This window comes from Gasterosteus aculeatus, chromosome 12 (genome assembly GCF_964276395.1).
Source record: "Gasterosteus aculeatus chromosome 12, fGasAcu3.hap1.1, whole genome shotgun sequence".
In the NCBI taxonomy this organism is placed as follows: domain Eukaryota; kingdom Metazoa; phylum Chordata; class Actinopteri; order Perciformes; family Gasterosteidae; genus Gasterosteus; species Gasterosteus aculeatus.
Window position 1 is genome coordinate 17,457,809 of NC_135700.1, and position 72,089 is coordinate 17,529,897.

Consider the following 72,089-nt stretch of genomic DNA (forward strand, 5'->3'; position numbering starts at 1 on the left):
AACTTACTTGGAACATTATTTTAAAGGCTCTGATTCGGTGACCTCCATCCGCTTTGTTGTCGTCCCAATGAGCTTTGCTCAGGCATCAGTATCTGCAAATGATGAACGGAAGAACTGAACAAAGGTCTGTGAGAGCGCAGCAGGAATTTACCACTTCTCTTCCTAAGGTTCATCATTGTGGCTGACCTGGTCTGAGAGAGGTGGGTTTGAGGTATCGACCTGGAATGCTTTTGAGAATATTATGCTTATTTCTGGATTCAGAACATACATACTTGTGAGGATGATAAGAAAGCATGAATATAGAACAGTATCAGTAAAGAACCTGGATCAAAAATATACACGCATCGTTTTGGTGGTTTGTTTTAGCTTACTGCATATAAACTATCTTCCTTACAATTCAATTGTCATCCAAATAAATGACGTCACAGCAGACGGTTTTCCCTTAACAGCTGATAGAAACCTGCTCTGGCATCACTCATTTGATTTGGGCCACAAGTAAAACATTTTCTCTTTAGATTGATGAGTTGAGCGGCACAGCGGGAGTTTGCTGCCATTGTTGAGCTGGCTTTTAAATTGATAAAGTCTGAATTCTATTAAATTCAAATTATCCAAACCGTACTCATTTATTCCCGAAATATTTTGCAATTAATCTGTGGCCGAGGTTTGCTAAAACACATTCAATACGGTCCGTATTTGCAGCAAAACAAACATGTTAATCCTGTCGGGAAGGTAAGTACGTACATGGTAAGGCTAAAAAAATAATTCTCTTTGAGGTACCGACCATGCATTTTGTTAAGAAAATCAAGAACGAAGAAGAATTTTTACAAAAGACACAATTACGTTGGTGAGAAACATTTCTCTCATGCATGTCGCGAGGGACCATTTACATTTTTCTTGCTGATATGATTGAGTTGAGCTGGTGAGATTTTGACACTTGACCGGAGTAGAAAGATGGGCAGCATGCTGCTGAGTTTATCAATCCCCTTTTCACTGCTGGATGACATGAAAGCCACCTGAGAGAAGATGAGGCATCGTGAAGAACACAGCTGGACTCAATGGGCTCTGCTTGATTCCATCACTCCAACTGTGGCAAATTTGCAGTCACACAGATGTACAACATCATTTCACTCTCATCCAGAGATAGCTTCATCCTTTGTGAAATGAGTTAAAGTAAAGTATATTCCTTCTTCCTCCTTCTGCTGTAATTTGAACACTTCTGCCTCCTGCTTTACTGAGCGTTGCGCTGCTGTCACACCAAGAAGTGACATTTGTTCACGCACAATAGTCGAGGCTGCAAGCTTGGCTTGCCGTTCCATGAAAGTCATTTCTGCGTCATTCCTGCTGGGGCGACAAGGCATTTGAAGTCCATTTTTTTAGTGTTGCTTTCTTGTGTGTGTGTTTATTACATCAATAGATCTTGTAAGATGTAAGATGTGTAGCAGTGGCGCAGGGAGGTGGCACAAGTGTCCTATCGCAGAGGCTGCTACTTTTCCTGCCCTTAGTATGCGCCGTGTGACATCCAACGCACTTAGTTTCAGGAGCTTTGTATGAAGGACATTGAGTGTTGGGGTTTTCTGTGGGGATTTAACAGCAAAACCACAGATTGGGGAAGAAGCTGCAATACATTAAAGCAACAGAAAATGCCTTTGATATAAACAGAAGAAGGTACGAATGCAAGTAGAAAAGGCTGTAGAATCAAAGCTAAGAAATGATTACACAAGATGCGAGTTACATAAAACTAATAAAACCACACTGGGAACCGTCCTGAAAAGAAATGAGGTAGTGTTGTTGATAAGGAGTCGGGATGTACCAGGTCCCCGTTTACACGGCCAAAAACAATACTGAGGCAGTCAATTATGGAAAGCGATCAACTTTAAGTTGAACGGTTTGGGGTCAAGGTAAAACAAATTGAACCATATTTAAATGTGTTTTTTTTATCAAAAGTTATGCAGAAATGTGTCGTATATGATTTCTTGCACTGTAGCAAGAGCATAGTTGAAAAATTACCTCATACAACTGGAATCAAGTTGTGCATGAATCAAATTGAAAACATGGCTAGCTGTTCACATTGGCAAATGATCATACAGGTCTAAATGACAACTAATGGCACAGTGTCACATTAGTACAACCCTAACTAGGAGGTGGTCTACCTATGCGTTTTCTCCCACCAACATAATCAGACCAGTACCAACATAAACACGTAAATACTTTGATTGCAAAGTAAGATATACACCATTGAACCAGTTTTTTCTTACTTTTCAATAAGGGACCCTCGCAAGGAAAAACAATCACAACACTTGGATATACTTAATTTTCCAGAAGAATACCAAATCTGTATACATTTCCTTTTACATTTGAAGTGTTTTTTCCTTCAGTTGAAACAGGTGTTTTGTACTTGCACTGAATATCCATAGAAATATCCATAGGTTATGAATGCACCCCCTCAATACAGTCTGGGAATGTGTAAATGTGTGTTTCCGCGTTGTGTCACTAGAGCTTTCTGAGTGTGTGCGTGTGTGTGTGTGTCTGTTAGCGGGAGGACCCTGAGACAGCAGGAGGCTGCTACGAGATACAGGTGTTCTGCACTGCAGAGTGTGCAGGTTTTCTTTAAGGCTTATTATCAGTGCCCCGTTAAAAGTCGCATCCGCACGGCAAAGCCGGAGGGAGATCTATGGAGCGCGCGTTTCAGATTCCTCCATGATGGCAACTCGTCTCCCTCACCTCAGCGAACATTCCCGAGCTCCGTCGTGGAATGAATCCACGTGCGACCCAGTGGGAAAAGCCTCCTTTAACCCACTTCCATCTGCTCGGTTAAGTTAAATCTTTCTTTTCTTTCCCAAAGGCAGGATGAAAAACCCAGAGGAATATATGGTTGCATTGCTAGAGAATGCATTACCATACACAGTATTCTACATCTAAAAATATACGGTCCATGTGTGGTTTGTATACCAACCCTATGAAACAATGAATTCAAGGACTGTATAAAAACTTTCCAAGAGAAAGGAATCCAATAATGAGGTGCATAATAAAATAATCCCTAGGGATTCTACCTGGGTAAGAAGAAGAAATCAGTCGGATACCTGTGTGTGTGTGTGTGTGTGTGTGTGTGTGTGTGTGTATGTGTGTGTAGGGGCGGCTGCTACGGGCACAGGTAGCTGTGTGCTGCTGAGGTAGAGTGGACCAGGCCAGAGCTGACGAACGGGGCGGAGGACATCCTACCAGAGACGGCCTTCCCTGGTGCCAAAGGGCAGCGCCCGGACTCCCCGTTCTCCAAGTGCTCCGACTTCAGTACAGGGCGCACGCTTTTTGGGGAGTGGAAGCCATTGGTTAGCCCCGTGTCCCTGTGCGGTTCTTTATCCGCGCTCAGCTGGTCTGCCGTGCCTCGCAGCTCCCGGTTGTGATCGGCCCCGTGCTTCATCGAGGGAGGACTCGCGGGGCCTTGGGCCGGCGTTAGTTTTTCAAAAACGTCCTCGTGGCCTGGCGGGTTTGGCTGACTCACGGGGGAATGTCCGTCCTCTGATAATGAGGGTCCCCTGGTGGTGTTAGAATCCTCCCGTTCGCTGCCCTCCTCTTCCTCCTCTTTCTCTTTTTCTGGGTCTGCCAGCCCCGAGTGAACGATGACTTCTGCCTCCACCTGGTTGCTGCACACGGACGTACAAAGATGATCTTCCAAGTCCTGCAACAAAAAAACGACACGTTTTACCTCAGGTTGTTCTATTAGTTGATCCACCCAGATTGTGGATCTGTGGATCTGTGGATCAGATGTTTTTGGAGACGCGTACGACGGAATTTTACAAAAATATCAGCAATAATCAGAACTGACTGTTTGCTAAAACCCTAAAAGTCATAGCTGATTAACCAACTGGCCTGTTTGGTTTGTCACACATGTCCAAAGGTGAGTGATGTGTGTTTTTCTCTTTTCAAGAACAAAGTGCAAAAGTGTTAAAAAGGATTAAGCTGTGTTTTTATCTACTCTGTCCTACTAAATAACTCGGTGTCAGTGTAGTAAGTGTTACTGCCCGCACTAAGGAGCATGTCTCAAGCAGAGGTTACATTAGTGTGTGAGGTTAGATGTGATGATGACAAAGGACCCCGTCACAATCCATTGTGTTGCTGTTTCCAAAGGGAAAGACCAGCAGTTCAATCTGTCGCTGTATTCAATTTGGGGTTATCATGGGATATTATAGCATTGTTAACTAAGATAGCATTTTATTTGCTAACTTCCCCCCCTGGGACATGCATCCTAAGCCTCCTCCTTCATATATGAAGCCATCAAGTGCATATCTAGGAACCATAAAAAACAGACCTATTACTTTAATCAAAGAGCTGTTTATTTAGAGAACACAATTTAGGTGGTAAATCTGCCCTGGTGACTCTCATTGTTAGAGAGAAGATATGGAAGCTTAACAGCCATGGCAACAGTAAATACGGGGTTTGTTTAGCAAACAGTCAATTAGAAAATTACATTTGATTTGTGATGTTGTAAAATTGCTTGTGAAAGACAGGTTATTAACCAAAACAGATTTTTCATAGAATTTAGTTCGTTCGTTTACCGTGCAATTATCAATAATTTGCATGTTGAGAGCTCCATTAATGAGTGTTGGAGAGTCTTCTGTCATGGTGTCTCTGTATCTAGTGATTCTGTTGGCCCAGTTATGACTCACAGAACCATTCCAAGCAGCCTGTAAGACAGTGCACGTACCAAATTACAACTATTATCCCTCCATCAACACGTGCAAAAAAACAACAACAGGATATCCAAGGCCCAGCAGGAGAAGTGCTCCCCCTTCCCCCCCACCCTCTCCCCCTTTGGAGGTTTTTGACCTTGGGATCAGGTGCTTGGGCATCTTCCCCTTTACCCGGATTAGCACTTGCCATCAGGCTCTGCTCCTCGGGGGCCTCTTCTGGCAGCGGGCCAGACTCTGGGATGCCCCGGGGCATCAGCGTCTCCAGCTCGTGGCCGTCGCTGCACTCTGGCACGTTGGAGGAAGCGGTGCAGCCTCCTCGTCTGTACTGGGGGGTCGCAGCTGTGGAGTCCAGGCCCCTAGACGCCTCCCTATTTGGACACGTAATGAGGGGTAGTGGTCTAAACGTTAACACACACTACCTTGATTTGGCTTTTAGTTAGTAAGAACGCATCTGTAAGTAGGCGGAAGGTTACACAGAATACAATGTGTGTAGAGACATGAGTAAACCCACCTCGGTTTGCCGTTACGAAAGCTGAAACACATGCAGAGGAGGATGCATATCAGTCCCAGGCATACACCAACTATGATGCCTGTCACCGCGTGGATGTCCAGCTCTGTTCAGATACCATGCACAGGGATAAAAGCACTATTAGAATCCATGTAAACAATCATCAGTTCACACATGGAAATATATGATCATACAGTATGTGATCGGTTTCCAGTGGCTACGTGATATACCTCCACCTTAAAAAGAACTAAGACAAAATGCATTTGTACCTTGAATCGCCATTAGACTGAGGCTTGATGTTTTTGAGACTACATATCGAGACCTTCATCTAAGACAAAGTTGCAATGATGAAGAGACACGAGGCGACATTCAGCGGGGGACAGCAGACCTTCATTGATATTCATTTATGCTAGGTGTCTTTGGCAGTCTGGACATATAAGAGAGGAAACAGATGGCTGGAGATCTCAACCACCCACTCCCATTCCCACTGGCAACACTGTTACAGCCCATGTGAACAAAATAAACCTGCTACTCCCTCTAACTGAGTATATGGGTAGAACCAAAACAGATTTTCAATGCTCATAAGTTATATATCTACAAGTTGGTGGACAGCATGTTCACAACAATATTCCACAGAAATGGATTAAATAGTCGAATGGTCGAAGGAGTGCTGTTTTGTTGATGAACTGTTTGTAACCACAGGGAGTTTGACTGGCTCGCCGTGGATAATAGTTGACAGAATAGTATTTATGTTTGAATAAAAAGAAGTATCTACATTATCTAATATTTCAAAGTAAAAGGTGAAATGCTGCCTGGTGGAATTAAAATGTGTACAATGAGATTGAGTGCTTAAACCAAGTGACATGAAAGTAGTACTTTTCACAGCAATTCTCCCAGCACAAAGAGGGGTAATTCAAAGGTCTCCCTTGGGGGTGGTTGATGAGTCCGCCACTTTGATACCCACAGTTCTCCTCACAATGGCGTACATATAATAGCGTCCTGCCGAGCTACACTTTCTCTGCTGGCAGTGACGAATTACCCACTTTACATTAATAGAAAAGTGGTGTGCATGGGTTTGGTGTGAAAATATGTGCTTGTGTGTCAGTGTGTGTGGATACGGGGTGAGACTTGCGTCTATTTATGGAAGCGAAAGTGGTGATATTTTGAACCTCAGAATACTTGAAGAGGACAATCTGTAAACTACCACCTTCACTTTAGATTAAACATGCACTAACGTTTTGAACAGAAAAGGCCCGCCCCCTCTTGAAATACCACCACGTGCATCTATAGTCCCTGTAATGTCCACTCTGCATACCGCAATTACCATAATTCTGAAGTGGGGTGTAAACATCCTTTACAGGTGAAAAGGGCCCTGGCCCCACCTCAGTTGACGCTCCCAGCTTAAAAAAGTAATGAGTGCCGCTGGACAAACCCTGGACTTCCACACTGGTGATGCTCCCTGAGACAGACAGACAGAAACCACAGTTTCAATCACAGTTTTATCGAGTATTTAACAGGATTGTAAAAAATAAACGGCACAGAATTCGTGTCCGACGCCCACCGTCCTGAGAGAGGTTTTCCCACATGTGCTCCGGGTGGCTGAGGTTGCTGCTGAACAGGATCTTGTAGCTGGTGATGATGCCGTTAGGCTCCAGCGGGGGGCGCCAGCTCGCCATCACAGAAGAGGAGTCCAGGGCGCTCAGCTGCAGCTCCTCGGGAGGCGTGGACGGCCCTGGAGGAGACAGGACCACGAGGTCAGTAATTAGGGCCCAGAAAATGAGGGCCTCACAGCTGCATAATGTTTATCGTCTCGGCGGGGGGATTTGACACGTTGTGTGACAACCATCTGCGTGCTCGTGTCCTCGCCACCTGGGAACAAGAGAGCAGGGACGAGAGGGGCAGCGCGAGAATGTGCTGGGGCTCAGGTGACGATGCATGGCAGCGGAGAGCGGTGGTGGTGATGTCATTGAAAGCAGCCCACTATACGCTCGCCACCCATCCTTGGCTTTCAGGCTGAGCTACTGGCCAATATAAGAACCGGCTGTTTGTGTAAATAGGAACAAGTTACAACTCTTGAGGTTTCACAAACACAAGGAGAGCTACACTACTCTGGGCATGGCGTAGTTCCCCTCGAGTTGTTTTGAAGTGATTTGCTCAAGTTGACTGCAAAGTTGTGAGAGCAGAGTGGTTTCAAAGTCAAGTAAGTAAAAAGAGATTTGAGAAGTTCACACTTCCCATTTTCCAAAACAAGTATATGCCAACAAATGGCATAGCTCTGCAAGTCTGTCTCATTTCCTTCGCTTATTAATAATAACTAAACCTTTTAAAACAAAGTTACAAGCTGCTTTCCCGTCAAAAACGAATAAAAGCAATACATGAAAGTATTATGTTACAAGCATGTTATAAAGGCCACACAAGTACAATTCAGTGAGTGGGAGGAGAAGAAGAAGAGGAGAACTCATGGAGAGGAGCCCAGCAGAGACTCACGGTCGGACAAGGTCGACTCCTCCACTGTGCCGCTGAAGGGTCCCACCACGTCCACTCCATTTGACTGCACCGCTATTTCATAGCGGGTGAAGGGCCTCAGCGCTCCGAGCAGCAGCTCCTGAGCAGAGCTGCAACACACAACAGCACGGGAGAGTCCCGAGCGTGTGAGGCACGGTGTATTTGATTTGTATCCTGAGCTGACAGAAAACATAACATTTGTGCAGACTGTTCAATATGCATTACTTTGATATTGTCTTTTATCACCTGCATTCTATTTGGCAATTATTTACTCTATTATGTTTACTATTGAGATATTTATACAAATAACTGCATAACGTTACCAAAGAGTAAATATGACATGACAAGGTTTGGGGACGACAGGAAGAATACACGGCATATATAAAGAAAAGGAATATCCATCTAATTCAGTGCAGTTCCTGATGGATGCTGCTTCTTAATGTTTTCTTTCCTCGCAGCTCAAGTTTGTTTAGGCTTCACACAGAAACACTGTTAAAATGGATCATATGGATTGACCTTTTTAAATAGGGAGCGGTATTCCTAAAATATAATACAAAACTTATCACCATAGTATAAACTATATGTTTTGAGGTATTCAAAGCTCCTAAATCAAAGAAAAGAAAAGGTTGTTTTTCCCCTGACCTGGTGTAGTAGGAAACCAGGGAGGCGTTGGTGGTTCTCGCTGGACTGCAGCGCACCGTGTAGTTGATGATGCGCACGGTGCTGAACCGTGGCTTCTCCCAGCGCAGCCAGATGGAGGTGGAGCTGTTGGCCACCGCCTGGATGCTGCTCGGGGGCAACGGAGGGGGCCGCATGGGCGGCAACCATGGCGACACTTTAACACACACATTTGCATTGTTTGCCGTGGTACAGTTTAGCATTTTCGTTATCCCAGTAAAGTGGATTGAGGGTGGGGAGGCCTTTTTTGACAAGACAAGATGAATCTTACCTCTGTCGAGGGTTTTGTCCGTCCTTCCTTTCCACACTGCAGCTGCTCCGTCTAATTGCTTGTTGAATGCCCAAACCCTTACCTCATACTGCCGATCAGGGACTGACACACACACACACACACACACAGCAAAATGATTAAATACTTTTCATTAGAGCCGTCCGTCTCTATTTTTTTTATTTGGAGAGGTCAAAAGCTTACCAAGCCCCGTGAGGAGATGATACCTGGCCTTCTTACGCAGCCTTATGGTGTGCGTCTGTGCCGCCTTTTCTCCATTGTCTGACGCATCGGCCTCCGCCTCTCGACAAGACAGCTTGTAGCCAGACGCCGCTGTGTGATTTGGCGAGGGATGCCATGTGACATTGAGTGTGTTCACTCTGGCTCTGACTTTCAGCTCAGTGGGGGCAAAAATCACTGAAAAAGTTTGAAAAAAATCATTAAAAATACGAATAATAATTCCACCTTTCATTGGACTGTTGGCCTAAATGTCGTATGTCAACTAAGCGAGTAAATGGCCATTTAGAAGCAGTACGTTATAATAAATAAGCGATGTTCCCCCTCTGAAAACCGCACGTCAGTCCAAGGAGTGAACTACAACTCGAGTTGGAAATCTGCACTGAAACTAAACGGGAATTTTAGGAATGAACAAATGCGGAGTGGGACCGGGTTCTGGTGTCTTCCTTACCCGCGCTGTGGTTGCTGTAGCCGTAGTGGGCGAATGTTTGGTGCTGAGCCCACTCAGAGGGAACCCCGAAGCCAACGCCTGTCCCAGCTGCTATCCTCAGTCGGTACGCCTGGTTGGGCTGCAGCTCTTTTAGTGTGAACTGAGTCTCATTGCCCCTGACTTCCACAGAGAACACAGTGTCCACTGGGGGGGAACACATCACACACTTTAAAAAGGTCAGCTTTGAAAAATGCTTCCATGAGTTCTGAGCATCTTCTTTATTAAGCCAATCTCAACTACAATCAGAAACGGAACAGAACCGTGGGACGTTAGTAAAGTATGCAGCTCCAACTATCTTGTGCGGTCACTGTCGGGCCAACTTAATGTCCTGCAGGGGTTACTCACCCTGATCCAGAGTGCTGTACTCAATGCGATAGCGGGTAACAGACCCTCTGCTGTGCTGCGAGGACAACGGATGCCACATCAGCCTGATGTCTGTGGGGGAGGTGCTGACTATAGACAGCTGAGGAGGCGCACTTGGTACTGAAGGGGTGAATAGAAGGACACACTGAACGGTTTGATTCAAGGCGCATGCTATAGATGTTCACGGCTACTGACTGATCTCTAGGAAACTGCTGATTTCATTTTAAGCTGATTTGTAGTTTTAGAAAACTCATTCAACGTGTGTTGTAATTAACCAACAACAATTGAAGTTCTCTTTGGTCAACTAATAACGTCTTAATCAGTGTCGGGTTTTGTCCTGTGACACTTTCTAAAAAGCAAAAGTGTTCTGTCGAGTCTCTAACGAGCTGCTACCACTCTTTAAAAAACGGCCGACACTGTTGACTCAAACTCTTAACAATCCACAGTCTGCACAATATTACATCAGCTCTGCGAGTCGGCACGAGGTCTGCGTGACGTTATGAGTTTGATTACGTACCATCCTCGAGCATCTCTACAGTGACTGGCAGGGAGGGCCGACTGGCACCCATGGGAGAGTAAGCCACCACAAAGAATGAGTAGGCAGTGTGGGGGAGAAGCTCTTTAACGTGATATTCTGTGGTGTCGTTGTTCATTGCAAACTGGTACTCCTCGTTATCCGAGCCTGGAACGCATGAAAACACAAAGTGTTGGACATGTGGACACGCGTGCTGCACGCACACGCACACACTCAGCCAAAAGGAGACACACCCGCGGCCCGCTGGCAGTGCACGGAGTAGCCGATGATTTGGTCCGCGTTGTACTCGGGTTTCTCCCAGGTGAGCAGGGCGGTGGTGCTGGAGGGCGTGGCGGACAGGTGGCGAGGAGGGCTGGGCAGACCTTCCCTCACAATGACCGTCAGCTTGGCGGTGGCACACGCCGTGCCCAGTCCGTTGTCCGCGATGCACTGGTAGTAGCCCTCGTCCTCCAGTGCTAGCTGGTTGATGAGCAGGACTCCGGGGCTTTGGGTTTTCACTCGTCGAAACGACTTGATGGGCTGACCGTCCTTAAGCCAGTGCAGCACTGGGGGAGGCTCTCCAGTGCTGTTGCACACAAACCTGGCTGTGTTTCCCCGGGAGAGGGACACTGTCTCCGGGGGCTGGAGAATCACTGGAGGGGCTGTTGGGACAAGGAGTCAAATCCTGGATTTACAGGCGAATTGGATTATATGCACTTTTAAATTAAAGGACACCCTAAAAAGCTTTGAATGGAGTTGCCAGGCTTTTGTGACAAAAATGGCATCCCAAAACATGTGTTGGCAGGGAATATTATAAATGTCGATAATTCCAGTGGACATTTACAGTGTTTCGGCTGACTCCGATACTCCTCCGAGGCCAATCAACACAGCAGCTGCAGCTAGGAGGACACGGATGGTGGAGATCTTTCGGAGCCTGAGCTGACGAGACCTTTGCTCAAATGACCTTCTCGTACTGACGGAAACTGAATCACTGTGCTGGAACGTGGGTACTTTTTGTTGGATATGGTCGGCGACGACAACGCTGAGACTGAGAATTGTGTGTGACATTTTTCCTCGTCACTAGGACAGAGGTATGCTGGAGACCTTCTACGGGATCAAAGACAAACCAGAAGAGACAACCGAGACCAGAAGGGCAATTTTTTGTCATTGTGTCATTGCTGTTTATGAAATGTTTCAAAATGAGTTAACGTTGCATTAAAGGCTGTCTCAGCAAGAGAGGAGCTTGTATTCAGACAAGACATAAGGATACTTCCTATATTTCTTATGTTGTGAGTTTATTTTTTCTATTTCGCCAACGCAAAAATATGCAGCTCCCAATCAATGCAAACTGGTATGTGCAGGCACAGATGGTATTTTCCACGTAAGGGTAAGCTGGCAATGGAAACTACTCTCCATGAAGCAGCACCCGAAAATGTCTAATCCCACCATTATGTATAAAACAAAACAATCTCCTACCGGGCACATGCAGCTCAGCAGCAGCATTGATGAATTCTCTGGTCTTGGGCTTGTTGGCCCGGCACACATAGATGCCCGCGTGGTGACGCCTCGTGTCCCTAATCACCAGGTTGGTTGCGAGGACAACCACATCAGTGGAAATGGGCTTTCCGTCTGATCAAAAAGGAGAACGCAGCAAAGAACAACGGTCTGAGATCATACAGAAGAAGGAATTCTCAGGCTTTACGTCGCCTGAGTAACAGCACACAAGAGGGATGCGGCAGAGGATTCTGACCTGTAATCCTATGAGATGACTGAGGTGTCTGCAATGGCACACTTTTAAAACCCTTTACTATTCACGTATAGTGCACAAGCCATCACTTTGTATTGCACATGACCTGCTTATTGCACTGCAGCTTTTTGGCATCTGATAAAATGTGTAGAATTCCCTGAATAGGGAATGTTAATCGCTAATGTGGGAAGAATTTCAGATGGAGCACTAGATGTTGCCAAATCACAGACCGAAGGAATTTGTTCCACATGACATTATCACCACCAGGATTGTCCGTGTGTGTGTGTGTGTGTGTGTGTGTGTGTGTGTGTGTGTGTGTGTGAAACATAAAACAGAAGAACTTTAGTTGAGAGGAGACACAAGCGCTCCCAGCTGTAAAACAACACATTTACAACCGCGGGTACACAAATAAAAAAAACAAATTTAAAAATCAAAGCACACACTTAAACCCCCCCAGATAATTAGGATAAGAACCGTGAAAACACAAGAGCATTATGGAGCGTTACCTTGTCTGCTCCAGGACACCAGTGGCTTCGGCTGGCCTTGTGCCATGCACTCCATCACAGCGGGACGGCCCAGCACCACTGTTGCATTCTGAGGGGGGGAAACAATGGCAACTCCATTCAGGGCTTCAGTAGAGTCTATAAGAAAGAAAAAAGTAGGTATACTTTGGTATTAGGGACAAGGGAATAGTTTTGTGATTTTGTGGTAGAAGCTGCAGAGTTGCCTGTTTGAATCTTTCGATTTGAATGAGAGATGTTTGCAGCCTGGTTACGACTTCTGTACGGCCTCATGCTTCATCCCTCACCAGTAAAGTCAAACAAATTGGCTATTCAGTCTGATTATACGGCCCCGGTAATATCCCATCTTTCCAATCATCATTACATGTGAACTGCCAACATGAAATACTCAGTTTAAAAAAGAAATGATGATACGCAGGAATATTTACACCTCATCCCTTTATGCTAAAAAGCTTGGACAGAAATCCGATTAAGGCGCTAAGGGAACAACTGACTCTCTGACCTAGTCGGAGGGTTGCAGAGGATCACTTGAATACAGATTTCTGTTAGCAATTTATTTAGATTACCCACAAGATCAGAGGACAGTTTCAACTGCTTTAAAACACAGTAAGTAACATCATCATAAAAAAAAAACTATAGTTGTGTAATTAGTATGTGATTCATACTTTCTGATCGAGAGCAGCTCTTAGTGGATGGTGAATATGACCTGAATAGGAAATGTTGATCAGAGGTTTTTGCAAGGAAATGTGCCGTAAAGCGTATTTTCATAGAGATGATCAAGAACAGAGGGGATATTGACACGAGAAAAAGAGGGAGAAAAGGACAGACTCTTTTTTTTACTCAGTCAATAATGGAACTGAGGCACATCTCTGCTCTTTAGGGAAGGATGTTATTCAACACATATTAATCATGGGTTTAGGGCACCAGAAACTATTTTTTTAAATTAGTACCCAAGTATAGCTTGCAAGGCAATTTCCCTGAGCCCAGACAGTCTCAGCAGCACATCATGCAAATGACCTCCGGAGAAGGGCCTGGCATTCAGTAGGCACGTTATAAATTAAACATTGAGATTTCATACAGCAATCCTTGGTTATGCATAAATTAGCCTTTGAGAGGACTGCACCGCCGGGGGAGCCTTCATAGGCTTCTAACGTGGGCATGATGCGTGTGGGCGTAAAGCGTGTAGGAAACTGAAGGTAAAGTAAAGAAGAAATGTACAGAAGTATAAACTAGCCAATTCAAGGAGCTGGAGCACATGTTAAGCACGTGGACTTGAGTGCATCGACATTGAGCGGATTGTGAAGCGCAAGCGAGTCAAGTGGTGGCTTTAGATCTAACATGCGTTATGTGTAAAGGCTCGCAATAGACCTTCAGTAGTTTCCTTCATGGGCTCCACAACGGCAGCAAAAGAACTGAGTGAGGGGGGGGGGACATGAAGCGTGAGCCTCCTCGTCATCAGAGCTTTGAAATCCCATCAAAACAAACTGTACATTCCATTTGCCGTGACGTCTGGTGATGGGTTTTCGACCAGCTCTCACCAGGGGGGAGTTGAGGGAAAGGGGGGGGGGGCACCCTGCACGGCTTGGTACCTGCAGTGTGCGAATGTGTGCAGTTAGTTTCAATCACTCATCAGGATCTCATTCTATATTCGCCGTGGTCAAAAAATGCTGCTAAAGTCTTCATTTGATGATCGCCCGGCGCAGGGGGTGAAAAGATGTTCTTCAAACCCGCCTCCCACCCCCCAAATAACTGGCCATAATTAGCTTCTAATTTTGGTGATGTCAAACTGTTGCTTCTCACATGAATGAGTATAACTGATATAAAGTAACATAAGATTTGTATGTACATGCAAACATGCCACTTCTTCTTCTCCTGCACCAAAATGCCCAAATTGAGGTTGTGACAAAGCTCTAAAAAATAAAACAGCAAACTATTTACTCGGAAGTTGTCCTCCGCACCTTCCCTCTCTGGCATATCAGGCAACGAGTTTATAGGTTGCTTTGTTTCTAAAGTTAGCAATGTCATTGATGCCGTTGCACTCGCTTGTCTCCAGTGAGCAACGACCTCCTGGGAGAAGGGCCACGCTAGTCAGGACAGAGACAAGAGAAGGTCGAAGCGCTGGCTACAGGTGAGAAACTGCTCTTAAGGTTTTCAACGACAGACAGCGGCACAATTACAGCCAGTCAAGAAGGTGAATCACATCACTTCAGTTACGAGGAATTAAATATCCTGCGGTTGGTTAGTAAAATACATTTCTGATCTGTTGCTGCCCCACGAACCATGTCGACCCCTCCTCTCTGTTCCCAGAGTATGAACCAAACACGGAGAAGCAGCCTTTAGTTTTACTGCTCCTCGTATCGGGAAATCTGCAGGTCGGCTGAGACTCTCAGCTCATCTACTACTGTGTTTTATTTCTTAAACAGCACTGGGACTTTTATTCCTTTTTTTAAGCTTGTTTATTGTTTCAATGTCTGTTTTTTAGGTTTAAATTAATGTTACATTTCCTTTTCTTTTGCATTATGTTTTGATGCTTCGATGACTTCATGGAAAGCACAATTTTAAATTGATCTACGAGACCTTTGAGTGTTTGATTCATTTTTTTTTGTTCTATCAAGATGTAGAGAAGTAAAGTTTGAGGCTCCTGACAAAACTCCCCTGGGTTTGTGAATAATGATCAGCGATACAGTTTAGGATTCTGATTATTGGGAGAAGTGAATCGTATCCAACTATAATCATCACTGACGGGATTTCCGGTGTCTCCGCCCTCTATTCTCGTTGTGTGCAACTGGGCGTGGCTTGCATCACCTGGCGCATCTCCACCCCTGTTGGCAATCAACACTCGCTGCTTTAAGGGCTCCAGGTTCCTCTCCGCTCAGCTGATTGGTCGCTGAATCTCGGTCGCTCTACGGCTCCCCCAGCTAGAGAGTTGTTCTTCTCGTATTTACTAAACGTTACGGGTGATTTGCCGGACTTCTGCTTCCTCGCCTCACCAGCCACCGCTGCTCACGCCACCTTCTTGCACTTCCACGCCAACCCCACTGAATTGCACAACTCGTGTCTTGCTCATATTAAGTCACAGAATTTAAATATAAAAAAAAACGTGCAATTATTTTACCGTACGGGGGGAAATGAGTCGCGCGGATTAAAAGATGAACAAAGAGGGCCGAGCACAGAGTGCTCATTTGAAGGTTGCCAGTCAGAACTATTTTTTCTTGAATCTGTATGTGTTGCAGATAATGAGGTCTGAAGGAAAGGAAATGTAATTGCACAGCACTCGCATTTAATATGTTTGCATAAAATTAATCCTTTTACCAAGAAATAACATTGCATAAAGGACAAAAGGTTCGCTGAAGTTTAAATCTGATTAAAAAGGCCCTTTTTTCAGTCGCAAATGGTACAGTTGGGGAAAGTCCCAGATCTTTATTAAATGTCTAGTAATCCCATAAATGAACTGTGCTTAACTGTGTTTCTTTCTAATTAAGTGAACCATTAGGAGAGCAGCTAACAGATGACCCTGTTTGACATCTCTTCCTTTTCCTAATTGTATTCAATGAATTGAGTTGAAAGATTTATGCCTCTGAGCTTCTGTCAAAACCTGTTTGCATCTGCTGTCCAGCTGTGGCAAAGAGTGGAAAAGGGATTTTTCAAATGTAACCAATTAAATCTTCAACTATTCTATTCCTACTTTTCCTCAGGCACGTCATGGTGCACAGCAAAGACTGAAGTGCTCAAGTAACTGTATGCGGCCACACTATGTATGCAATATTTTTACCATATTGGACCCGTACTATACCTCACTTTCTAGTTATTTTCGATGGGAATTGCTAAATCATATAATATATGAATCAATCATATATCATAATTCCCTATTTCATAAAAGCATCTATATGAGCCTCAATGATTCCAACACCTGGAAACAAAACACCCACAAATGTATTCAGAGCCACGGTTTCCTGTTGTAATGTGGCAAGACATTTAAAGCATCGGGTCCTCAAACTCCCAATGGATTTCTGGGTGCCTGGCAGCTCCCAGCGGAGCCTGGCTGGCTAATGAAACACCATTAAAGCACCACAACAGCGCCGTACCTGTGGTGACAGTGAGCCTGGCTGCATGAGAGATCTCTCTCCTGGCGGAGTTGGACGCAACACAGCGGTAGGCACCCTCATCCTCCTTGGTCACCTCCAGAATCTGGAGCACACCGTTAAGAAGGGAAATGAACCTGTTTTACGCGGAGAAAAGAGAGTGTAAGAAGGCAAGCGACAGATAAACAGCTAAATAAATTGTTTAGTGCCCGGCAGCATGAATGATACGGCTGATCAGCTTTACATGGACAGTGATGAGACATCACGGGAATCCATCCTTATTTAGGGGGAAACTATTCTGTACAACCGCTACATTGATGGCAATTACTAGTCATGCAACTCAAAACGTGACTTAATTACACAACTAAAAATATTCATGAGTAAAATGTCTATTTGAGCTGCTGATATTCACAACGTCTACTCCAATCTCTTATGGAAGTAACGTTCTTGACTATTTCCCGAAGGCCTCAGGGCTATCGCACAGCGTTTTGTTGCCTTTATCACAACCTAATAATCCCAACAAAATGCGACCCGCGGTGGCCTCTTTAGAAGAAAGGAGAGAGGAGGTGATAGAAGGACAGATGGAGAATAAAGAGGCAGTGGATAACAAATACCAGGAATGAAAAAAAGATAACGGGAGAAGAGAAATTGCGACAGACATTGATGCAAAGGGGGTGATAGTGGAGAAAAGGGCCCATTAGGGCAAGACCGAACAGAGAGAGGAAGAAGACTGGGATGACGCAGCCATCCCTCGACTCATCTTTGTGAGAGGCCATTAACAGCCCCTGAGGTGGGAGAACCACATCGCAGCCATAAGACCTCACGGGCAGCGAGCGGTTTTGCGGGTCACGCAGGTATACAGCAGCCATTAGCACGTCATTCTGGGCAATAAGGCCGGAAACAAATTCCAAGGCACCCGGAGCCATTAGCGTCACACTTAAATGTCAATATCGTTAAGTGGGCCAGTAAATGGGACTATAAGAGTGAGATGAAAGAGGAGAGAGAGCAGGTGTTTTGTTATAACCTCGAGGAGATTCTGGAATACCCTTTTTCTGATAGTGTAACTAATCAGGAATTAAATAACTTCTTGCAAGGGCATGTGATTCTGCAAGCAGTCATCAGTCTTCTGTGCATTGTGTAGAATTGTACAGAATTGTGTAGTGCATGTGGGTGTGCCGCTCTGGTTGTCTCAGGGTCGGCCCTCTGCAATGCGCTCTAAGGGAAGTTACAGCTGGGTACATCCGAGGTCGCCGTAGGCCGTCGCAGAGGCGCAGGCAAAATACTGTAAGCTCCGCCAGCACTGCTGCGTGCGTCCTCTTAACAGGGTCTCAAAAGTTGGATTATTGTTCTTCGAGAACATCCTTGAATAATTAACACAAGAGATAAATATCAACTCCAATCGGCGACTCTCATCCTATTTGATAAAAGGCTGAAGGAAGCCGGCAAAATGCCAATGAATCGTTGCATCCCCCAACCGCACCACAGATTACATTTATCCAACCATGAACCCAGATGGATAGAATTTGATCCCCTACAAAAAGGCACTGAAGCATAGACAGAGAACGAAATAAAGAGGTATGCAATGAATGCATAACAGGCGTCATCAGCCAACCATCATCCGATGGTACACTCAACTCACAGCTGGGTACTAACCGCGTGAGGCGGATTCAAAAGCACACTTAAAAACTCAAATGTACTCATCAATTAACTTCTCAATGGAACCCTGGTTGTAGCACAAAGGTGATTTAATAATCTAGAATACAATAATCTATATGATGAAAGAATACATCTAGGCCTTTATGAGTGAGTTCCTACATCCACTAACACCTGTGTGGCATTGAAGGGTGAAATGAAAGGATCTATCAAGACTTAGACATAGACTTTTAAAATCTGGAAATCCCATGGCAAAGTATTGTGGTGACATGTTTGTATGTATCAGATATTTGCATTGAACAAATATAATACCACGGATTTCTGGTAATCATGCAACAAAAAGGTATCACATACAAATGAAATGAAATTGCAATCCAATCCGATCGTTCTTCCATTGAGATTGTAAGAACATAAGCGGGTTACCTTGTCTCCTCGGGGACAGCCACTGTGTCCTTTTCCCAGGTAATAACAGGTGTGGGTACTCCCTCAATCTGGCACCAAAAGCGAGCCGCTCCCCCAACCGCCACCGTTTGAGGGGACGGCTCCTGGTGTAACTTTGACAGACCTGGGGGCATAGAATGAATAAGGTCAGGGGGAGTGGGTGTGTGTATCTACCAGATCCGACTTGGTGATTACCCATAGGACAGACGCAATAAGTGGCCCATATATGCGGTTTGTTTTTAATAATATGTAGTGTGTGTGTGTGTGTGTCCCGACGGCTCCCCAGAGGACACAGTTGGTTTGGTGTACTGGGTCACTGTGTACTGTGAGTTTTTTCACACGGTTTATTCTCAACAAAATGCTCATTTACGTTCAGAGTTTGTCGATACTAAATAGGGTTTTCAGACCATTTTAGGGATTCAAAATATTGACATTTTATTTAAGACGGGTTTTTTCTTCAACGCTTCTTCAAAAATGGTGATTTAATCAGGCTCGGCTAGATAATTTCTCTCCAGGTGGAATATTGGCTGGGCTCCAATTTTGCCTCAACACGTTCACACACATGGGAAGCTTCCACCTACAGATCAGTATGAGCACCAGGGGGGGCAGTAGAGGGCCCCGTCTGAGGGGCCTCCAACCTCTGACCCCGACAGACTGCTGGAGAGAAGAACAAAACAGTTTCATATCCCAGCTACTTCGCCTGTAGCTCTGGCTGAGGAGTAGAGTGAGTGTGTGTGTGTGTGGGGGGGATCAAAGGACGATGCTGAGAAACACGGAGAAGGCAACAAAAAAGCGGGACGATAACAGGAAGAAACTGACAGAAATAGGCTAGAAATACAGCAATGGAAAAAATATATATATATATTGCATTACCCAATGGAGTGTTAACAAACTAGACCACTTCTTAACAATGTTTTCAGACATTGTTTCTTAACCAAGAATATCAACTATCATTATTTTTATTAATAATAATTGAAGACAAAAGCCAACTGATTGAGACTTTCAATGCTGCAGAAATCTTTCTGTACCCCGCCATGTCTGTGCCTCGATACAATTCTGTCTCGGAGGTCTACGGATAATTTCTTGGACTTCATGGCTTGGTTCATGCTCTGATATGCACTGTCAACTGTGATACCTTATATAGACATGTGTGTGCCTTTCTCAATTATGTCCAATCAACTGAATTTAGCACAGGTGGACTTTAGTACAGGTGGACTCCAATCAAGTTGTGGAAACATCTCAAGGATGATCAGTGGAAACAGGATGCACCTGAGCTAAATTTTGAGTGTCATGGCAAAGGTCGTGAATACTTATGTACATGTTATGTTTTCGTTCTTTATTTTTAACAGATTTGCAAAAATTAGCAAAAAAAAGTTTTCACTTTGTCAATATGGGTTGTTGTGTGTAGAATGTTGAGGAAAATAAAGAATTCAATCCATTTTGGAATAAGTCTGTAAAAAACAAAATGTGGAAAAAGTGAAGCGCTGTGAATACTTTCCGGATGCACTGTATGTTAAGCCTTATTGGAAATCTACTAAAACATATCAGGGGTCAGCACAGTCATTTGGATAAATCATCTGGGAATCATGCATGTACATAGTTGAAGGCTCATCCATTTAGTACCTTTGCCTGTAAAAAGATGTAAACGAAAGTTAAACATGATTAAATCTGCAATAATTGCAGTCATCGCCCCTGCAACGCAATCGTCCAAAAGATATTTTTTGCACACATCTGCATTCTTATTGTTCTAAAATGTCACTCAGGAATGTTTTGGATTTTATTGACATTGATCATAACAACTTCATATTTTGATTTTGCTGCTGTAAACGTAACCGTCGCTTTAGTCTAGAATCACAAAGTAATAATAAAAGTCGCTCCTTTTATATAATGTATAAATTACTAGAGATAACTATTCCTACATGAAGGCCACCATAGTTCTGCAACATGTTTGAAAAGGACGGGGGGACCAGGGCAGTATTTAGTTGGATAAAGAAACTCTTGCTGTTGCTTTAAAAAAAATGATGAACGGGAGGACTGAGGGTGGAGCCTCAAACTAGCTCACTTGTTCGGATTTTAGGGCGTTTTCAAACTTACAGCCAATCACACGGACCCCTATCTTTCTGACAACATTTTCCTCTGGACCACTGTAAACTTGAGGAGACAAAGGGTGGACTATCCGAGACAACCCTAACCCCTGTGACGCCAACTGTTAGTCATGGCAACAAAACGGCCATCTGTGTCTTCCTGCCGCACTGAGGGAACGCCGCTTTTCAATGAGTGAACGGTAGCAGAAGGCATTTGGTTCGCAGTAAGCTTTGAGGGAGGATTTGATGATTAACTCGTGCCAACTCTTGCCCTTACACGGATAGCTGCCCTCATCTTATCCCGCCGCCTGCCAGAGAGTTCCTAAACAGGATGCCACACACGTGTGTGTGTGTGTGTGTGTGTGTCCTGTGCGCGTCTAAATTGGTTCATCTGTCCCCATCTACTTGACCTCAGTATTTAATCTAGTGGGGGGCCTTGATGCTTGTACATCGACTCCTGGTGATTACACCACCGGATCGCTGTGTGTGTGTGTAAGAGCACTAGTGTTGGGGCGGGATAGTAGGGAGGGGGGGGGTGCATGCGGGTTAGTACGTAAGCGGTAAACCACACCTGATAAGTGAGAGTGCACAAGAGCACATGCAAAGGAGACTGGCAGTGTTTGAAAAAGACACTTTGTCAATGCTGTGATGGAACAATAGCGACTGAGTGGGCTACCAACTCCACTCTGACAAGCATCATCATGTTAGTCCCCCCCCCTCTAAGAGAGCCCCTCGCAATGAGATCCCATGACAAAACAGCCCGGCACTTTGCAGTTTTATCCAAGGAACACGCCCAACAAAAGGTGACGTATCAAGCCAGAGACCAATACTATATCCTATTGTTTCCTAGCAACAAGGTCTTTCTATGGGCACAGCTCTATGAAAAAGTTTATTAACCATCAATGATGGACACAAAAATCTCCCCATCTCCTTTTTTTTCTTCTGCTCACTCTCATGTATCTTTTTTCCATTGCCTCCCTTGTTTCTGCCCTCGACTTTACCCCAGACTCTCGCTATGTGGATGCCCCACTCTTTGACCCCATAGCTATCAGATTGCAGGGTTTTTACCCTCCCCTTGTGCAAGCGGATCATTTCACCCGGGACCTCCTATGCTACCCAACTTTCAGTCTGACTAACAGTGGGAGAACCCATTGAGCATACCCAACGCCCCAACAGGTATTTGTAATGGCATATAGAATCTATGTGCACTATAATTTTCTATTTACAGTACACTTCCCTAATTAGATGTATAAAGGTGTTCAATTCTATTAGTTTTTGCATCCATGTAGGAACAACAGTGAACGAAAATGACAAAATGAAGCGGATTACAGTAATTCTTAAATAATTTATTATTAGATGTAGAAGTTATTTCTTCTCTTTTTATTAATTTCAAAGGTATTGGCTGCATAAAGTAATAATGTAGCATAAAGATTATATGCAAACCACTAAAACCATATGAGTTAAATAAAAAAAGAAAAAACAACAAGATGCGTGATCAAAAAACATGCACAATATATCACTCTCTGTGGCTTGAAATGAAAAGACTTTTTTCATTAAGTCCTTTTCAAAAGAAGCGCAAAAGCACTAATGTGTTAAGCCCAAATAACGTAGTGTTTGTGTGGAGGAGAGAGCCCACTTTTTATGATTATGGCATCATTTATTTCACTGTAATGGGTTCCAAAAGCTGCTGGAGATTTGAACATTCACCTCAGTGATCTCGTAATGAGAAATGTCAATTGGTCTAATCAACACTTTTTTTTCTTCTTTTTTTTACTTCATCATCATTTACCAGTGTATGTGCAAACCGTATGCCACCCGCTGTGTTTGGTAGACAGAAGACTCGGTTAGAGAATGAAATATCTCCATATGGTCACTTTCACCGTGTCTCTCCCTTTGCAGCACATCTCTGCCGAGGGCCACTTACATCACGTACTGCGCCGGGGAAACTGGGGCAGGTGTGTTTCGTAATGTGTTTTCACAGATGTGATCTCTGCTGCTGTCACAGGCGGAGGCGCAGTAGGAAACGAGAATGTCCGTTCAATGTCAATGTTTGAGGCAGTCCGGCCCCGACCCCTCGCTCGTTGGTCACATCTATCTCGAAAGCTCCGGTTCGGTGATTTAATGCAAAAGCCACGCACACGTCCGTGCACGCATGCACAGACGCAAAGTGAAGGTCGTCCTTAATGGTCTCTTCGGTCTCTCCTTTCACCATCTCTGCAAACTCCCTTCAGCCGTTTCCGCCTTTTCACCATTCATCCCACATGCCCCCTCCCGCTCCTTTAGTCCTTATTGTCCCCTAAACAAGGGATCCTCATAAATAGGCATGTGACGGCTGACAAAAGCTGGGCCATCCACAAAGGATACTGTCTCATTTTACACAAAGCTAATGACTAAATAAAGACTACCACTTATGAGTGAGAGAGAAAGAGGAGGCCTCCTTATAGGCGAGATTAGAGAGCCGAAGCATGTCCCTCACACCCATATCTTCCTGTGCATTTATTTCATTTCCTCCTTTTGCTTTGTGTGTTTTTTTTTTACCAGGCCGTAGTTTGAAAGGGAACCTGTTCCCAGGACTCTTGTTAGCGCTGGACCAAAGGATAAGTCTCCTATCTGATGCGGAGGGGAACCAAGTTCATCTCCACCCATGCAAGGAAAATATACCAGTATGAGAAATCCCATTAGCCTCGCCGTGTGTATTTGTTGGCGTGTGTGAATGTTTACCCAACTGAATACTTTAAATGGATGAATGAATAAATCAAATGTTTTGTTTGATAGCATCAGTTCTGCTGCAATCTACCTTCTTTTTGACTGGTTTAATAATAATGTACAGCTGGAGAATACGATATGATCATATTTTGAGGAGCACCTTCCTAGTATAGGTTTCTTCTCTCTAATCCCTTTTTGTTGTTTTGTGCTGTAATCTAACCTCAGTTCTCCATTACTTAAAATAAAAATGCCTCTTCAAATTTCTATTTTTGCCCTACTAAGATTTGCAATTGACTATCATAGGAGCTGCAACCAGGAAATCTCTTTACTAGCAATTACTAGCTCTAATAACTAATGTACTATCAGAACTCATAGGTTTCTGTTTGTTAACCATTCAATAAATGTACTAATAGCTTATTCTTCTTCGTACATTATTTTTGTTTTTAAAGCAGCTCTGCCAATGAGAGATAATGTGAAATATCCATCTATTTAACCATGAACCTTCTACATTTAAGGATTGTAAACTTTACCGCGTGCCTTGGGTAAAAGGCTGAACAAACCAGATCACCAGTTACAACCCGGACTGACTATTTGGGCAGGCATAAAAAAAAATATTTCTCAATAATCGAAACCAACTGCTGGACTCGCAAAAATGCATCTGCGTGACACCTACTTGCTAGGAGAACATTCACAGTCCGGCTGGTCAGGGCTCCGAGGGCGCTGCCGCTCACGCAGTTGTAGCCCCCCTCCACACCCCGAGGAGGCTGGCCGTCCTTAGAGGTCGGCAGCAGCAGGAGGGATCCGTTGGCCAAATGCTGCAGGAATTCCCCCCCCTCCAAAGGCAGCGGCTGGCCATCCTTAACCCAGGTGATGTTGAAAGGCGTATCGCTTGCCCCAAGGTTGCAGTCCAGCAACAGGGGCAGACCCGATTCCAACACTACATGGCTGGGCCCGGCCCCGCAGCTCAGCTCCACCGAAACAGGCTTTGCTGTGTGGGACAAAGACACAAAGGTTTGTTAACCACAATGACAACAACATTTTAAATCACAAAGTGAATGAGACCAACTGAAAGCCAAAAACTACAGGGACCACTGAGCTAATCAAATCTCAAATCTCAAAAGACCGTTTGAGAGAACGTTTTATTTAAAAGACGAGGCATAGTTTGCAGCCCAGGTCTCCTCAGGCCTTTCATTACAGTTTAATAGCACAGACAGCGATGCTGTGAATCTTGACCTTGGAACCACTATACACAACAGAGGATATGAGAGTGCGCAAAGGGATAAAAAGAAATCTGATGAACAAGTTGGTGAAAGGCCTTTCAGAAAAAAAAGTTATGGGTAGGATGAGTGATGTGTGATCATGTTCTGGGTAAGCTGGAGGCGTGAGAGGAATGTTTTACTTAATAGATCAGAAATACAGAGAAATAAACAGAAATGCATGTTACAGTAGACGATGGAATAAAATGAGACTGAATTTTAACCGTAATTGGAGAAACTGAGATTTCTTTCGTCTTCTTTCTACAAAAAGAAGGGGAAAATATTTCTCTGTACACCTCTGCAGGAACCTCCTCATCGCTCTGTAAACACAATCACAGCCAAACCACGAATCGCACGTTGCCCCTTTTACTCCTTTTACTCCTTTTTGTCGATCCAATTTTTCACACATCTGCGTGTTTTGTCATTTCTGGCTATTGTTCTGTACTTTTTCAATTTAAGCGTTTGGCAGTTTGCCATTTTTATAGCATACTTCAATAGTGTCGCCAGCACAGATGGATGTGGTGCCTTCCAGAGGAGGGGGTGTTTTGGGGACTGAGAAGAGGCCAGACTCACAGGAGGAAGAGGAGGAGGAGGAGGAGGAGGAACTGTGGGACTGGTTGCAGTGGTGTTGAAGGTACATGTATGTCAGCACATGACATTAAAGACTGAGAGCGAGGGAACGTCCCGGAGCGACAGGTTGATGAGCCGGTGTGATGTGAGCAGAGTGCTTCACAAACTGCCCTCAAAGGAGATGTTGTTGTTTGACCACAGCACCGTAACCCTGATAAAAACTTGTTTTTCCGTGTTTTTCCTTTTGCTATATATTTTTTTAACCTTCAGTTCTTTGAAGAACAAGATGACAGATCTGGGATGAAGAAAAGAGTGGGTGAAAAGAATAAAAAATATCAAGAGGGAATTGGCAATGGAAGATTAAAAAAAAAGAACTGAAACTTCAAAAACTTGACTGACGGGTCAGTAGTTAATTATAGATGAAAAGGCTGGTTGGCATTAGAAGAAGAAGGTGAAGCCATGAAAAGAACCTGATCACAAACATTGCTCCCTTTGAAACGCAGCTCTATATTGAGGTTTCGAATGCACGGCTTTCAGACCGTCGCCTCTTTCTGTTGGGAACCAGCAAAATCGGACGGGGGGGGGTGGAGGGGGTTCATACCTCAATGACTTGGTTGCTTTAAAAGCAGCTTGCGAGCCCAAATAGGGTGGGTCGTTGTTTACGTCCGCCTACTGCCCGGTGCCGTGAAGCTGCCAAATATTATAAACTATTATGTCACATCAAATATTTTTTCCATGACCCATTTGTCCACGTGCAAGTAATACAATTTGAGGATCCCTTCTACATTCAATTCGACGAACCTCTTCTTGAATCCAAGTTAGAAACTCAGTTTTATTACTTACATGTACATTACACATACACACACGCACACACACACACACACACACACACACACACACACAGAGGAAGGTTGCGTTCAGCTTTCTCCAGCATTGGATTAATTAAGTTAATGGGAGAAGGATTTTTTTTCCCCTTGATTAAATGAGGCTTGACCGGGGGTTCACTTCCTGATGAAGCGCATGGGTAACGCTGAGAAAGACACACACACACACACACACACACGCCGTGGAGACAAGAAAACATAAATATGCTTTATACACAGGTGCAGCCAAAATCCATACACATAGAGACACGTGAGGAACACTAAAACACAATCTCATAGGAGCACAAAGATTACTCTGCCAGCATGCCGACACACACACACACACACACACACACACACACACACACACACACACACACAGAGATCGGCCCCGCAGCTCCTCTCTTCCTCACTCCCATTTCAGCTAATTAGGTCTCATTAAGTCATTAAAACATTAAGAGCCATTTCCCAGCTTACTGCCGGTGGTTTCACTTGGCGAGACGCGGGCACCGCTCAGCGCTGAAAGCCAGAACGTCTCACCTTTTCAATCAGTGTAGATGTGTGACGAGGAACGTGCAAATAGAAAACAACAGGAAAAGCACTCACTTAAGACTAAGATAAGATGAAAAATGAAAAAGACGAGGTATGTTATGCACATCCTGGTTCATCTCGGGATAAAAACACTTGATACTGAGACACACATTCGGCGCACAAAGCTTGACGTGCCCTAGATGTGTGGGAAACACACATATCCACACCCTGATATGTACCCACACGCCTAGCACAGCACACACACACACACACAAACGTGCACGCCCACAGAGTAACTGCCAATGTCTCATAAGGACACATTGTGGCGGGTGTGAAGTAGCCATTTTACCGTGAAAGCGGGAGCTGCTGTGGAGGGCAGGGTGGACTCTGGGATGTAGGAACAGCTGTGCGGTTTCACTGAGCTCTAGCGAATGGATTGTGATGGCACTGAGCCCGAGCGGCTCATCGCTTCCTCTAAGTAGACAGAGGACGGTGGTTTACAAGAAGGAGAGGATGAAACTAAGCACGACGGACGAGGCGGGGGACAAACACGCCGAGGGAGCATCTTGCGACGGAATCACAGGAGTCACAACGCCGAGTCGCTTCTGCTGCAGAAGTTCTCTCCAGGATCTGACTCACACAACCGAGACCAGCGGTACACACACACACACTTTTGCGCCTGTCGCCAATCAAACATTTTTGACACACTAGTTTAGTCGCCTTTTATTGAATTGAATGAGAAGGTGTGTGCAAACTGTTTGACTGGTACTGTGCAAAAAACGAGGGCGAGAGAGAGCGACAAAAGAAACAGACACTGGCTCCATTGCTGTTAATGGATCTGCTTTTCACAACTGGTTTGGGGAGGAGAAGGACGAAGAGGAGAAGTAGTGGGAGGCAAGAGATCCAACGCAGTGAATATTTCAACCGTCCCTGCTCACTGTCAACGGGCGCAGTTGAGGTTTCTAAAGCCTCTGAGGTGAACCTAAGCCTTACCTCGGGCCTTTCAAGGACTACAGATAAGCAAACAAAGGCTTCGATGTAAGCGTCTAGAGCAGTGCTTCATGTAGTCATTACTTCGCTTCAGAGAAATGTTCTAGTTCTGGGCTTGTTATCATTATATTACTGGGAGTCACAATATCTTGATATATGATTTAATTGAAAGACGATGCATCAAACTGAATGGGTCTGGTTTCTACAGAAGCCCAGATACACACCGGCTCTATAAAGCCATTCGCTTGTTGTTCGATCTGAAGATAGGGATAAGATCCGAAAGCATTAAATGGGCCCGTAGCTAAATCACCGTAGATATTAATAAGTTATTATTAGTACTTAATGTGTTGATGTAATTCATGCTCTTTGTGTTTAGGCTGAGCTCCTCACACATAGTGTGCAGTGTGAGGTGAAGGGAACCAGGTGAAGAACACAACCAGAGGATGCCACTAAATCTTACATTTGATAGATCATCAAACAGCCATTAACTATTTAGAAGATACAATGCAGTATAATCTATCTGAAGTGAGCCACTCACCATGTGTTGTAATCTGTGCTTGGTTTACAAAGTGGGGCATGTACTGCATGCGTGTGCTTGTAAGCCCGCTTGCTCATTTTCACACTTTTAGTGGTGCTCTCCTTCTATTCTAGCTTTCAGCAGTCAACACATTGACAGCTTTGTGCCTTTTTCAGGAACACCAAAGGTATTCAAATTCACTCTGAATTCAGTCCAAGTCTCAGCCACATTGGTGGAAACAATCAACAGCCCGACGCTTCAGGCTGAAAAACGGGCACGAGGAAGCCTGGTGCAGTCTAGCATGAACAATTACCAGGTAGGCCTAAAGGTGTCAAAGAATGGATATGGATATAAAGGGTACTAGAAACATGAAGTAATCCATAGAATTAAAGAATGTAGTACGGGACTGAACAGTTCAGATATGAGGAGAATGGACAGACAGCGGGCGGGAGGAACGCCGTCTCCCTCCCGTTAGATTGGCCCAGCAGCAGTAGATGATCTCATTGTAGACACGAGTTGTTCCTAAACGATGTAGCGATGTATTGTACATGTCACACGGTGTTGTAGGACATCCCAACGCCCTGAAACCTCAATACAGGCTAAGTGGACCGAGACAGTGGTTTGATTGCTCGCAGTCTACGGCGGGGAAGCTCCAATGTGTGTTCCCTTACATTGATAGCAACAAGGTAAAAAAAAAGGATAGCACTTACACATGCTTGTGGCCGAGATCTATTCTATGAGGCTTAATCAATATTTCGAAGCCACAATATTTTGCAGCCAAGTAGCAACAAACCCTGCAGGGCGATCGGGGCTCCCAGATGTACAACCAAGGCGCCTGACTACTAACAAAATCATTAGGATTTGATCAGGTGGGCTTCATCTCTAATACATCCATACCCATATTATCCATATAGGTAAATGTGCAAAGAGTGGGAAGCCTGCTACACAATCAACCCTGCTAAGGGTCTTAAATTGCTGTGATGGCAAATAAAACTATTTGTTTACTCTGAATGGCATGGTTTACTCTCGAGCCATGGTTTATACACAACATCTCACTGAATCCACAGTGAGGCTGCGACTCCCTTGGCGACCTGAACAGCTGCCTTGTCAGGTGTTAACCGGTTGCGCCGTGTTTCCTCCCATGACGATACGGCAGGGTTCTTCTCCCACCCGGGTCTTCTTAACCACAAACACACTGACTCTCCCTGTCAGGAAGCTGATTCAATAAATCAAGGGTTTTACTCTTGACTTGGTGCATTGCAGAGTTGACTTCTATTATTGTTGTGCCTTTTTCTCCACCGGAAAACAGTTGAAAGCATCTTTCTAAATGAGATATTCTGTCGCTGGCCTCCAGGTAAAGTGGCATATTGGAAGTTTTGGAGAAAAACAAACAAATTGAAATGTTTATCATCTAATTACCTCACAAAACTATCTATACAATAGTCACATGTTAACTATAGCATCAAACCACTGCGTCCACCAAGAAATAGTGTATTAATGTTTCCCTAAGCAGAGCATGAAATCACTCTGACTCTCTGGCTAACTCGAACAAACACAAACACTTTTCAATTCGATGGGTCCATAATGTAACCAAAGAGTGAAACATTGGATTTGTCAACCTGTCCTTGCACATCTCACACTACAAATAGACAGCTCAACAAAGCTCTACTTTCCAACATCCAATATAAAAAGTTTGGAGTCGGAGCGATGAATCAGGACGTCGACATTCACGACCACCACAATAACACAGTGACTCTCTTCTCAAGGCAAGCGAATAACACGAGGCATGAAAGTGTCGAGGAGAAAAAAAAAGTTTGGGTTGTGGCGAGACAAGCATGGCTCCTGTTTCCCACCAAATGTGTGCGAACAAGAGGAGGGGAGAAAAGGAGCAGAGCAGAGAACGAGGGATAGGCAATGAGAGGGGTGTTGGGGGTGGGGGTTGGCTTTCCCTTTCATGCAACCCCCACCCCTCCCCTCCCACAGCCTCCCCTCGACAGCGTGGGGCCTCCACATGGCCATGTCAATAGCCAGGCTCACATGCATGAGTCAACAAAGCAGACAATAAAATGAACACGGGCGTAAGGCTGGAGATCGTACGAGTTCATTCATGCAGCACAATGACAATGAATCGGCTGCTGGCGATATTGGTGCATGCGATGGTACGCTGAACATGTAAAGGTTTCCCAGTACGTGGAGATAAAAGCACTGGTAGGTATTACATGGTAAACATTCTCCTCCTACTCGACTCTGCTCTTTGAGGTGAGGCACATTGTACAGTACGTTACAATGCTCATGTGCGAGGGTCAGGGTTGCATCTCCCCCAACAAGGTCAGAATGATGAATGGGAATGCTACGTGACACCACCTGGTATTACTACTCAAGAAGGGGATACCGCAGTAAGCAAGCGTCGCTTATTATCACGCTCACAACGGGTTCCATCGCGGATGTGAGATAGCTGTGTAGCTGCGATCTTCATGGAACATTCTGCATCTGAATGAAAATGAAAAGGGCCACTTTACTCTGCACAAAGTATTCCCTTAGACCCCTGATGAAATATGACTCATCCGGGGACTAAGGTACAATGTCCTGATCTGAATTAGCCAATCCTCTTTTGACTTCTATGCATTGAAATTCCCGGTAATGCCTTTTCCCTCTGCAGTACTTACTCATCAATATACCATAACTCTAAAGCTAAACTAAATCGGGAGTGGAATTGCCATATTTACCCACGTGTTGCCACCTGCACGGCCAGCTGCAGTCGAACGCCTCTGCACTCATTTGACCAAGCAGAGGAATGGAAGGAATGCCAACGCAGGCTAGCTGTCCGAGTGAGACCGCCGCCAGACCGCTGTGTCTTTCACAAAAGACTCACACACATAAGAAGACAAAGCTAATCTGGAAGACTAGAAGCCCACAAAATTGAGGGAGAAAACAAGTGCCAGGTATATAGAGCTTACATGTAATGTGTTGACTTGGTGGGGGCTGAATAATATTTTCAAAAATCCTAGACGATGATAGAATATCCACTTCTACAAAGAGCTGGTTGTCTGCGTCCCTTTTGATGTTCAGTTCCTACGACGTCCAATACTCCCGCTGCTGTCCACCACGAATGTTGGGATTCATGAGTTCATTATTAGTGCTGGCTTGCTTGGATAAAATACTGTATAAAATGTTAAAGATGTGACCCAACGCTGAGCATCCACCCCAATCACATGATGTAATGTTACCAATTACACTATGAGGCCCACCTCAATGACCTGGTGAGCCAACGGGAGGAAATAGCACAATCCATCAGAGTTGCGTCATTGCAGCAGAAGTATCCACCGTATTTGTGCTCCTGTGATCAAAGACTGATCTCAGCTAAGTGACTAAAGACGTGGAAACGTTTGATCTCTGTATGCAATAGAGGTGCAACAAAAGCTGCAATGGGAGGATGTTGCTTCAGGTCCCATAAGGAATTCTTTGCAATGGCTCAAGTGTTAACAAATACAGTAACATTGCTGGTAAAGGCACACTCAAGGTTAGAGTGCATTTTTGTGTACAAAGTGAAAACTAGGAATTTGAGGTGAGGTTTTTGACTCTGAAATGTGACTTTTCATTAGATGTCAAGATATTTTAGCAGCAAATGGCAATTCAAAATATTTCACCTTGGTACCTAGATTCAAATCAGTCATCAGGGCCAAATTCCAAATACCATTGAAGCCGTGAGCCTCCAGTCGAATGGAATTTTCCCATTAGACTTATGTGTAAATGCTGAAGGACATTCGTTAGGCAGAAAGACAACCAATGAGATGTTCGATACCCAAACATAGTTTATAATAGGACAATAAAAGAAAGAAGGTTTGAATGAACCTGTCAAAGATTTAGATAAGAAAACTAAAGATTCAACCCATAATACATAAATATACAGCATGCCTATACTACAAAATGGAACTTGTTAGCTCACAAGGTTTTAATTTCAGATATTTGTGGGTGGTTGTATTCAACCCTGAAATGAAAAACCAACTAAATAAATTCAGCACTGCACTTTGAACACCCTAAAAGAGCAAATCATTTGAATCCATTGCAGACCAAACCAAGCTCAAGAAGTCCTCTCCTTTCAGAGCAAACACTTTACAGTGCTTAAGATTCTCTCCCTGCCAGCATGAATAGGTGTACACACAAGGGCACCATAAAAATCAACATATTCCCTGCACAAACACACCCAGCTGAAACTCAGCCCAGGGCATCTTTAAATAATATGCATCCTAATTTAGCGTGGAGTCTCTGGGGAGGGGATCAAGATGCACTCACAAATCACAGCTGACGCACACGCGCAAGCAGGCGAGCACACGGGGTGAATGCACTTCCACAAACATACTTAATTTACCGCTAATGCGTGATGAGCTTTCCCACACAGGCACTGCTGGCCAACTAACTCTGCTTTTAAGTCTCAAGAGATATATGTATGTATGTGAAAAACTGCCATTATTTTGTGTTCAAACGAAGCAACGAACATAGACATCAAGAGAAAAATTACTTATGCCTTCATTTAATTAAAAAGGTAATTACATGAAGTCATTAAGAAGGCGATCTCTTAATATCCTACAGGACATGACAGAACGGAAGGTGAGGATGAGTAAAATTAGTTTTCCTCCACACTGCACGTAACGTTGGACCCATAAATTAAACCTACACAGAAATATTGTTGGTAACCTCAGAGCAGTTACACACTAATATAAGACATATGGGCAATAACAAAGGCCAAAGTGGTTCTACAGGCAGCATACGTCCCTCCACAAAATCAATGTTTAATGTTCCATAGCTGCCAGTGTACAGAAGGTTGAACAGCTGTCCCTCTCGTGTAGACGCAACAAGTGGAGCTGAACACATTTTAAACATTAGCCTACAGATATCAGAGGAGGTCAGAGGACTCTTAGAGGACTTGAAGGTGGAGGGCAACATTTACTCCATGTTTTTTTCTACATACATTTGTTGTTTGCAGCTCAATGTATGTCTGTTAGTCACATTAAGAGACAGTGACATCTACTTCTTTATGCATGCATACTTGACTGGAAACTGGACCATGGACCTTTTAATTATGATACCACTTTGAAACCAAGTATGTGAAGCTGTAGAGTGATGGATGACCTCCACAGATACCACGAGACAACTGGCGTACCAACGCGACAGAATCAAATCATGAGACAGAAGCAGTCAGCCGGGAGACAAACACGGCCAACATTCAAAATAACAAGATTCTAAAGAAATGTTTATTTCCAAGCTAGAATATTTCTCCATATTTGCATGGCTAAAAGTGGCCAACAGACACAGAAGCACTGTGCGAGGCCAAAAAGGTAACTCATTGTGTAACGTTCTGCCTCCACCATGTTTTAAGCTGGACTTTGACCCACAGGGGCCTTTTTAGCTTGGGGAATAAATGCTTGATTTAAAAAAAAAAAACCTTCCCCAGTCAAAATATTTACTGCGTACAAAATAAGCAGCGGGGCGGCACGGTGGCGTGGTGGTTAGCACTGTCGCCTCACAGCAAGAAGGTCCTGGGTTCGATTCCGCCCAGAGGCCTTTCTGTGTGGAGTCTGCATGTTCTCCCCGTGTCTGCGTGGGTTCTCTCCGGGTTCTCCGGCTTCCTCCCACAGTCCAAAGACATGCTCTGGGGATCAGGTTAATTGGGGACTTTAAATTGCCCGTAGTTGTGTGAATGTGAGTGTGAATGGTTGTGTGTCTCTGTGTTGCCCTGCGATTGGCTGGCGACCAATCCAGGGTGTACCCTGTCTATCGCCCGAAGTTGGCTGGGATAGACTCCAGCCCCCCCGCGACCCTGTGTGCAGGATAAGCGGTTTGACAATGGATGGATGGATGGAAAATAAGCAGCAACTACATATTTAGTTATAGAGTTATACATAACTTTTACAAAAAATGTATTTTTTTGTAGAGGCCAAATCACACTTAGTAGTGCTCTAAGGTGATTTCAAATCAGGCTTAAAAACAAGACAACCACAGTGTGGGGACACTACGGGTCTGCCCGGAAGAGCATGTTAGCAAATGTTGGGCATTGAGACTTTTATTTTGAAAGAAGGTCATCATAGTATTCACTTTACTATCGATTCAGACACTTTTCTTTCCCCAGTGACCACACTTCTGCAGAGTTAATTGAGATGTCAATAGGAAGCAAGAGTTTGCCACATCAAATTTAAGGATGATACGTCAATATCGTTTTCCCAACTGGTTTTGATTGCTCTGCAGCGGAAAAAAAGTCCCTTTTCAGCCAGAGATTATAAGGATCATTGCAACATAAAAGGAATCCTAAGAACGCTTCAGCTTAGTTTCTTCTTCCTGGTGTTTCATCTATGAGACCTCCCCGGGATTTTTGAGAATCAACCTGAAAATAGGCAACACGGTTCCTTCCTATGTCCTATGTGTTCTGTTTGTATCTGCTGACGTTTTTTCCTGCAGGCATAGTGCTCTCATCCAGCTGAAATGCAGAATAAGCAGCTGAAGCAATAGAAGGTACTTGCTACGGTGAAATAAATAAATGGGATGTACATTTCCTTTAAATCGATACCTTTCACACTGTACTGCCCAAGTGGAATTGGGGGAGACTGTTGCTCTGCATGTTAATGCAAACAAGTAAATACTAATTGGATGCATTGATGAAAAATTATCTTGTGACATTGTCAGTCAGTGTAGAACCAATTCTTCATCATGAAACTGTTGTGTTTACCATTTTCACGAGGTTGTAAGAAGGTCAAAGGTGTCACAATAATCCGATTTGCTCATAAACTGCTGGGATGTTGCAGATGTTTTATTTTATTAATAACTACAGAGTGTGAAGCGATGGCGGCGCCGCGGGGTGGCGAAGGAGGGGCCCACTCACAGGTCATATCAGCATAACGTGGGAGGTTTCTGTGCTTTTTCTAAACACGCAGCAGGTGTGTTCTCAGTAATTGTTGTTTCCTAGCATCAATGTACTCCTTGTAATTTTTCAGGACAACTTTCCTATCTGAAGAACAAATTGTATAACAAATAATACAGAATAGATTAAAACAGGATGTAATGGAGCTCAAATTGTTAACTGAGCTGGTGTTATTCTGCGCAGAGGCACAATTAGAAACATTAACTGTTAAGTAAACATCCGGTCTGCAATTCCTGAACCCTCACATTGACATCATTAAAAAAGAAAACAGTATTTCCCTCCGCTAATTTTGGTGTGCTGCCCTAAGACTTTCAGTTGCCCCAATCCGCCCCCACCCCACCATGACACGCTACTGGGGACGCCACTGCTGTGAACTCACGCAGACACGCATGCACTTTGCTTCATTCATTTGCTTGTGATATGTTAACCGAAGTTGACATTTTTTCATTTGATCTTCAGAACGGACAAAACGAGCTCTTTTGTTTGTGGATTTAGCAATAGCCCTTGCCCTCGATATTGCCCCCCCACCCCCCACCCCCAGCACCCGCTAATTCAGCCCTGTCCCAGAATCAACCCCGGGCCCCGCCCACCAGCCTCAGTTGCCACAACCACCGACACCCACAGCATTCATGCTCCACTTTCTGAACCCAACAACATGCGAGCAGAATCTTGATGACCGTTGTTCGCTGGTATTGATGAATAATAACAATTTACAGTAATTATTGAATGAATTATCGAATGCTTATGATTAATGAACCTTTCTGCCATCAAGGGGAAAGCACATCTAGACGACAATTCTTTACGGTATAAACGGATGTTTAGGCTACAATTTGTTTAATGTTTTTTTTTGTCACTTTGTAAGTGAGATATTTTATTAATTCAGAGGCTTTTTAGACCACAAACACATTTTCAAAACAGTTCGTTACCAACTTTAAATCTCACGGTGCAAATGAATCGAATCCATTTCACTCGCATCACAGATAACCTCCACCACAGGCGCCATTTACCTGCATGAGATTTCATCATCCGGATATGATGGCCCCCAGCGCGGCACTCACTCTCCTGTCAGGAGGATCTCAAGGGGAGTAAATTCCTTCCCGTCTCTGCTGGAGTCTGCAGGGTATCATAATTTAACTCTACATAAATTGTATCGCCGGACCTTCTACCATTAGATCAGATGAAAGTCAAGGAGGAATAGCCTAGTTACCTCGCTGTCAAGTCCTTTATATGCATGATATGAAAGATGAATAATGGGACTCCTGATAAAGTCACAGTATATCTCCAGAGGAAGGTGGTGTGTACATGGATGTGCTAAAGTACTCTCAAGGTTCCGTGGTATTCATTCCGCCACGCTTCGCTTTTCACCGCCATTGAACCCACATGCAGGATATTCCTTTATTTCTTAGCATGGCGCTGGCGGCAATCACTGCAGAGTGTGTGTCGTACTGGAGTTGCAGCAGCAGCAAAACCACACGTGAAAAGCCTCAATAATACGGCACACTACACACTATATTAACACGTAATGGGTTGCACTAAACACAACTCCACTGGCTATTGAGTGGGGCAAAGTGCTAGGGTAAGCAAAGTTCACCCTTCGATTGGTGTGTTTTATGTGTTACAGGAAGAGAGGCAACACCCACAACCAACATTACAATGCAATGTATATCTTTAAAGACTCGGGGGACATTTGTCGTCATTGTGGAACTAAGTTGTGTATGTTTTTAGGAGTATTTGACAATTTGCCCAGTCCAAACATAAATGCCACCTCTTGGGAGACCTCACTGGTCCTCACGCTGTCCTCTTAACAGATAAATAACAACCTGCTGTGGAGGTCAAGTGGTGCATTCTTTTTGCTGTCATCTATGAAGATGTCGTGGGGGACGTTCACAGTTGGGCTTTATTCTGGCTTCACGCAGCCACGAGAGAAGATGCCTTAAGGGCATTGGGTCTATGAACCCCCCCGCGGTGATGTCCCACACGTCGTGGTCGGGTCTTTCTTGGTTTCAGAGCTTCCTATCTCAGCTGCACGCTTCCACTCTCGCGAGCCATTTTTGCTGTTGCTGTTCATCTCACGAAACACATTCATGCTAAAGTTGAGACAGGTCCCCTTTTGACCCTGGTGTGGACATTTTTCCGCAAAAAGTCCTTTTCGCTCAGCTTTCGGAGCCGGCGGCGGAGACCCGGACGTCCCGACGCGCGTCCGCTCGCTCCTGGCGATTAAACCGGCACAAAGAAATGACAAAAAAAAAATGAAATTTTCCTCTTTCATTAAGCACTATGGCCGAACCCACGTGTCTCGTAACGGAGCCGCATCCCATGTTTTATCGGAAACTTCCCCGGTCAGTTGAAAGGACCCCCCCCACACACACACACACACACACTGCCTTCCCCCGCCGTTTGTGCTGCAACTTAGGTAACGCAAAGAAAACGCCACACAGACCACGACCTACACCCCCCCCCAAAAGAAGAAGAAAAGACATGCGGGCGATTAGAGCGTGCGCTTTACCTTGCTTGGAGAGACCACAAAACAGCGCAAGAAGACAGAACAGCCAGGTTGTTCTCTCCACCGCCATGTACAGCCCTTTGGTTCTCCCACCGGCGGGGCAGCAGCGCGCGTCTGCGAGCGGCTATTCCCTCATAGCGCCGTGCATATGTTGGAATCCGTTATTGTCTCCGCCGGTGCGTAACGGACTCTCCGCGGAAGTCCTCCCCTCTCCCCGGTAAAAACCGTCCTCTGGCTTCCCCAGTGGGCTCGCTTTAATCGGGGGAGAGCCGTCGTGTCTCTCGGCGCCTCAACGCCATGTTGCGAGCGAATGGTAAGTGTGTGTGTGTGTGTGTGTGTGTGTGTGTGTGTGTTAGCTGCACACACTCTCTCCCTCTTTCTCTCTCTCTCTCTCTCTCTCCTACACATGCACACACACGCGCGCACACCGAAATACGCGTGAATGTGCACGCGCACACGCACGTCCACAAGACACTGGCTGGTCATCGGAGTCCTGAAAAGCCGTCGGTGGTTTTTAACACACCCCGTCTTGCCTTCTTCTTTATGTCCAACTGCATGCTGTCTGTCCACTGAGACTCGGGACAATCCACGCGTGAGGCGAACGCCGCTGCAGAGACACTTGTCAATTCCAAAATATGTAAAACAAAATAAACAGATTGTGCCCCATGGCGCTCCCTTTCTCTCTGTATGGAATGATCAATTCGTCAGGCATCCCTTTGGAGGGAGAGAGAGAGCAAAGTGTGGAGAATCATCTGGCTTGGCAGTTTATCTGTAATGACTGCAAATGCGTTTCCTTGCGTGAGCCCAATGTTGCAGACACGGGGTGTTTTTAATGAGCTCTCACCGCACACATGCTGCAGCGAAAAGCCCATCATCCTGAAACAGCTACACCCATCCATTCACACCATTTAGTCAAGATAGTCATTGTATCTGCGCGTCAAAGGGAGAGGGAGGGGGAGAGAGAGGTAGAGCAGTGAGCACATACCTTTGTTTTACACAGACGTGTATGCTTGACTGCATGAATATTTGTGTAATAAAGCAGGTCTAGGTTCTACAAAAGGGACAGTTGGGGAGACAGGTGTGCTCCCCGAGCAAGAACAGGCTAAATGAGGTGGAGGTGGGAAAAGAGGGAAGGGTGGTGGTGGGGGGGGGGGGGGGGGGGGTCAGTGTTGTGCATCCCAATCAACCAGCTCGCCGCCTGCAACTGAGTGCTGATGGACCCACTGACTTTTGCACATAGCGGGGGCCAGCTGGAGCCCGGGCTTCCCAGAGCAGACAAAGACTCTCCTCGAGCAGCACTGCTGCACTCAGCATCACTGATACCAGCCAGCAGCAGCACATTCACCAACAAGCAGGAGAGGAAACCCACCAGCTTTAACCAGTCCGAATGGCATGAGTATCCGGTATTTAGAGTGGCTCTATAGAAAGTATATCAGAGCTGTGTACTTGCACTGAACAAAGCATTGTTTAAGTTTCAAACTGGGATTGACTGCCTCACATGTGGCATCTACTTATGAATTACTTTTTGGGATGAAACAAAATCCGACTGGATTTACAAGATGTGGGAGTAGAATATTATATATATATATATATATATATATATATATATATATATATATATATATATATATATATCATAAACATCAGTAATGAAGACGTTCTCTGTTGTAATAATATCTTGTCTGCCCCGATTTCTCATCTCTACGTTTTCATTGAATGCTGCAATGAGAATGATTTGAGCTGATGAAATGAAATGGGATGGATGCATTTCCCAGGTGTCTGATTAAAGCAAATGTCTGGCCCATCAGACTATGTGATTGCATTGGAAAACTATTAGCATTGCTGTGTCCTCTGTGATTGTGGTCAAGTTGTAATTTCCCTGCTGATCCTTTTTTTTTTTCCTCCCCCGCTCCCGTAAAATAATGAACACAAGCTAAGAGCCGCTCGAAAATCCCTGTAAAAAATTGCCATGATTTAAATGCAAAAAATATAATAAATAGAATCAGTTCAGTTTTGTTTTAAAATGTTGACACTATTTAGTAGAGTTTGGGCTCAGCGCTTGTAAGTGTGTGTGTGTGTGTGTGTGTGTGTGTGTGTGTGTGTGTGTGTGCGCGTTAGTGTGTGCTGCTCTACAATATTGTTAAAATTCAAAGTGTCAACAAATAAAAACCATACAACGTGGACTGCAGGACGTGATAATACAACGACCTGCTCAGAGTTAGGTTCTCATCACAATCTCACTGAACATGCTGCAGCAACAGTGGAATCCCCATCTGCAATCCCCAACATGGGTGGCTATGTGATGTCAACATTGGTCTCTCATGACTATGCTTAAAGCAGTTTGTTTCAAGAATTACCTGATACCGTTTCAACAGGAACGCTTGCTTTGCGCAGTCAATGACGGAAATCCAACTAAAGCAGGCCAAGTGTGGAGAAGAATATTTACACATTTGATGCCACTGAGACCAATTAGGATAGGATTTGTCTGTCTTGAGTGAAACGCTAGGATTTAGTGTTATCTCCTGGCAGTAAACGGTACATTGGTGTTGCTGTTTTACTCTAAAATTGCTTTTTCCACAAGAGTCAATATTGTAATTGGTTGGCCGGGCAACATTGTGTCAAGATGGTTATCTACCTGCCCCATGGTTGCACTCTCTTGAGTCATTTTTATACCCCATCTGCCAAATCTGTGGTGTTGCGGATGGCTGCACACAACATTGATTTAGTCTGTCTCTCTCGGGAGAGAAACTCCTCAGTTGCCCTTCCTGGAGTGTTACTATTTTTCAATGAGAAAGTTTTTATTTCCGGGAGGCTTTTCTTGTCCGAATTGAGAGTCTTAGGACAGAGAGTGTTAAATACTGCGCCGATTCTAAAGCCCTTGAGGCGAAGTTGCAATATTGGGATATATAAATAAAACTCACTTGGCTTGCCTTGACCCTTCCGTGCTGTAGGCCCTGGCCAACGATCGCGCTGCGTTCAATACCAGCCCGGAAGCACCAGGCTGATATGTCCAGTGCTGACTGAACTCGATCCGTTTCTTTAAATCCACGGCTGGCTTTAAGACGCCCCAGTCCTGCACTCAACTCTGGTGCTGATGGTTTCTGTAGTTTCTGTATACCTTCAGGACTCGATCGTGACACCGACAGTACCCTCTCCGATTGCCCTTGTGGCCACAACTCAGAATATACCCTGAAGTTCGTCAGTTGAAGGTCCAAATAACTTGCCCCGTTGGGGGTTTAGCTTTGCACTGCTCAGGCTACCTCTCCAGCATGTTGTCCCACAAGGCGCCCCGCTGACCTTCCATCTCGCATGACCTCCGCTCTCACCTGGCCTGAAAGCAGGCGGTGGTCATCCTTCTCGTTGGGAGTGTGGATCTGGAAAGGTTGAAAAGATTCCAGCCCACCATCTGCCTCTAGCCACAACTCTTAGCAACTTGCCTCCCATTTGAGAACATATTTGCCCCATTTAGAGCCTGAACTGGGGATACTGCCACACCGTGAGTGGCCACGAGGTTCGGGGTAGGATGCCCTGCTGGTCCATTGATCTCACCCAACGCTCCTAATCAACACAGGTAGATAAACAAAGCATCCCTCATTGGGTTGGTTGGTAATGCTGCAATGTTAAAAGGTTTTTTTATCCATCTTTCCTCTCTACGGTGATCTAGACTTGGATGATTTTAAACTCATCAGGGCCCACTCTCTGTTTGTCTAACCCTTGCATACGGCCTCGTAATGACTCTCTTGGGACTATGGACTCTGTAATTATCCCCATTTGAATCATTTGCAAGCCTGAAAAGATGTTGCTGCTCCAAAGGAGACCTTAACCCCGTTGTTTTATAGTGTTTCCAATTCTGCAGGGTCAAATCTTGGCCACATTTTAACTTCCAAAAATGTTGGGTGAACAAAAGTTTTTGAACCACTACTTTTACCAGACTAAATAAAAAAAGAAACAATATGTTGTTTAATGTATCTGGGCACATTATTTTATCATAATGCCATTCATCCATTCTTGGATCTTTGCGGCTAATAGCACATTAAGTGGGCTGTCTCATGATAACACAGTTATTGGTCATTACCGCCATTATAAATGGACTCATATGCTTAGTGAAACATTACAACCATTGCCGTAAGACAAGAAGCGGCATAAATGTAAGCACTATTCGATGGATGAGTGTATTTTGCTGTGGAATACTGTAGAGAAATGTATATGAATGATGTCTTTATGCGGTTCATTAGCCAATATGTTTTTCAGGGATTTTAAGTATATGTATGCCAAAGAAATACACATACCATTTATGTGTTGAATAAGTGATTTTTTTTGCCATATCAAGGTGTTGGAAAGGAGCATTTCACTGATTTAAAGTCTGACTTTTATAAAAGCATCCTTACAGTGTGAGATTCCACTGCTTAATTCAGTGCTGGATTATACAGAAATCATTGAGACTCTTTCCAAATTACAGCCACAAGGAATATGTAAATGCTGATTAGCTGCATTCCTGTTTCTTTTGTTTCATCACAGTCTATCCACCAAGGAACTTTTCCTTTTCAGTATTACAAGGAGTAACAAAAATGGCGTGTTTTCTGATATATTCTTTGATCAGCTTAATTTTTTCATGACAGCAAAAACACGTTATTTTTATTTGAAACAAAGCCCAAATAAGTCATTTGTTGCCTTGTCTGTCTCGCTCTTTCTTCGACTCTTGGCCAACAACCGATCTGTGGATTTGAATTTTTTCTACAGTTGCCTCTTTAGTGCCTGTCTCTGATCTTCCCTAAGGTGAGAGACAAAGTTCCATCTGACAGCAGAGCGCCTACTGCATCACTGATGGACGGATGATTCAGCGCCCCCAGCTGGAGATACCGGGAAGTCGCCACAGAAGGTTCAGATACAAGCATGCATCATTCATCTCCACAGTACAAAGGGAGCAACGGTGACCTGAATACTGAGCAATCGCACTGTGCAATGACAGATGTTTTCAAAATTCTGAGGAAAAAATAGTATTTTACTTTAACTTTCTTTTTATTTTCTATTTCTTTTGTTCAGCAGGTGAACCAAATCGTTCTTTAGATAAAAGAATAGATAAAAATCCCATATCTGGGCTCCATTTGCAGCTGGGTTTAATCACTTATGTGGAATGTTTAGTCAACAAACACCGTCTGCCACGGTCCAGGGTCCATGTTTGGATATGTAAATGAGGTTGGTGTATGATTGCCTCGCCACAATGTTGTTCCACCTCCCTCCACTGGAGGGGTGCCCTCCACATGCTTGGTCTGGAGGAAAGCGTCTCCATAGAAACCCAGACAACGGTGACACATGGGCTTAGAGGACGATTTGGCAAATGTGGTTTTCTGTTCTGGGGGACAATGACACTGGGGTGCACTGGTGCTGTGCCACAATTGACAACATCAAGCAGGGGTTTCGAGTGTTGCACAGCAGACACATTCTTTTCGCATTTAAAATGCATTTACACAACTTATGATGAAAATAAATACAGATATTCATGCTTCAAAGGCAAAACAAGTAGACTAATGTCAGTGTGTGTGTGTTTGTGGTGTTGTAACCCTATATTTACTGTAACTGACAAAATATGACACATTTTTTGAGCACAAACTGAATTCTTAAAACAGTTTCATAGGATATGATTTAACTTGATCATGAACATAGGTCATTAGCAAATAATAAACATTGTACCCAGTTTAGTCATTTATGGACTATTTGTGGTTTAGCAAGAGAGACAGGTTGAAATTTGCACCTTCCCTTTTAATTTTTACAGCAGAAGTAAATGTTTTACACAAAAGAAATGAAAATAGACTTTCCCTCTGCCAATGCTGACGCTAATGTGTCAGACCGATCCTTCATCCTCCATTTTATTTTTTCTTCTCACCATTGCCCCCCTCCCCCTCTCAGTCTCCCACTGTTTTATGCGATACTTAATATCCTGTCTACATGCCATCCAGGAATATGACAAAGTGCGCAGCAAGGAGGACCCAGAAAAGAGTCATTGTTCTGCATTAATGGCGTGTTGGGGAAGCTCATGGGAAAATGTGACTTTCTTATTCTAAAATATGCAGAGTGAAGCACTGTTTGTGAGCTGAAGTGGGAGGGGAACGACATGCCTTATATTTATATCTAATGGCCATATCATAGTGACCTTAAAACAGCCTGTCAAATTTAATATAAATACCACCAGAGAGAGGGAGTAGCTGCAGTGACAATGTGAGGTAAAGTCACTTTCACTATCAAACCAACTAGCGTAGAATTGATGGATAAAAAAAAGAATACTGTTATAATGACAACTTACTAAAGCACCTATGTTGCACTGCTGTATTTCTTAATGGAACGGCATTAGATGATCTGCATGATAAACACTGAACCTGAAGCAAAGCTATACCTCATGAATAAACAACCTGCAATCATTATAACGATCTGGATTAGTCAATATCTAAAACACAATACTGATTTGCAAGTCCACAGCACATTTACTCCCAGCTTTCACACTCATTTACCTGGATGTATTCATCCCTCATTCCTAATGAATAAAAATGACTCCACCCTGGATCGGTACAGTAGACTATAATCGATTTTGGAAAATGAAGTGGCAATATAGAAATAAAAAACATATATATAGAAAAGATTATTAAAAAGTACAATTGGAGTACTATCCTAATGTAATTTAATGAGTACATGTCAGGCAACACGCCCTTCTTCAGCGCATATTCTGACAATTTTCATTTTCATTTACATTAAGGATCCAGCACCCACGTGTTCAAGTTCTAATCATAACTTGTGTTTGTGTCCTAATTGATATAAAAGGTGAAAAAAATGGACCCTAAATTGGAAGGCAGATGGCTAAATTACAATTGGTTATTGGTCAAAATGAAAGTTATATACAATCAAAGTACTTTAAGTATGTTTTGATGATGATACTTGAAGTACATTTTTAAATGCATGTCTCAGTATTTCTTAGTAATATTGCTATTCTTCCTAAGAAGTAAATTATCCAAATACCTTCTCCACCACTGGTTGTATGCACGCTTATCAAACAAAGTTTTTCAACTTTGATTGATACTCTGCATAACTCTGTTTTTGAGCATATTCCTTCTTTGTTAGCCAAGCAAAAGTATGCCAACAAATGTGTTTACTGCCAAGAGATTGTGTCCTGTGGCCTCAACCAAGTTTCCTCGTGCAGTGAAACAGCAAACCCAGCTGGAGAGCTGGAGTCAATTTAGTACAATTCTTGGTTCTGACCAAGTAGGGCTGCGTTTTTATAATGCAAAGGGAATTAAAGCCAGCTATTTAATTAAATGAGAGTTATCTATACCTCTCATACTGCTGCTGACTTCATTCCGCCGGTGGACCGGCATCAGCACCATGGACAGAGAGCTGCACGCCGATTGGCTCAAAAAAAAAGAAAAACGTCAAGGATTAGTGTAATCTGCCTGGTAATCTGCATTGCCGCGCGATGATTGGCGGAGGGGGAGGATTTAGGATCTATTTGCCTTGGTCATAAAGGGTGAAAGTATTATAATGGTCTGTTAGTTTCCGCGCAAATATCTTCCGATCGACAGTCTCGCGCTTCCCTCCCTCCCTCCCCCTCACGCGGCTGCGTCTTCAGGCCAAGAAGCAGCGCTCTTTGGAAGCAGGTAAGAAGATTACGTGTCCTGTGGAATCCGTAGTTCCTCACCACGAAGATCAGCCCTCTGTCCGTCTCCCTCCCCCCGGGGTTTGTGTTGTTCGTTTTCTTCTGATTTGGTGTCGTTTAACTCTTACGAGTCGGAGGAGGACATATTAAGTCCTCCAGCGGAAAGCGTGGACGGCGACGCTGATTTACAGCCTCCTCCGTGTTTCTGCAAATGGCGTAACGCCCCCACACCTGTAGGACATGCAAAGTAAGTCAACGGGGTTACGTCACGAGCTTGTGTTTCTTTATTCTTTCTGCCGCACCTGGTTTTCACAAAAGTCAATTAGAAATCACCGACTAAGCGGCCAGATCTTTTGAGGTGTAAATGTGTAAAATCAGCACCTCGACACGCAGGTGATCAGCAATATCTGACTGAAGGCAGACAGGCCCGACCCCCCCCAGGGGCCCACTGCTAAATTCTGCTGAGAGGTGGTCCTACCTGACCCATGCAAACTATTTACCAAACAGTCACACCTGATACCCCCCTCCTCTCCAATGCTGCCAGTACGATCCTCACTTCCACATCCGAGAATAGATCTACACCGAACAGAATGAGGTAAAACTATTTATTGAATGGATTATTATGATCGTGAATACTGGCACAGCACCTGTAAGTAACAATAATACATTAGTGTCCACCTGTCTCTCCGAGGGAGTCTGTCAGGATTGAGGGGAAGGTTGGACTCAAAGGCGGAGTTTCTAACACAAAAATACTTTAATCGTCAAAGTTCCAAAAGCAAAAGGCCAAGGGCAAAAACGGAGACAGGGACCAGGACCACTCAGACATCCGGACATTCAACAATGCCGTGACGAGGGACAAGAGACACACATGACTTAAATACTGTGGGAAGGTGCAGGTGATTGGACACAGGTGGAAACAATCAGACAATCACAGGGGATGACAGGACAAGGCAGGAAGTGAAGTTACCCGGGGACACAAGAGGCAGAAAACTACAAAATAAGAAAGGAAACAAACCCCAACCGTGACAGAGTGAAAGTGCCCACAAAATATCCATATCATGTCAGCTGTTTCATTGATCTATTAATAATTGATTGCTTGCACAATTGACAAGATGCAGAGTTTCCGAACAACACAAAAGTGCATTTTGTTATTTTGAGGGGTCCAAAAACGCAAAATATTTGAGGATTCTCTAAATCCTTTTCCCTTCAGGACTTAAGGTATTCTGAGTTAACATTGTAACATCCCCTTTCTTCTTACTTGACAGACTCAAGGCACTGAGGGGGGAGTAACTCTAACCAGCATACTCCAAACTTTATCCACATGGAAGGTCAGAGATTCTAAAAGCATCACCATACTGAAGGACTGAACACCAGCTGCTATGTTTTCTAACTGGAATTATTTGTCTCAGAGCCCAACTTCCCCCCACTGCCGGGATTCATTCCACTCAAGCCATGCTTCTACCAGGACTTTGATGAGATCCCTGAACACCACCGCAGCATGTGCAAGAAAATGTACCACCTGTGGATGTGTGAGTACATCAGGCTACCACACATGAATGTTAGACCTTAAACTTCCCCAATGAAACTTTATTAAACTGACTTTTTAATGCCTGGCTCTCCAATAACACAGGAGCCAGGATTTCCCGGGAGTTTCCATAAACTGTGTTTCCCCTCTGTGGTTAATAAGAACTATGTAACAGAAGGGCATTGGTTTACAAGGGTTCCTTTGGTCCAAAAATATATTCAATCTATTGGCTGTGACTTTGTCATTCTGACTGGTTTATTTGCTAATGAGTCATAGCGCTGACCAGATGGCCTTGGTTTGGGCAGAGCCGTTAATGTTGAGATTGTGTTAGACAATTTCCGCCGGAGGCACTCTCATCAAAGTTTATTACACTATAAACAAGCGGAACAATGATGTTTGTGATATTGCTCCGGTCTGGAAGCTCCCTGCCCGTCCATGAAGGCCGGCGCGGTAGAGTGCAGGGAGCGACTCAAAGCTGCTGCAACATTTATGTACAGGTGCATCGTGATACCGGCAGCTAAGCGTAGGGCCAATGAGAAAATATACAGTTTAATGGAAAGAAAGCAGAGAAAGTCAAAGGCTCAACAAGGTTTCGGCCAGACACAGCACAGGTGCACTCCAATTCGCTTCAATATTGTTGTTTGCGTGTTTGCGTTGCCTAGCAATGAGAACAACATGTTTTTTGCATTTGAAATAGTCATTTAGACACAGCATTTGATATCTGTTACTCTAAACTAGCGACTACATGTTTCTCTTTCTGCAGGTATTGTCTCATTTAGTAAACGCTAAACATAAGCAGGTATTCAAACTCCCAGTCTGCTTTTAGGTGCGTTTTTAATTTCTTTTCCTGTACCAATTTTCTCTATGCTTGGCATGCACATTAATTGCATATTTGTATGTTAGTCAGCATGTCCATTTTTTCTTTCTCATTTCCTCCCTGAAAATAATTAGTATTACTTGTGTTCCTCAATCAGTGTCATGTTGCAGCCGTGTTGGGCATTATAATCCTCTTGTAAACCAAAATGTAAAGCTGATTGGCCTTCTTTGCTCGTTTAGAAAAGATAGATAGGACCAATGCACGGAGCTACAATTAAAACCAAGTGCATCTTAAGCGGGGAGCACAGTAGCCTCATCGCATTACTCATAATTAGAGAATGAGGCCTGGAGAAGAACTACTCAAGGAACTTAAGCCATTTTGCATGCTTTCATATCCACATATCAACCTTTTTCAGACCTTTTCCTGCCTGGTCATGCTAATGCATTTAGCAGTGTGTAACAGTGTCCTGGTCTTTTCAGTGAACAGCGCAACTCTCGCTGTGAATCTCATCGGCTGCTTTGCTTGGATGTTTGGGGGTGGTGGCGTAACCAACTTTGGACTGGCCATCATCTGGCTGATCATGTTCACTCCCTGCTCTTACGTCTGCTGGTTCAGGGCCATCTACAAGGCCTTCAAGTGAGTCTGTCACTTCTTGAAGTGACATTGTATCACTACTCATCAGTACTCTAGTGCTCACTCACAATGATTTTTGTTGCTGAAGGATTCTGGCAAAACTGTAATGGCTGTTTAAAGTAAAAAGCAACATACTTCATAGCTTTAATTCTAAATGGCACATACAGCTTACTAATAATGGACTAATGTGTTCTATTGCAATGTAAAGTTCTTAGGGATGAATTTAAATGATGCTTTGTGTACAGAGACAATAACTGTATTTTGTCCCCGAGGGAAAGAAACATTACTTCTCAGACTTTCATGACGGTTGTCAGTACTGCTGTTTTCATTGCTGTAGCCTTATTCCTTGGGCTTTTGGGGGTCATTGTCCCTCTTTATATATCAACATGCTAAAAATGAGTGTGAATTTGGTAGATCAGAGGAGATTGCTTAACAACTGCCACTTAGAAACATGCACTCTCCCTTCATTTAAGGGCAGCTTGAAATATTTTATCAAATAATTCCTTTGTCTTATGAGCGTACGCTTTCTCCTTCACCAATTTTCTTTTGTTTCGTACAGTAGATGATGCCCTGATGCTAAATTGCGGGTCTGGTAAAGACTAAACCAGATTGTTGATTGATCAGCTTGTGTATTCCTAGAGATAAGTCATAAGCCACAGTGGAGGGAAGCGTGTCTCTCTCCTCTTGGTGCGGAGTGGAATGACCCATAGCGCCCTCTGGGCTTAAATGCCTTTGAACCAAATGTGTAACATTAATAGCGATGTAAGAAACAACATCTACATACGATATTCGATTTGTAGTAATGAAACATGTTTGATGCAAATGTCCATAATTACTGATCACCTTTCTTTTCTTTTTGTTTTTTTACTCAGGAGCGACAGCTCCTTCAACTTCATGCAGTTCTTTTTTGTGTTCATGGCCCAAGTTGGCATCAGCATCATCCAATGCATAGGCATCCCTGGATGGGGGGTGTGGTAAGAGCCAGAGATTAAAAATGCATTGCAAAAAATCCATGTTAAATAGTTCTTAAATAACCTATTCATTTTAATAGAGTACAATATTTAAAGTCAGATACCCTGCATGTTAATTTATGTTGAATCCTGACTTAAAAAGTGTACGAAAGTGAGATTAAAACAATTCTGTAAGTGCCATTATATAAAGGTATAGAGACTCATACTTGGAGTCAACCAGTCGAATGCAACTCAAATACCACTGTCATTATTCAAGTTTCTCCATGAGTGTTTATATTTTATTTATTAATTATTATGCAACTTTAAATATTAGAAGTCTTTTTAATCAAGCGAAAAAATCTACTTTGTCGTAAAACCTCTTGAAGTTGAGCATTAAGTCCTGTCAGGAGGACTATATACACACACACTTTAAAGGCCATGTGTGCTGCTTTCATTAACATGAGAGTGGTAGAGCATCAGATACGGCCCTCATATAACTTTTATGATAGTCCTGTCATTAGAGTTTGAGAGGCTGTTAAAGAGATCCTCAAAATGTCATCTGGCTGATGATCAGAAATTTTGAATTTTGACAGCCTCAAATAAAGTTAGTAAATGTCACCATGTGCAAATGGATATTCTTGTGGGTGAGCTATAAACATTTTAAACTTTTATATTGCAGTACTTAATGTCCACAAAAAATAACAGAATTTAACTTCCAGATGTTCAGTGGTGGTATCATGATGAGGAACAACGTTCAATCCAATTACAGATCATTATGGTTCATGTTGTCTTCATCATCTATAATGAGTCGTCTTCTTTTTTTAATGAAATCGTGTTAATTGTCTGTCTCCTTTTTCAGCGGTTGGTTGGCTACCTTGTCCTTCTTCAGCTATAATATTTTCATTGCGCTCATCATGTTGGTCCCTACTATTATGTTCACTGCAGTGGCCTCTCTGTCCTTCATTGCCCTCACTCGGGTAAGAATTTAAGTTGTGTGTTTATTGAAAAGGAAATGTAGGCAGGAAACTTAGAATGTGTTTTATTATTCCAACGTCCATGCTGTATTTTGCCAAAATACAAAAATATTTCATTGCGGTAGAAATAAAATGTTTCAGGCCTCTGTCTGATCAACATAGTAGGATTGTTAGGTTTATATTTATAAATGCCGGAATTACTTTTAACTCGTGAAAAAAACAGTATTCAGTTTTACTGATCGGGGGATACAGTTCAGCATAACTACAGTAATGAAAACCACTTACCTTCCTCACGTCTATGCTTGTAGATCCATAACTACTACCGTGGCAGCGGGGCCAGCATGTCCAAAGCTCAGGAGGAATGGACCACGGGAGCCTGGAAAAACCCTCATGTCCAAGCGGCAGCCCAGCAGGCCGCCATGGGGGCCGCCGCCGGGGCCATGCAGGATCAGTCCTCCAGCCCACAATATAACGACAACCAGATATAGCCTCTCAGAGACGCGGCTGTCAAAGAAATCACCTGACAGTTATGCCAAAGCAAGATCAACAGCGTTAGGAAACTGTTTCCCACAATTTTGTTGATTATTTAATATCTCAACATATCCAGTTGGTGGGTTGCTGGTATTTGTCTTCCTATATTAAAGGGCATGTTGATTATTTCTAGTGTTTTATGAAATTTCATGTTTTTTTCAGTTTGGGAGGTTACAATGAAATTTGTTTTGAATGTGTTACTTTAATGATTATGAGAACGCTGTGTGTTCATGTGCTCCTTGTGTTAGACCTGTATTTCTTTTGCAATTTCTACAAAAGATAGCAAACTGATTATGTTTGATGTACAATAACTTTCATTGTGATGAAGATTTAATTATTTAGTATTTTACCAATGCACCATTAGAATGATACTTGTTGTGGGTGTGAAGCCACTGTAGTTTTTATTGTATTTTGAATTCAAAGGTAAACCAAAGATTCTGTGGATTGCTGCCCCTCTAGTTTAAATGACGCTACCTAACTTCAGCTCAGCAGTATTTCAGCATATTTCTATACAGTTTATTGATGGTTGCACTGTAATGTTGAACAAAAGTTGGTCTGTGCCACAATAAGCAACAGTATTATTGTAAGACCTGAGCTAGAACAAAACAACAGTAAGTTCACAATTACTTCATCCTGACTCTGATGTATTTGGATCTGACATCTGCTCTCAAAACATCACTTTTACATCACATAAGAAATATCTCTGTGTTAATGCCTCTATTTGAATAAAGTAGAAAAGAAGTACAGGACTTGTGATGCAATTTTAAGAAAATAATTCTCCTGCAGTTTAGCTATTTGACCACAGAGAGGCACTGATGGTTTTTAGTATGAAATAAAAAAGCTCCAACGTTTACAGATTACCTTCATTCATCCTTCACAGATACTATTCTGTGTTTATGATAAAGCCTTCTAATTCCTTTTTCTTTGTGTCATTCTCCCTCCTAATGAGCTCTACATTGCAGGTAATACATCATTGTAATAGTATTGTGTTATTTTGCCCAATGTTTGAGAAGTATTCTTCCTTACGTTGACACAGTTACACATATGGTTATTTGAGGTCGCTGGGGACCGTTATGTTGCTAAGCAGCTCCACTGGAACAGGCGTCTGACAAAAATCTAATTCAAAGGCACCGCTCACTCATTACTCACTCTGCCTCATGTAGTTGGACTATTGAAATCACATAATAACACGAGTAAAAACACACGTATATCTTAATATACATGGGTTTTTTTTCACCTCCGGTAGCCATTACTGTATTTTAATATCACCCCTTAATACTTAAATTGAGATCAGGCATTATTCACATATAATCTTGAGGAGCTGCTAAATTAAAGACTCAGCAGTTGAGCAGTTGATATTTTATTACTCTGCAGTTGTTTTTCATAGCAGCTCTTTGTTTGAGTCTTTAGTTATATTTACCCCAATTAATCAAGATATCAATTAAATATGATTTTGACTAGTTCCCAACACATTACACACTGCAAATGGCACTGCAGCCATATTCAAATACAAGTAGGCACACGCTTTGCCTTCAGCTGGTAGTGTTGGTTCTCTAAGGTTGTCTCGCGTTCACGCTGATTGTCCACAAGGGGCACTATGTGACCTTTTCTTGTCAGTGATCTATTCATATAATCTGTACACATCGGAGATACGGTGATTGATTGACTACTTGCCTGATTAATATTTTGTTCATTAAAACTTTCTCTTGCCCATGACTTCATGTTACCTCTGACCTTCACATATCTGACTCAAAGTACACTTTAAATACGTGTATCTGTGGATGTCCTCTTCCCAACGGTCTGCCCCTTCCTGTGCTGTGGGAGCGATGGAATTACTCCATGGAGAGGGGAATTAAATTATACAGCGATACACATACCCAGAGGACCAAACTGCAGCCACCAACAAACACTGTAATTGCTATAGACATGGAAATCTCTTGTGACAAGTGGTGACAGCAAAGACTTGTGCCTTCAGGTATATGTGACTGGCTGTCAACAGAATACAATCAATGATTCGTAACGAATCAAGACTGCACAGATGTTTTTTGTTTTTAAATTAAATTATGTCCACTTGTAAAACATGGGTGTAAACCAATAAACTGCATGCCTCTCATCTTTTCAATCTGGCTGGAACAATAATGAAGATCTGATAAATGTGCTTGCTGATTGTGGGCTATTGGTTGTTGAAGGAATGTCCCAACGTTAATCTGGTTTATGATATATTATTCCCATAAAAGCCAAAATGTACTCCTGAGCTTGCTTTCTGATCCTTTATTACCCATACATGTGTTGAGTGTGCTGGACAGGCTTGTTTTTGACCCTCCTTTTTTGGGAAAGGAAAGGGGAGAGGGTGGGCAGAAGAAAGCAAAAGTCCCAACATTGTCTGTTGTTTCACTTGTGCTATTTAGTGACACTTTTAGTATTTCTAAACGCACTGATCTTAACAACGGTGGAAAATCTCGCTGGCATCCGACAGCTGTCACGAGTCTTTTACTCAGACATTTTGTGAGCTGCTGCTGTCATGTTGGGGAGGGGCTCTCAAAACCAAAACAATTAGCACGTTAGCGCATTTGAGCGCGCAACACTGGTTAGCTCATGTGCGCTCATGCTACAGTTACAACTGATAGCCATGTCCCGTCTATCGGCGCCATTGGGGAAGCTTAGGCCCAACCTCTCGTGACCCGTCAGGTAAATCATTTTCAGCTGTTGTTGTACTGTTAGCCGCGAGCTGCAGGCTCTGTTGGTCGCCATGTTGAGAGCCCTATGGAGGCTATCGGCTATGAATTTGGAAATCAGTGCCTTTTAAAGATAGAGCAGGCAACTTTGGAGAAACCAGTATGAATAAAAAAAATGTAAAAAGTCCCCTGCTGAAAAAGTCTCTGCCCCTCCCTACAGACCTTCCTCCAAAGCTACTTAAACAAAACACATGAACTCGCACTGCCAGACTACTGCTGGAGGGCGAGTCCACGATAGAGTGTTTGGGACAGGAGCTGTCATTGCTGCCCGGAGGTAAAGAGAATTTCAACATATGAGCAAAATAAAAATTCTAAAATAAAAATGCCTGCCCTAGTTTTAAATGCAACCCTTTACACCGATAAGAATGATCTGGTACACAACTCATTATTGGTTAACATGTGAGAACAGAGAGGTCGGAGTGAGGAGGAGGTGAAGTCCACATAAAGGGCACAGTATGACCTAAAGTGGACAGAGCACAGAGGCCCTTTGTTTCGTTTCTCAGGAGAGATGGAGATAGAGTGCCCTTTCAGGCTGTTAAACACACACACCTTACCATCTGGACAAAGCTACACAGACATAAATCCATGCTCCCACAAAGGCACGTATTTATGCTTGTGTATCGCATACAGATAGGCCTACACATGTGCACATGAACCTGGGGTCCCACCCCCCAACATGTATCCTATAAAACTCTCAGTTGGGCTGAGGAAAAAACCGAGGTGGAAAGGGCTCTGTGCTGAATGCATTAATTCAAATCCCGTTAAAACTTTCCTTTGGAGTAAGGGAGGCAAAGTTGACTGGGACTAATGGTGAGCTCATGATCTGAAACAAATGTTCTGATTGAGTTAAGCGATTTACCTAAAGTAACAGAATGGAATCGATGTCTCAGAGGCGAGTCATTTACCTCTGCCCCTGTGAATGCACTTCCACAGCCTGAGGTTTTGCACATCAAGCAGTTAATGATCAAGATGGCTTAGAATAGAATAAAAACTAAAAGGGAGAGACAAATAATGATGTTCATAATTGTTTTTAGAATCACCCATTTGCTTCCCTGAAAGTGGTTTCGGTTAATTGAAGCCCTTAAAGCTGGTGACCCAAAAAAGCACTGTTTTTGTGCAATCTCACTGCAAGACGTCATTAGTAACATAATCAAATCATTTTACTAAGACAATCAAAAGTTTGCTATGACTTGAAATAGTCAAATACAATATGTCACACTGTTGAAAAGTGTTAATGGAAGATACCAAATTATATAGCAGGGTCAGTTTTGTTACTTTATAATGTCTCAACTTTGAATTCTGTTTAATTGTATCACAGTACATATGGACATGGCCCTTAAATTCCAGTCCGGGATGCACAAATGCATACTACTGAATTTTGACTAACAATAGTAAAATGCGACGGTGAAAATGGATAGGGGGTTACATTTAACCCCAAAGAAACAGTTTCAAATAGTTGGAAGACACAGAGATTCGGTATATGAAAAGATGGATGCCTTTCTCTCAGAATCAGTCAGTTGGTATCGTCCAAATAAGGGTGCAGTCCGAGCCGACTCTGATATTTGTATTGACGCAAACATATCAGCAGCTCCCAAAAGCATCATCCAGCAAAAAAATGAATAAATAAAGGAAACTCCCATCCAAGACCGTCCAGCCAGCGACTAAGGAGGGGTCACCCAGCTGTCTGGAGCATGTTAGTCAGCAAGTTAGCAGTGCTGCTGCCACCAACTTGTGAATCACAGATCTGATGATGGAAGCGGTCCCCCTGACACCCACACGGAATGGCCACAGTGTAGGTTGAAGACTGAGTCTGGAGAAATATGGGCCTGTCAGAGCGCCCTTTGCACAGTGGGGCCGGGCCGTCACTCCCCGTGACTGACTTCATCATTGACACTCCCCATGGAAGCAGTTGAGGAGTGGGTGGGTGGTTGAGGGGCTTTTGCAGGGACCCTATTAAAGCTGGAAGCCTATTTTCCCTTACACAAGATCTCATCATTTCTTCCAATTGCTTGGAACTATAAACACGGATATCCTAACTTCAATTTCTGCCTTTCAAGGAAGGAAGCCCTTAATGAGAATGTATTGCCCTGTTGCTGTAACTGTGCGGACTCTTAGGGATACTGAAGGAATCATCCATTTGCATTCACTTTAAAATTGATGAAAGTGAGCAAACTAAGCTGTAGGAGAGGCTTTTTCTTTTTTTTTTTACAGCCAACAGCAAATACGAGCCAGATGTTTCAGTGATGAATCGGGCGGTATTTAAACTGTCAGGCGCTGCACTCAAGTGTGTCTTGTGTCTATGACACAAGCTGCCTCTTTGTCTCCTATAACGCCCATCGCTTTCGATGTGGAATGTTAACACAAGCGGGGAAATGTTTGTTAACTCCGATATACAGAACATGGTGGAATCAGCTTTGTATAGAAGTATGCACAGGATGAGGTATTATTAAAACAAACAAGTCAGCAACTGCTTCGTGTAAAGCAGAACGCAGTTTTGTATCCCCTTCACTATTCAAGTGTCGTCAGCCATTCACTATCTTCCAGCCAGCGGCTCTTAATCTGCCTTTATTCTCCTTTCAGAAAGCCAACCTTTCCTCTTACCTTTCCCATGCAGCAATGTGTTTACCCCTACGGAAATGAAGATTTCTTCACATCCTTGTTCGTTTAATTAGGTTGCAAAGTAAAACTAGAGCCAGAAGATGAATTACATGTGGCCTTGATATTGTGCCACAGAATGTCTACACAATATGCTGAGCAGAAATTAGTCCTCTAGTCTGGATGTGGGCTTTTTGGCAATGTCTGCTCACAAGCTAGTCCCTATTCTCTCTTTCTACTAAATTCAATTATCCTCACATAAACCTGCTGGAGTGAAGAATGAAGGTCTCAAGTCATGTGTGTTTTAGCCCTTTGCCAGCTGGTGAGGATTGAGGGGTTTGAGGCTTTGTTAGTCTTTTTATTGATTTTGGGGAATGTCTCACCAATGTCTAGAAAACTCTATAAATGTGTTGGACAAAGAGGGAGTTAGTGAACTGAGCACTTTGCTTGAGAGGGAATACTATATTTAAGGATGCATGTATAAATCAAATACCATGAAAACAAACTGCCTGAGAAATAGTCAAAACCACTAATAAATGATGTTTTGCTTCCAGTAGCTTGATTAAGCTCTTTCACAGGCTACACGCGGAGTATGGAGGCAACCCTCCCCAGACAAAAAGCCTGATTAAACACAAATAACAATTTTTTCCTCATGACATGACCTCCCCATGAATGAATACACACGCTGTGGCCAAAATGGGACAGGGCCATTGAGGGTGGGCAAATTACTGAAGCTGAATGTTTTCACTTTGTCATCAGTGTCACCACAAAATTATGATTATGCTCTGCATGAGTGAAATAAATGTCAGATCAACAAAACTATCATGTGGGTGGGGGAACAAAGATGATGAATAAGAGGGGAGCAGACATTTTGTAATGCCATTTTTCTTAAAGTAAAGAGAAAGGTTATAATGAGATCAAGCTTAGTTTTATTTATTCCCTTTTATCTACTGTATTCATGTAATTATTTTGTGTTCATCATCATTCTCACCACTTGCCTCCGGTGACACAGTGATTATGGCTTAGCAAAGATGTGATGGATGTTGGAGAGCGACTGCACTCAATTAATAATGATAGGTCAAATTTGCCATGACAGGAATAACAACCACCACAATCTGCCCGTCCTCATCACCGATCCCAATGGTCCGACCTTTTTCAGCTTCATCACTGTGCAGGAGAGCCCAACTGTAATAGCCCACCATCATGATGCTTTACCGATAATGCCAGAAATTTGAGCCAAAAGCCATTTTGTGATACAAAGCCCTGAGTTTGGTCGTTGACAAACTCGAATGATCAAAAGGTGTTTCCTCGTGGTCTTCGGTTCTGTGTATTCAAGTACGTCTCGCCACCAAGAATGCTGTAAGATTTAATCAGTCTTGTTTCACTTCACTGGATCTGCTTCCTCAATTAGGTTGGAAGCTTGCAGCTGCAAAATGATTGTTGCTTTACATAAGTTTGCTGCTAAGCACGCCGGTTGTAATACAGATCTTCTGCTTATCGACAATCAGACATTAACATTTTCCTGCCTGAAGCCAAGCCTTTACATATGTAATGGATTTGCTCTTGTCATGTTGTAACCTATTCTGTATGGCTTGTTCCCTTTTTTTCTGGATACTGTTACCACATATTCCTTTGATTGGGTTTGCAGAGCTCAGGCCTGCAGGGAACTATCGAAGGGAAGATGCACGTTGCTGCATAGAAATGTATAGCTATGGAAGTAGCTTTAAAGATATGGAGCCCCAATTGCTGAATGTTTTATGGTTTGAACGATGGGTTCAGGGAGAAAAGGTGACGGTGCACATCCTGCCAGCTGATCAGAATCATTTGACTTTTCCAATCACCTTGTAATCTGACCAGCTGTTCTGAACATTTATACAAACTCTTCCTCCTAATACATGCAGCTCGTTATGCTAATGTATGGTCCATGTCTCCTCCTGCTCTAGTTAGACCGTGCTTGCGTTTGCTCCAGCATTGTGCATCATGTATATTCCATATCTCAGCGATACAATATGTGTCTGTGGGATCTGGGTTCGTACACCCCTTAGGGTAACTTTATGTGCGCCACTCAGAATTGCACACAGTTTGAATTCACTGTGGAAACACCCTCTAGCACATTCCTGATAAATGCAATTGCATATGCATTTGTTGCAAGAAATTTACCTAAATCATTTAATAAATTGAAAGAATTGCTGCACTGTAAAAGAGGCTCCCAAGGCACATTGAGCATTGCTACCTGAACCCAACAAAGGGTCATAAGACTTAATTTAAGCTGCTCAACCAGAAGTTGCAGAAGAACACACAAAAAAGAGGCGTGTTATCAAAAACAGATATATAACACTAAAACCTTTCAACAAGACAGGCAAAAACTGTCCATTGTTTTTTTGGAAAAGTAAAACAATTAATCACATCCATTGCCTTCTCTCCCCATCATTAGGAGTTACATATCTTTCTTCTCTCTCTCAAAGTTAAGTACATGGCTGCCCTTGCTACAGCACTTTAACCAAACAACGTTATGTCGCATAGAGAGCTGGAATGGGGTGATTTTATGTGGAGAGCCTGAACAAACAGCCCATACCAAAAGGAAGTCCCATCCCGGGGGTCAGGCTTTAGTTAGGACAGGCCAAATATGAGCGTATAAAAACAATTAGATAATAGATTCTCACTCTCCTAGGGGGAATACTTTTACGGGAAATGTCTGTGTCTTTTAAATATCCTATTTCACAACTGAAATAAACCATACTTTGTTACCAGTTTATTAGGTACATTGCACATATGAATGGAATCTTACAGCCCCACAATTGCATTTGATCTTTTGTAAAATGTATACTGTCGACTTAAAAAGACCTAATTTAAAATTCAGTTTTATCTCATTTGATAGTGAACCCTGACTGAGCCCCCCCCCCCCCGACCATCCCTTCCATTGTCAGGATAAAAATCAACTTACCTGCCCAACTGTCTCTCCTTCTTCTATCATCTACCTATGATAATATTCAGCTCTGAAACCAAAACAAGCCATTCACTTTTTGGAGCAAACAGCATCGCAGGCGTGAGCGCTGTTAAAAAAACTCAATGCAAATGAAAATCCTCCTCACAGATAATCACATGATCACACAAGCTGTGTCTGCAATTAAGCAGAATATGGGCTCATGACAGCCACCCCTCCTACCAGACAAAAACAACAAATAGTGAATAGGCTCACACATAACCCACACACATTTAGCCAACATATATCAACATATATTAATCACTGATTTCCTCAAAAAACTGTTCATAACAGTGGTAGGAGCAGACGGAATACGCAGAAATCTGAATTAATAACTTCTAAAATATGTTTTTAAGTTAGTTGGTTGCCCCTTGCACAACGTGAACGTACATGCACCATGCAAGGAATGTGTAGCTGCTGAGGGTGTGAAATCTAAGAGGAACGGTGAATGTAGTAGGGCAGGAGGAATGCCTGGACATGAGGGTATATGCATGCACCACATCTAAAGGCCGGTTAAGGTGGTGCTTGATGGAGTAGGAGAAGCCTGTCACAGTACAGAAACCCACACTGTGAAATGCATGTTATCACAGTTTATACATCCAAAATACCACCGTTCAAAGTTATGTGCCTCCGTGACAATGAGGAACAACATCCAAATCTTTTCTAGTCTTTCTAGAACCTTTCAACAATGTAGAGGAAAAATAATCAGAAGATAGTCAATGAATCACTTCCTTTTCTGAAAAGATGATTATTACTTTTTGTGTAGATCTATGTTGAGCTTGAAAACGTTATAAGCTTCTCTCCCTGCTGGTTGTCATGTTCCCTGTATTTGTAATTAAAAACTTGACCATGATGAAAGTAATGTATCTTTGGCTGTGTGGTCAAAGCATGCGACCCAAGCAGATTGTTTTCCAGGATGTCCACGTAATATGTTGACAAAGGTAAACGCTAAATCAACCAATTAATTTATGCACCGCACCAACACAGTTGTTGGGTTCACTGTTTGCATACCTCTTACATGCAGTGTGTGTTTTTCTGTTCTCATAGAGTTCAGATGTGCCACCCTGCCTGAATCATGCATGACAAATGACACACAGTGGCTGGGGAAATGCCATAATGAATTAAACATATTACACCTAATCTCTTATGATGGGGATGATTTTGGTAACTTGTCACACCTGTCACACAGCATTTCCTCAGAATCAACTGGTACGGATTCTATGTAAACCTCATCTGAAGCCTGGCGATCCATTGAGTGCACACAACGGATCTGTAAATACATTTATTGTATGTAAGACATTTTTGAAGATGCCACAGATGCCATTTTGGTGTCACCCACACTTGTTGTGTCATTCCACTGAATCTCAGAAACACATGTGTTGCATTTCGTCAATGAGCATATAGTATGATCATTTACAGTTAATTTAGATAATGACTTGAATACCAAAGACCAGGTGTATTATGCATTGGAAGAACTCAAGAACTAAAAAAAAGAGAACAACTCAAACCATCTTCCCTGTAATATAAATTGTTATACAACTGCATTAATGCACACAAATATGTCCTGGCTGCTGGTCTACAAAATGGGGGGGGGGGGGGGGGGGGCTTTAATTGGAAAAAGCAGTCCTAGAAATTCTTTTCTCCCCACTGATAGTGTAAACTACAATGTCAGCAAGTTTGCAGCGGATCTGTTTTAAATGTTGCCGGCATTGATGGAATGAGAAGTAAGTCACAGTGAGCAGTTGATGAGGAGCTGCATGTAACATGACTATACAACTCCAACCTTTCAGCAAGATAACCACTTCTGTTTCTGTGCCCCGCTGTTGAGTGGAAAACTAGAAAATCACATCACAGTTGCTCATGGCGTGATGGAGGGAGTCCAATTATTGACTGACTTCTTTAATAAAACTCTGGAATGTTTGGTTTGTAAACAGATAAACACGTTGCTGTACTGCTACTTACAAAGTTGCTACTCAAGGAGCGTTTGATTAAGCATCACACCACATTTGCCGTTCCTATCTGTAACCACAGATGTGAGATCTTAAGGATTGTTACTTTAAGTGTTGGAATATTACTCCCTGATTGTTCACATGTCAACACTATATGATCTTTGATATGTTCAATGGAATAATTCTTTAGCTTTGTGATTCAACACAGTGGTAGGTGACTATCGAGAACCATTGCAGGGATTAACATTTGGAAACCAAACCCTTAACAGGTAAAAGCTCACTCAGTTGGAGAGGTAGAGATGGCTTTCTAATGCTCTCGGTTATGATGCTTATTTCTGTAGCCATAGTGTCTTTTTCTGACAATGATTTGAATAATTAATACCATATCAAAGAAAACAAAAAAACAAGCTAAATTTAACAAATTACAGTAACAGATCAAACTGGATAAACATAGTAAAATTACCTACGGTAAAATACTCTCCATTATTAAAGTTATGCATCACTTGAATATTTGTATCCACATTCTCCAAATGGTATAGATGACCTGTGTTGCATCTGACCAGTGTTGGTAGTTGAAGAGGAGACCCCAAACAGTGTTAATATACAGCTTACATAGTGTGAGTCAGGTTTTCTGCTGAGCTTCCTGTTCATATTTTACCCACATAAAGGTCACGAGAGGGCAAAAAAACATAATAATAAAGGATTTAGAGGAAGACAGCAACAAGTATTAAAAGCTCTGTTGCCTTCAAATTTGATGGACTCGACAAATGCAAATATGCCCTGCTGTCTTCCTCTTGCTGTTAACACAACATGAGACTGGATGTGCTCACAGTAACCCAGCGTGACCCACTGAGGTGGTGGAAAAAAAAGAAAAGAAATACTAACACACATTATAGTTCTTCTGAGTCACAGGGGAAATCTCTGTCTGTCCCCATAAGGCATGGATGAATGCATCTGGGAAGACTCTGTCCCCTAATTTTATTTGTTGGATCGCAGCTGAACCCTGACTTATTTCAGCACCACCACCATTTCACACTTTATTTATAATTCAATCACGGCCACATGTGCAGATACAGTAATACACCTTTGTATTCCAACACCAACCAAAACAGACTGGTAGAGATGCAACATGAGAAATATAGTTGGTACGACAATCTTGTGAGGTACGTACATTAAAAGAATGTAATTTGGTCATTATTGGGATTTCAAGAGGAAATGATGTGTTATATAACACTGTATGTGTGTGCATGTCCACTTGAAACCTCCACATTATTTTCAGTGCCTGTGGAAAGATTGTTTGCTATAGGCAACCAGGATACTGAGACACTACAAAATATTTAAGACGAACAACAATGCACCGACAATAAAAGGATTCCATTCACATTTCAATGGAATAGCAATCAGGGTCTCTTTAGTGTTGTAGTCTTCCAGTGACTGATCAAGACCTGTAAAATAAACAGACAAAATCAAACACTTTTGTTGAGGGAACATTCCAGGCTCCTGTAACATGAGATACTGGACATATTAAATAACTGCTCAGAAAAGGTTCGCTGCTGTCTTTGAAATAAATTCCGTTCGCATTATTTTGGATGCCAATAGTGTAGGCTCTTTTGTTTGTCATATTAATGCATTTGATTCATATTCAATGATGATTACAATTATTTGACTTTAATTTCGACAGGCAATGTATGTAACCAGTGTCGGTATAATTACATACATTAACATAATGTAAATGGATTCTTCTTCAAATATTGATTTTTTTCAAATATCCGATATTAACGATGGAAATAAAGCTTGTGGCATCTGCTAATACAATTATCTCATTGGCATCACTTACTAACTAAAGTTATTCAGCTTTCCAAAAATGCTTCGGCAAACATATTTTGAAGTGTATATCTTTACTGTACCACTTCCACCAAGGGAGACAGACTAAAGCACTTGGACCTAATGATGCTGTCCTCACGTATAGACTCTCTCCATATTAAGTATTTTCAAAAGGATAGTAATTGTAGTTCTAAGTGCAATGATACACCTCCTAAAACACTATTGAGTTCAACACTCCTTCATTTCCGATGGAAGGAGAATATGAGACTATATAAGTTTCAGAGACAATTAATCTTAAATGGAGAATGAGAACGTAATTCAATCATCAAATATTTCAGCCAGAAACCCATTAAATCTGCTAAGTAATTCAAAACATTACGAGGTGCTTTATAAAACTATGTTGTTCAGTGCAACACTATGAGAACATGACACTGTGCCTTTTAGTTCACCATAACAAAAACACAACATTTGAAAGCTGTTCCAACAAGCATCAGGCTACGGTAACATGGATCATTTATAGAGGCCCTTTAAAAATGACATGTTAATTATTAATAAATTACCAGCGTTGTGTTAAAATAGAGTGCCTTCAGTCTGACTTACTGTGTTATCTTGCAGTTGTTTGTGGTAACAAACCGTCCCGTGTAGTGTATGTTACACCTGACCACATTGTTGGTGAAGTCTGATTCCAGCACCAAGAATTTGGGATTAACCTGGAGCTGAGGCACAAAGCATGGAAGGCACATTACAACTCACCGTAATCAAAAAACAGCTGATTGGCCGTTTTTCAATTGGCCAAATTCATGGAAAGATCTTTTTGTGTGTCAAGCCACACTCAGCAAATAATGTGTACATGAAAATAAGACAAGAGGATGGGCCTCACGTGACTCTTACCTTTAGTATGTATCTTCCAGGCTGGATGTCCGTGATATCGATCCATTGGCAGTCGATATCGGCATTGTACGTATCGTAGCAGCCTGGGCTCAGACCCTGGAGAAACAGTGAGGAGGAAAGAGACGCTCACACGTAATTCTGATTTTGGTTAAATTTTGGTTTGCCGAGTTACCTGAGTGTGAGTGGTACAGGCGTAGCGCTTCAGATGGCCAAAGTCGCAAGTGGTGTCCTCCAGACAGAAGCTAGCCTTGTGCCCCTCAGCTACTTTACGGCCAGTGCTGACCTCCAGTAAATCATAGTGGCTGAACTCATCCATACTGTGGTAGTGCCTGCAGGAAGAAGCAAAACTGACTGTGAATGTCACCAAAAGTCAAATAAATAAGTTTAGCTGAAATATTAAGTTAAATCCAGTGTTATCTGTTATGGCATGTCAGTGCCTAGAAATGTAACCCACGTCTTTATTCGTTTGTTAATTACATTGCCGTTTTGTTGAAATACAGCGTAAGCAAGTTGAATTTTAACTTTAAAGGCCATCAGTGAATTGACTGAACTGTTGAACTCATCTGCTAACAAGTGGTGTTGCACCTTGACTGAACACATTATGAAGTACCAAAGGACAATGCATGCTAATTAATGGCAACAATAAAGTATTGCTGAAGCACGACATTAACACCCTAATGATGTATGAATCTTATTAATTAGCTTGGATCATTCGGCGAGATCAGAAGTGTTTGTGTGTGATAGTGTGTGTGTGCATTTATGTATGTGTGTACAAGTGGAGCGATTTTCATGCAGACGAGCACAGATGTGTGCGTGTTTGTGCGCTGTTTGAATTGTGTTTGTTTGCACAGCTTTAGCGGCTTAGGGAAGCTTGGATGCACATGGCCACTGATCATCTCAGCTGATCCGCAGTATGAACCAAGTGACTTTGTCAAAGAGCTGTTCTATTTTAAATCATCTGCAATATTAACAGCTGTATGACTAGCACCTCTGTGTGAGTCATTGAGGTTCCCCGGCTTTATTGGTGACCCTGTATTTGCGGCGTAGGTTCTTGGTCCTGTCCAGAATGAATGACACGTAACAGATGGTACGGAGGAGGAAAAGGTTGGACTCAACCAGTCCGTCCTTTACCAGCAGTTGCTGTTGGTATACAGGGAAAAAGAAAAAGAGCAGCGGAGAAAGAATGCAGCCCCGGGTGAACCGACATCGATGGTCTGAGAGACTTTGACGTGTTTCCACAGCTTCACGTGCTGCTTCCTGTCAGACAGAAAGTCTGTGATCCACTTGCAGGTGGAGTTGGGCACATTCAGCGTGGCGTTTTTCCTGCCACACAGACGGGATAACCGCGTTGAATGTTGAAGCATCCTGACGTGGGTTGTTGAGGTGTCCAGATGCTTTAGGAGGAAGGGAAGGGCCGGGTTGACTGCAACATCTTCAGACCTCTTGGCTCTGCCGGCAAACTGCAGGGGGTCCGGGAGCAGGTTGGTGATGGTTTTGAGTCAGGACCAGTCGTTCAAAAGACTCAGGGAGATGGGCCTTTAGCCATTTAGTCCTGTGATACTTCTTTTTTTGGGGAAAGGGATGATGTTAAGGTCTTGAGGCAGGATGCCATGATGTCTGTGGACCTGAATACAATTTGTATTCAGTGGTGTTGACTTTAGTTGCTGAGCACTGGATCTCCTGAAGTCACACAAACTCAGGATATATAAATATTGGCCTTACTACGTAGCCCATGTTACAACATAGCAACAGCTTTTACTGGAACAGTGATTAAAGATTGAAGGATGACGTGGGTACTTTGCACTAATGGAGCGAATTGCCATTGGAGGACTAATTTTTTCCATAGCGCAGGCCACTGATTATGAGCGTTTGTCAGATTTGAAACCTGTCGGTTCTTACCTGCTGCAGAACCCTGTCTACATTCTGATTAACATGCAAATTAACACGACTGAGTGCGTTTACAGGCGTATTCTATATGGGGCACATATGTCTATGTATTCACACATCTATAGATAAACCATGAACCAGGGCAGGAGGGCCTCCAAAAGGTTGAAACACAGTCTTTGTATTCTCAGAACTGGCGTTCGTTTCAGTCGCAGTCTTGAGATGATTATCACCAGTATACTGTATGTGTGTGGGAAATAGAAAGAAACAGTGTGGGAAGCAAGAAAAAAGATTGAGGTTCCTGGAAGAGTCCCCTGTCTGGATCCCCACTCTGACTATGTCAACTATAGAGAATGTAGTGTTGGAAGGACAAGTACAGGATTTAACAAGAGTTATTTGCAATTGTAACAAGTGCAATACAATTCAAAACATTCCAATCCTTCTTTAAAGTACCGAGTCATTTTCCACTCCTGTAGCAACAAACATACTGTGCTGTGTTGTAAAACACAGAGAACCAAAAGCAGGTTGTTTGAGAACTATTTAGCGCTGGCCCGAGATCTGCACTCCACAAGAAAAACACCAAGATATGAAGATATACTTCTAAGCCCCTGAACAAATAGCGGCCATGAACTCTGACCGCAGAGGTCCCGGACTTAAAGTTGTACTGTAAGGTACAAAAAGAGAGAGACATTATTCTGCACCGGACAAGGAAGTTATGCCAAATAAGCCGGGTGTTTTAATGACTTCCACCTGTTTCCCCACACGGATGGGAATAGAAAAATAGGTTTTAATGGAATTCTGTGTTCTCGTTTGTGTAAAAAAAAAAAAAAAAAAATAGAATTCCAACATTTTCACAGCACCATGATTCTCAGGAGGATGCTGTTCCCTTCCCTTCTTCCAATTCTCCAGTGAGAAAGACGGGGGAGAAAGTAATGAAAAGCAAAACCTGTCAACTACACAGCTTATTCAACAGAAATGTAGGGCAGGAAAGTTTATTGTGAGCATTTGAACTGGAGGTTTTCTTCCACTAAAGAGAATTCTTTGTTAACACTCTGTCCTAGTAACCCATATCCATGCCATCATAATTTAGTAGCTGTGTGATCTGGTGTCACGCATCGACAGGAGAAATGGATTGATTTTTCATTCCAATCGCACAGCCAGTGGAATGATTGTCTTGGCTTTGTGCCTCCTGGGAACCACAGCGTAGATGCAGACTTATGCCAGACAGAAACAACACTGCCAATCTCCTAACGGCCAGTCAACATTCTTCTAAGATGAGAATAGTAAAGTAGGGCCTGGCACCAACATTGAGATAAAAGCCAGTCTATAGAATAAATTGTCATAAAACACTGACGAAACCCTCTAATCAGCAGTACCCCAGAGCAACAACTGGCTTGCTAAATTAACTAAAATCTGTCCACAGAGGCACTGAGGCGGTTTCTAAAATGATCAAACCCACAAAACTGTGTAAAAATTAAGTATTAGTAGAATTGAGTATTTTGTGTGTGCATATACACACACACACAACTTTACAACTTTTAGAATGTTAATATCATAAATAATAATATCCTGCTAATTTGTGATATTGCAGCAACCTTGTTGTATAAGGATGTCAACGTATACCAGCTTTTGTTTTCAGATATAAGTTACATAAACAATACTTCATCTCCCTAGTTACCGAAACAGATTACACAGCATTATTACCTGAGTGGGTGAAATGTGTTTTGCATTAAGAACTTACTGGTGACAGCTGTGCCACTCCCAGGTCTGACGTGGCCTGTTGGGCATGAAGTCGGCGGTCCCCCTGTTCTTCACCCTCTGAGGGAATCGCAGCAAGACCCTTACATCGTAGTCTGTGACATCAGGGCCATAGGCGGAGCTGAATGGTGGACACATATATCAGGACCAAACACATTGAGGAAAAATGGACAACTGGTTGCAAAAAGAATGTCCAAAGAAAGACCAAAGAAAAAAAACTGCAGCACCGGAAAGGCCCGGAGGCACTAGAGTATCTACTAAATATTTTATTCTACAGAATACAACCATCTCTCCACATACATAGTTTCAACACAGAGGGAACATGCTGTTGCGCGATTTACTTTTTTTGTGTGAAAAAGGAGTAAAGTTCTAATCCGTTCATCTTGTGGCCGTTGTTGACATTGGAGTGTGTTGTAAATTACAACAGCCCATCTGTGGGTGATTGCTGCAAATCAGACAGGATATGAAAAGGCTTTGAGGGATGGCTGTGCTTGTATTGGGAAGACGGCAAATGGAGCAGCCATGGGGGCGGCACACTTGCATCATTTAAATAGTGCCTTTAGTAAAGAGGCAGTGGAAGGGCGCAGGCCCAAGGCTCTTGGGATGCTAATCAACAACAACAGTGTCCATTCCGGAAGGTGACTGGTATTCCGTTGACATACATTGTGTTGTTGGTCATCTTTTTTTCATTATTTCCTTTAGATATTATTGCACAAACAGGTGTGATCCTGAAGGCCACCAGTATATTTATACTCACTGGTTAATGGTTCCCAAAGGTAATCAGTTTATAAAGAACATTATTACATAAAAACCTGATCCGTTGTTAATGCATGGATACAAAGTGGACAGGTTACATCTTACATACCCCAAATTAAATGTCTATCGGGTGTGCCTCCCCCCCTTAAGATATTAAGATACCACCGTAGAATGAACCCATTGCAAAAATAAAGAAATATATAAATGAATGAATAAACCTAAGAGAGCAAAAGACTTCTAGAAGCGGGCTTACCTTGAAAGACATTTTTCTTCAGCAGCACAGCGGAGAGAGTACATGTGGGCTCTCTGGATATATGTGGAAGCCTGGACATAGTTAGGATCAGGAACCAGGTCGGGCAAACCTAGAATGATGGACAGACTGCTCAACCTACATTGTAATTCCGCCTTTTTACAAAAAACATCCAAACTTACTACAAATCCGACAAATCTAAAACCGTATAAATCAACTCCGAACACAGAAAACCAAAGAACATTTTAGACCTCATTGTATATGTCTAAAACCGGACTTATGATTTTACTGGTCTGGCCCACGTGAGATCAATGTATGCAGTATCTGGCCCAAACCTAAAATGACTTTGACACCCCTGCTCTGGAGAGAGCTTTTGGCCACTAATGACTTTTTATTAAATTAGTTGGCTAATGTCATGTGATCTTTAATGTGCACCTTGCATCTGGATGTGAACACGCCACTTGGGGTAAACTTTTAATATAGTAAACTCAGAAGTCATATCTGTTTGGGATAAGGCTAAACGTGTAAGTAAGAGCTGCAGCATCACAGGGGAGCTTGTTGTAATGCATCCTGTGTTTTTCATTCTGCAAACAAGTGACAGAGATGAAGAGATGAGGAAAGGTGCAGGCACACAGAGATAAAGCAAGAGAGCCAGACAGAGACACGGTGGGAGAACGTGCGTGCCAGGGCAAAAACAACAGTGATCTCACTCCACTGCTGTTTTGGAAGTGGGCAATTGACCCGGTCTGTAAGTAAAGAATAGAGCAAAAAAAGTATTTCTATTCCATTCCCAGTAAAAGCCATGCCAGCAAGGGTTTCTGGGGCAACTAATCAACCCATTGTGTTTAGCATTCAAAGGCCAGACACTCACACATGCTTGCACTTGGAAGTGTTAATGAAATCACAAAAAAATGCCAAATTAAACTATGGAAAAGAAAGTAGATAATAAAAGAACACTCCGTTTTTAGAATAACACAAAGGGCTTTGGCAACTGCCGGTTAATGCAGACTTGGCCCAGTTTAACACCCCAGTAAGTCCTCCCTCTCACCTCCAAGTTTAAATAGGGGCTTTGACGTTGTAAGCATTGTGCGACCACTGTGTAAACATCATATACTGTGTAAAAGCTCTCTCCAAGGGAGACGTACAGAACTGGAGAAGCCTCCTGGGTTTTTCCCACAGCAGTCTCAAGCAATTTTTCTGTCTCCCACACCCTAGAAAGGCTTTGTTCCCTGGTCCCTAATCTTTTGAAACGTGAAATTGTGTGTCTTTCAGAGGGATCAAGTGTATTGAGAAGCCAGAGCTGATCGGCTCACGACAGCATTTGACAAAGCCATACATTACACTCTGAGTGGGGCAGGGAGAAAAGAAACTGAATCTTGCCTTTTGCATTTTATACCATCTTATGTAGCGCCATAAAATACACCAGGGCTCTTCCCTACATACTCCTGCTTTAAGTGCCGGGCTGTTGCAGTGATGAATCAAAATTCTTTGAGGTAGTTTTAAAAATGAAAATAGCGTTTGATGATTAAACATTGAGTATCACAGCTTATGTTGCTGGGTAATTTTTTTTTAATGATAATCAACAATTTCCCCTTTGGAAAGAATATATATTGCATACCAGAGTAAACGACATTTGTGAATACATTATATATGTTCTCAAATTGAGCTCATTGTCGATCAGAATCTGTGCTTTGTCCATTTATCTGAAAACACAAAAAGATTTTTCTCAAGAGGTCAAAAGGACAATAGACAAACTTTACGCTTTAGGAGCACACCATCTATTTCTTCAACCTTAGTATTCAAGCTGGTGACAAGTTGAGATGGCTTGCCCTAATACGAACTTGAGTTCAGTTTTTTCACAATAAAAAGCCCTTGCTGACTGACGGGACGGCATTTTATATTGAGAAAAAAACAGATGCAAATGAATCTGTTTCACTTTGAACACTGACTACATACAGAGTGTCGTGTAATGTTCTTGCTCTCTGCCACGCTCTGCTACCACCAACCCCTTGTAGGTTTGGCTGTGGGTCAAAGCCTGTTCATTATATGTGATTCTGTGAACAACTTTTCCAACCATTTAATAGTTAAATGCAACGACTGGAAAGTGGTTCTGGTTAGTGCAGCCATGCTAAACCTACCCTGAAGCAATTTAGGTTCTGTTATATTTTAATGCACAAAAATACATTTTGCCAGGTGATAGATTTAAAATTGAAAAAAAGGATTTCTATTATTCTACAAGCATTAGGTCTTTGTAAGCTATGTTTATTTTGAGATATAGCAGTGTGTTATGTACTGCCTCTAATAGGACCCAACATTGCCCATAGAATTGGCATTAATATGATTAAAATATATGCTTGTGTGTTGACTGAAATGTTAAGTAAATCCAAAACTCGCACACCACGATAGTTATTATGGTACAGTAACAGCTTAATGTTGTACCATGACGAAGTGCAATAAAAATGTCAGCTTTCCAACAGCTTCCAATGGTGGCACCTTCATCACAGTGATTACTGGGAGCTCTCAGGCATCTGCACACATGTTGGTTTTTTGTACTCTAGAAATGGCTGCCGGTAATACAGTGACTAATGAATGATGGTTGCAACACACACGGTTCACTACTGCAGAGACTGCAGCAGAGTTAGGCAGATCATTGAGTAACACAAAAGGTAGATCTGCATTATTAAGAGTCTGACTTCTGTCAGCTCAGACCAGACACAGCCTCTGGTAAGAGCATAGAACATGTTGTTTGCATTTAGTTAAGTCATGTTTCCCTCCCGCATTAACATTAAGCGCAAGAGAAATGTCTCCCATAACAGCACTTTATGAAAATATATTATTTAAGCCAAGGTATTGCACATTTTAACACTCACTGATGATTTCCTGTAGCTGATGCAATGGACGCCATGTGTAACAGGGACTTTCCATCTTCCCCCCTCCCCCCCAGGGAGTAGTGAATTACTGTACCCCCCCCCCTCTTGTTTCCCCTCACGTCCAGGAGGCAGACACGGCCCCTCAACGCCCCCTGTCACCAGACCCCCTATGAGGTCACCACTACCATTACCAAGCTCAACAAGCCGCGTGAACCAGTCTACTTTTGTGTAGCACAGACCTGCCCACACAAAAAACACAGGGGTTCCTGTGTGCTCGCTCTATATTGGCAGGGTTTCCACAAGCCTGGTTTCAATAACCATACGAATGAAAAAAGATGAACCTTGTGTCCACTTTGCTTCGTTTGTAAACTGAAAAGCTCCAGATATCTTGCAAACATTTTTGAATTCATTTGTTCAGCAACTACAGAAATCAAAACAAGTAAATATATACCCTGTTTCCACTGAAAAGTTAAAATAATTTATTAAGCACCTTGGAATTGGCTTCAAATCAGACAAAACCCAAAGCAAAAAAAGCTGACCGTACCTCTCTGTTGTGGTCTGTACACACTGCCGACATTCATGCTTGGATTCTCAAGGCCAGAGTTTGGAGAACTTCTGCCTGGAGGAACGGGCTGCAGGTAAGGAGGCTGAGGTCTTCCAAATGGAGGAAACTGCTCATGCTGAGGGCTCCTTTCTTGTGGTTGACCAGCTCTTCCAGTTCTGTCTACTACAACCGGAGCTGCCTGGTTAGCATCAGGTGCATGGACAGCAGGAGCGGTCTCGCCGTTGAAAATACTGTGGGTGTATCTGTGGTCCAGACCATCAGCAAATGGTGGTTGGGCAGCACGTTCAGGTACTTCAGGATTGGGTGCAAAGCCATAAGACTGGTGATAA

The 72,089-nt window shown here is 43.0% G+C and overlaps 3 protein-coding genes across 9 annotated transcripts in view; 1 reads left to right on the forward strand and 2 right to left on the reverse strand.

Moving 5' to 3' along the window:
* Positions 1–516: 516 nt before the first annotated feature.
* Positions 517–38,401, reverse strand: igdcc4 (immunoglobulin superfamily, DCC subclass, member 4). 6 transcript variants are annotated; one of them, XM_040201596.2, is made up of 20 exons: positions 37,632–38,401; positions 24,159–24,473; positions 18,678–18,819; positions 16,605–16,738; positions 12,505–12,639; positions 11,728–11,880; positions 10,506–10,913; positions 10,255–10,419; positions 9,720–9,857; positions 9,336–9,518; positions 8,852–9,064; positions 8,651–8,752; positions 8,344–8,536; positions 7,684–7,811; positions 6,758–6,928; positions 6,521–6,655; positions 5,200–5,302; positions 4,876–5,056; positions 4,554–4,682; positions 517–3,676 (listed from the first exon to the last, which is right to left on the reverse strand). In XM_040201596.2, exons 1-20 carry the CDS (start codon positions 37,696–37,698, stop codon positions 3,140–3,142), a joined length of 3,732 nt encoding a protein of 1,243 aa, XP_040057530.2. In that variant the 5' UTR covers positions 37,699–38,401; the 3' UTR covers positions 517–3,139. The 6 variants fall into 6 exon arrangements, 5 of the variants coding, with proteins under 5 accessions (XP_040057530.2, XP_077941383.1, XP_077941384.1 ...); XM_078085257.1 differs by having other exon boundaries at positions 12,505–12,592; positions 37,632–38,235; XR_013451543.1 differs by having other exon boundaries at positions 889–3,676; positions 4,860–5,056.
* Positions 38,402–45,079: 6,678 nt separating this feature from the next.
* On the forward strand, positions 45,080–51,444 carry LOC120833955 (secretory carrier-associated membrane protein 5). 2 transcript variants are annotated; one of them, XM_040201636.2, is made up of 7 exons: positions 45,080–45,271; positions 46,536–46,598; positions 46,680–46,799; positions 48,092–48,248; positions 49,118–49,219; positions 50,055–50,172; positions 50,478–51,444. In XM_040201636.2, exons 2-7 carry the CDS (start codon positions 46,592–46,594, stop codon positions 50,655–50,657), a joined length of 684 nt encoding a protein of 227 aa, XP_040057570.2. In that variant the 5' UTR covers positions 45,080–45,271; positions 46,536–46,591; the 3' UTR covers positions 50,658–51,444. The 2 variants fall into 2 exon arrangements, with proteins under 2 accessions (XP_040057570.2, XP_077941386.1); XM_078085260.1 differs by having other exon boundaries at positions 45,131–45,517.
* Positions 51,445–60,280: 8,836 nt separating this feature from the next.
* loxl1 (lysyl oxidase-like 1) overlaps positions 60,281–72,089 on the reverse strand; it is a 13,091-nt gene continuing 1,282 nt past the window's right edge. The window contains exons 1-7 of the mRNA XM_040165906.2: positions 71,740–72,089; positions 68,329–68,437; positions 67,303–67,440; positions 63,850–64,006; positions 63,678–63,773; positions 63,387–63,502; positions 60,281–62,407 (exon numbers count right to left, since the gene is read on the reverse strand). The exon at positions 71,740–72,089 is cut by the window's right edge and continues 1,282 nt beyond it. Coding sequence (XP_040021840.1) covers positions 62,401–62,407; positions 63,387–63,502; positions 63,678–63,773; positions 63,850–64,006; positions 67,303–67,440; positions 68,329–68,437; positions 71,740–72,089 — 973 coding nt within the window. The 3' untranslated portion in view covers positions 60,281–62,400. The remainder of the gene's footprint in view (positions 62,408–63,386; positions 63,503–63,677; positions 63,774–63,849; positions 64,007–67,302; positions 67,441–68,328; positions 68,438–71,739) is intronic.

Excerpts from the sequence above, each read along its gene's own strand:
- igdcc4 (XM_040201596.2), bottom strand. The coding sequence starts at position 37,698 with ATGGCGGTGGAGAGAACAACCTGGCTGTTCTGTCTTCTTGCGCTGTTT. Across the intron at positions 24,474-37,631 it reads TTGTGGTCTCTCCAAGCAAG|CAAAGCCTGTTTCGGTGGAG; the intron begins GTAAAGCGCACG and ends TGTCCCACACAG. Across the intron at positions 5,303-6,520 it reads CACCCCACTTCAGAATTATG|AGCTGGACATCCACGCGGTG; the intron begins GTAATTGCGGTA and ends GTATCTGAACAG.
- LOC120833955 (XM_040201636.2), top strand. Across the intron at positions 46,800-48,091 it reads AATGTACCACCTGTGGATGT|TGAACAGCGCAACTCTCGCT; the intron begins GTGAGTACATCA and ends TGGTCTTTTCAG. Across the intron at positions 49,220-50,054 it reads ATCCCTGGATGGGGGGTGTG|CGGTTGGTTGGCTACCTTGT; the intron begins GTAAGAGCCAGA and ends CTCCTTTTTCAG.